The following is a 70,375-nucleotide window of genomic DNA, read 5'->3' as shown; positions in this document are numbered from 1 at the left end:
TGCTATAATGCGACATGATGTCATAGTACCATCTTTGAAGTACTCTTGCTAAAAATGTTTATCCCGAATCTAATTAAGCGTTCTGAATGAACTTCTAGATGACAAGAAATATAGAGGGTAGAAAAACTGAGTAAATGACATCATAATGAAGCAATCTGACAAGTCTGGAATAGGAATGTTCTGTAAGACAACTAGTCTGGTATCCTCAAAAAGCTAATGTCACAGGTAAAAAAAAAAAGAGGTGTGTATGTGACCAGCACTGCCCAACTTTCTTAATTTAATTGTATTGCTCACTGGGTGAGAGTGTCCATGCCCACTATGGAATATTTTAGGGCAGTGGGTGCTATGACCATGGAAAATTCAGTCAAGGCAATAGTTCCGATGGTTAAGGTGAGGCATGCCTGTTTCTCCTCTATTTTATGTTTAGTGACTCCCCTAAGATTATAAGGGGTATCTCATTTAAATTTAGTGGGATTCCCTGGTATAAGTGTAATGTGAGCGCCACTATTGAAGCATGCGAGTTTGCCAATTGGTGCGTTTCCTCAGGTGCTAAAGTTAACTCAGAACCCATGTTGCAGAGGAGCAAAAGCCAACTGGTGCCCTTTTATCTTTTTACTGTATATGTGTTTATATATATATATGTATATATATATATATATTTTTTTTTTAAGCAAATTTTGGATTTCCAGTCAGGTTATTTCCGATTTTGGACCTCTGTTTTTGTTTTCTCCCCTTGTATCCAGGTATTCTGGGGGGAGGTTGTTGTTGACTATACTTTGGTGTAGACCCCCCTCTACCCTTCTCATATTTGTGTTTCTTTTTCCAGAGAGCCTCAAATCAGCATCATCAGGGTTAGAGGCCTTCTCCAGGGCAACTGTCAGCTTATTGGCTAAGGGGCACCAGCCTAGGCAAGGGGCAGAGTTGTGTTGATAAGACACCATACTCCATTGATCCCAGAGTCTTTTTTGGCCCCTTTTGAAGTTGTTCAATAGGATCATGGTATCCTCTGGCCCTTTAAGAGAGGCAGGGATACAGCATACAAGACACTTTTCATAAGGATCTGTGCCATGGCACAGCATGGTGTTTTCCCCATCACCCTTTGCATTGGCAGAAGCAGCAGAGGCGTGTAAAACTTGTAGAGTACTAGTGAGCCGTCTGCTTTTAAGAATGTGGCCCTCAGCAAGCCCCACAGTGACTGTCCTCTTTCACGGGAGCGAACATCGTTGAACCTCACTATTGCACAGGGCATTGGTCACAAATCAACAGTCGCAGTGTAAGAGTCGTTCCCCTGAGCCTACCATCAGTGGTGGCTTGGCTGGAATCGAGATATACAATTCACTGAGACACACATGTAGGTCAAAGCCAACGTACACAACCCAGGGCCATTATAAGGAGGGCCCCAATGTCATACTCCCAACCCTAAATGCCAATGATTGAAACTTCCAAAATAGGCTGAAAAAATCTATAACTGGTGCTCACTAGGTCTCAGTAAATGCAGCACAAACAGCACAGCCCAAAATGCAAGCTAACCAGCAAGTAGCAGACTCAGTTAACCAGCCAAAGCAAGAGAAGAGAGCCCTCCAGTAGTGGTCATCATCTAGACACCCTGCTTGCACTGCTATGTTGGGGTTCACCCTGATTCCCTGGGCTGACAACCTATGTTGAAGTATTGAGCAGTGATATGTCATGATGTCTGCAACTGGCTTTGAAAAGCTTCATCCTGAAGGCAGTGGGGAGCCACTGAGGGCTTTAGGCAGAGGAAGGACAAGGTTGATTTGGGCCAGAGAAAAATCCCTGGTGGAGGGGGACAGTGTGCTGCAGCTGGGGAGGAAGGCATGGGAGTGGGCGGAGTGTGGGGAGATGAATTTTAGTAACTGCTTTAATAATCCAGTGAGAGTTGAAGAAGCTCCCCTCTGTGGTGGTGGGAGATGGGGGAGGCCATACTGAGGAGGGAATGAGGTCAAGGTTCACTCATTGGTGGGAACATATTGCCTAGTGGCTAAAAAAAAAACAAAAACAAAAAAACAAAACAAAACAAAAAAACGCTTGGAGCCAAACTACGCATGGGTTCAGGCAGCCACTGGGCACATCATTTAACTTTAGTGTGCCTCAGTTTCCTTATCTATAAAATGGGGTGTACTAGTTGACAAGAGGTGCCATAACAAAGTACCACAAACTGGGTGGCTTAAACAGCAGAAATGTATTTTCTCGGCGTTCTGAAGGCTAGAAGTCTGAGTTCCAGGTGTCCATAGGCTTGGTTTCTTCTGAGGTCTCTCTTGTTGGCCTGTAGATGGCTGTCTTCTCCCTGTGTCTTCAGATGTCCTCCCTCCTTAGGTGTCCGTCCACATTTATTCTTCTCATAAGGACATCAGTCATATTGGATTAAGGCCAATGCTAATGACCTCATGTCAATTTAATTACCTCTTTAAAGACCCTACCTCCAAATACAGTCACATTATGAGGTTATTGGAGGTTAGGACTTTGAATGTGATTTTGGGGGAGATACAGCGTAGCCCATACCGGAGGATAATCATAGGATTTATTTCACAGACTGTGAGGATTAATTGAATTAGGACACATCAAATGCATAGATCAGTGATCAGAAATGTTTTCCATTGCTAAAGATGACAGATGAAATGACATGAAAATGAGGCAGCCATTTATTTCACAGATGTCCCTAAGCTTCTGCCTCCTGTGAAAGTGGCTCCTTTGAGTCCTAACATTTCTCAGAGCCCAGCACTGTCAGAAGCATCCCCTGCTTGCTTTGGATGTTTCTGAGGTCACGGCTCTCAAGGGTCAAAATCCTCTTTAACCCCCTACTCCCCACATGGCAGCCTGCCCGGGTAGTCCCTTGAAAGCGGCTAAGCCTGTGGTTCTCAAAATGTGGTCTCCAGACCATTAACATCACCTGGGAACTTGCTAGAAAGTCAAATTCTTGTGCCTACCCCAGACTTACTGAGTCAGCATCCCTGTGTGTTAATAAACCCTCCAGGTGAGGACCCTCCAATTTGAGAACCACTAACCAAATGTTGCTTCAGGAATGAAATCTGCTGAAACACCACTTGGGGGCAGCACAGGACTGCCAGGTAAGCACAGGCTAATGAAAACACCCACAAATGCAAAAACCTCCCACAGCCCTTCCTGCCGCCAGTCTTGTCCCAAATCCTCCTCAGTCCTCCCCACACAGTCAGAGAAACCTCTAGAAATGTCAAACCCGATTGTGTCACTGGTCTGGTAGCTCTTGAAGGCTCTAAAGGCCTTTTAACTTCCCAGGCAGCATCTCCTGTCTCATGCATCTTTCACATTGCTGTGTTCTCTTTGTATCTTCCCTGGAGTCAGAACTACCAGGGTTTGAATTTCAGCTCTGCCGTTTACCATGTGGGTGTGGCTTGGGCAAGACACATCATTCTGAGCCTCAGTTTTCCTCATCCGTGAAATGGGAGCAATTAATAAGCCTTTTCTCGAGGGCTATTACTAGAGGGAGCTTGTTTATAAAGGGATTCTAGCCTAGGCTCTCACAGACAGTGCTTCGGATGGAGCAACTCTCTTTCCGCTTGTGCACCGCCAAGCACAGTGTAACGTCAGGGTCCACGTGTTTCATGCCAGGTGCAGTGTGTGCATTTGAGCTCCACACATCTCCCCAGTGTCATAACTGCCACCTACCAGTGCCTGTGTCTCTTTGCCTGGGGCTTTCTCTGGCTGCTGGCACCCACTGTGGTGCCATCTCTGGCTGCTGGCACCCACTGTGGTGCCAGAACCAGAAAACTCCATACAATGGAGATAATAATAGTGCCTACCTCGTGGCACTGCTGCGAGGGCCTTGTTAGTGCCCTGTATGGAATGGGTCCGCAGACTTTTGCTGTTAGGGAGACCTAGCACCTGCTTTTCTCCTGCCCGTCTCTGTGACTCCTCTACCCTCAGGAATGGCCATGTCGGAATATCAGGCAGTGAATGAGGGACAGGGTTTGGGGGAGAGGCCTGAAGGGGCCTGGCTTGCTGGTGACTCCCTGCTCTACCACTGCTGACCTCCTGCCCTTGGGCCATGCAAGCTGGCTCCTGGCCACCCCCTTTCAGGAACTTAAGATGCCTGAGTGGTGTCATAGGATGTAAGAGGACACCAGGCCCTGGGGGCTGCCAGATAACCCTGGTGCCTTGGCAGGGCAGTTGGTGTTTTGTGTGCTCTCAAAACCTGGACCATCTCAGGCTGGGGACCTGGAGGTGACACAGCTCCTCAGCCCACAGCCTGCAGGCACATGGGCACACGACCCTGCCCAACAGTCAGTGATACCAGGATGCCTCCTGGGGGTTGCTTTGCCCTTGGTCTTCATGTTCTGTGTGGGGCTGCCCTGGATGCAGTAGACATACGTCTATATGGCCTGCAAAGGGATTCCAAAAGCACCCTCTCCCCATCCCCAGGCTAAATGTCTCTGCTACCAGCCTGTCATACTGTCTGACTGGGAATGAAACCCTGGGGTGCATCATTGCCCTCTTCCAGCTACTCTGAAAAAGTTAGCAAACTGCATGCAGAACCAGCTGTATAATTTGCAGAGCCCTGTGCAAAATGAGAACGCACGGATTCCTGTTCAAAAAGTATGAAGAATTTCAAGACAGCGGCAGTGCAGCACTAAGCCGAGTGTGGGCTCTGTGGGACAGGACAGGTCACACACCCAAGAGGCCGCCCCTGATTGCAGCCGGTAACCCTGCACATGATGGAGTTCTTCGGCAACTTTCCTTGCACCAAGCAGAAGCCCTGGAGCTGCTCAGAGAAGATGCAAGGACACAAAGTCAAAATCTGTCCCTCACTCAGCTCAGGACACCTGTTGTCTTGGAGACACTAGAGGCCAGTGTTCCCTGCCCAGCTGGCCTTTCTCACTGGGCCACCTCCATGGCAGCGTATGGGGCCGTTTCTGCCTCTGGTCTGGCTGACCTCTGGGCAGGTCCTTACTCATGTGCCTCTACTGTTGTGTTTGCCTCGTCTGTTCTGGGATGTGGGTCCCCTTTTCTCTTCCCTGAACAACCACCAGACCTTTGGATTTAGATCTTAGCAGCCCCTGGGGAGTACCCCCAGACCTCTCCCCATGTACAGGGCTCCTCTAGGCTCTCTCTAGGCCCTCTCCCAGCCCAGGAGGCTGAGCTACATGGCTGCTCCTTTACTCTGGCTCCTGGTTGAGTGTGACTAGAACTGGTGGAACTGGAGGGAGGGAAAAATGAGAGAGGTGGGGCCATTTATTCTCCCAGTTCCTTCCTGTAGCTTTCTGGAGCCTGGCTGTGTCCCTGTCCCAGGTCACAGCTTCTTGTCAGGCTGCCGTCTCCATGCAGCCCTCTCTGCCTCCATGTTTTACTTCTCTGGGCTAACAGCTCCCTGCCTCAGCCCATCAGGACCTGTGGTCATAGAATCCAGCTGTCACTACTGTTCCTGACCTTGAGATCACCCCATATTCTGCCCAAAGCTTTGTAAATAAATCCCTTTATTAAGAATTATCCTAATTTTATATCCTAGAATTATCCTAATTTGAATTTGCATCTGTTTCTTTCTGGGATGCTGACTGGTACTGAAACTGAGTTTTATCCAAAACTTTTTTCCTTTCTGGTCCCATACCTGTTCCCCTCAAGGGAGTATCAAAGAGGGGTATTTGAGGAGTATCAAAGAAAAAGATGGATTGAAACTGAGCAGGACCCTGTGGGGACCTCCTGGGGCAAAAGCCTTTCCATATCCTGCTTCTTGTTTGTAGGAAAAGGGCTTCAGCCTCCTAGACCTTCCCTGAGTTCCAAGGGTAGATTCAAACAGTTACTAATTAGGGGAGTGAGGGAATGTGGAAACAAAGCAAAAGCAGTCAAGAAACAATAGTGCAAAAATAAATATATATATATATATATATATATATATATATAAATAAATAAAATTTTAAAATAAAAAGAAAAAGTGGGGAGAGTATAGCTCAGTAGTAGAGTGTGTGCTTAGCAAGCATGAGGTACTGGGTTCAATCCCTAGTACCTCCATTAAAAAATTTTTTTTAAAATAAATAAACCTAATTACCTCCCCTTAAAAAATAAACAAAAAACACAAAGCAAACAGAAAAAAAGAGAAAAAGAAAGAAAGAAAGAGAGAGAGAAAGAAAGAAATAGAGAAAGAAAGAAAGAAAGGGAGAAAGGAAGGAAGGAAGAAAGAAAGGGAGAAAGGAAGGAAGAAAGAAAAGTGCGGTGATAAAGCAGAGTCCTAGTTCCTCCTCAAGGGATATACATAACAACCTGATGTTACCTTGGAGTTGTTCTGCAGGAACGAAGGCCCCCACCCAGGTGGAGGATGGTAACTACATGCTGAGACCCCAGACCCGCTGGAATCAGAAGGGTGGTGATTGAAATTCCTGGAATCACCACCCTGATACCTCACCACCAACCAATCAGAAGAAAGTTATGCACCTTGCAGCCGTCAGCCCTGAAAATTGCCTTTAAAAATGCTTCCCTGAAACCCACTGGGGAGTTTGGTTCTTTTGAACATGGGTCACCCATACTCCTTGCTTGGAACCTGCAATAAACACTGTACTTTCCTTTACCACAACCCAGTGTCAGTAAATTGGTTTTGCTGTGTGGCGGGCAAGTGGACCCAAGTTCGGTCTGGTAATAGTACAGGGATCTTTGTTCTCTGTTGTGCCAGAAATCTATCTTTATAGCCCCTGATCCCTAGAAACAGCCAAGTCAAGGGGTGAGTACCCAGGAACTTAGCCAGGGGCCACTCCCTTGTTCCTTGGAAGTGCACACTCTACCTCATTTTGAAGGAGAATTAATAAAATGGCCACACTCAGGCTAGCAGATTATTTATTCTCATGTTTGCTTTTAAACTGGCCAACTAACCTGACTGATCTGTTGCTGTTCACAGCTCCAGGCCCATTGTTAAAATGAAGCTATCTTTATCCAGTCTCTGTTTTATTCCAGTAATCAAAAGCAATAGTTATACTTGGTTTCTGAGTTGCTCTCCAGGGAGAAGGTCACGGGACTGCAACTTTACAAAATAGTCTGAATCACCAAGAAGACCACGCACTTACAGGATAAAGAGACCGAAACAGCAACAACCACTAGACTCTATAGAATTGGTCGCCTGGAGACATCATGACACCACTCTAAGTCTTATGACAAGAAAATGGTTCTGTTGATTGTTATCGATGTTTTGTTGTTTGAGCTATGGCTAATCACCCTCTCCCATGCCTAAGGTGGGTTCACAGTTTTGAAGGCACTAGTCTGCTATGAGTCCCCTTTGCCCGGCAAAGCAATAAAACCATCTCTTTTCTTCAATGCTCTAAAACCTTTTCTCTGAGTTTCAGTTTGGCTCATCAGGGACGGGGGCCAATCTTTCAGCAACAATGTTGCCCCAAACATGTCCACTTGACCTTCCATCCACAGCTGATTGGAAATCTATTCTAGGGATCTAGAAGTCCTGTCTTTCCCTTTTTCAGCTTCAGGGCCTGATGGAGTTGTTACTAAGCAAAAGTTCATGTGCCCAATGCACAGTGAGGTCAAACAAACCGAAATGTTGGAGTTTGGAGTGGGAAAGCTTTATTGCAGGGCCAAGCAAGAAGAATGGGTGGCTTGTGCTCAAAAAACCCAAAATTCTCAATGTTTTTTGGGGGAAAGTTTTTATAGGCAAAATTTGGGATGAGGGCTCAGGGTGTGTGGCTTTCTTCTGATTGGCTAATGGTGAGATAACGGTCGTGTTCCAGGCATCTTGTGCTCAGCCTGAACTGGGGTGGGGGCCTTAGTTCCTGCAGAAGAACTATTCCTATTGCACTATTGTTTCTTGACTATCCCTCCCTTGACTCTGCATTCTTCCCCTTCACTGATTAGCTGATGTTTGTATCTGCCCTTTGGAACTCAGGGAAGGTCAAAGAGGCTGAATGAAGCCTATTTCCTGCAAACAAGAAATGGGGGGCATGGTAAGGATTTCCATGTTTCAGAGGCAAGATGGTCCCCTCAACCAGAGCACCCCACCCCCAGACAGGTCCCCTTTGACCAGGCAATCAGGTAACCAGAGAAGCAGAGAGTTCTACTCCCTGTTTCTCTGAGTTTGGCTTTTTTAAGATTCCATATATAAGTGACATCATACAGTATTTGTCTTTCTCTGTCTGACTTATCTCAGTTAGCATAATGCCCTCAAGTTTCATCTAAATTGCGGCAAATGGCAGGATTTCCTTCTTTCTCATGGCTGAGTAATATTCCATCGTGTGTGTGTGTGTGTGTGTGTGTGTGTGTGTGTGTGTGTACAGAAAACATTTTCTTTATCCACTCATCCATTGATAGGCACTTAAGGCTGGTTCCATATCTTGCCTATTGTAAATAACGCTGTAATGAATATGAGGGTGGAGATATCTCTTTGAGATCCTGTTTTCATTTCCTTTGGATATATAATTCAGAAGTGAGATTGCTGGATCCCATGGTAGTCCCATTTTTCATTTTTTTGAAAAACTTCCGTACTGTTTTTCATAGTGGCTGCTCCAGTTTACACTCTAAAGTGTGGAGGGGCAGTCTTTTTTTTTGTATATACATTTGTTGGAGTATATTCTGTTTACAATGTTGTGTCAATTTCTGGTGTACACCATAATGCTTCAGTCATACATCAACATACATATGTTTGTTTTCATATTCTTTTTCACCATAGGTTACTATAAGATATTGAATATAGTTCCCTGTGCTATACAGTATGAACTCGTTGTTTATCTGTTTCATATATATTAATTAGTATCTGCAAATCTCAAACTCGCAATGTATCTCTTCCCACCTCCTTCCCTCCTGGTAACCATAAGTTTGTTGTCTATGTCTGTGAGTCTGTTTCTGTTTTGTAAATAAGTTCATTTGTCTTTTTTTTTTTTTTTTAGATTCCACATGTAAGTGATATATGGTATTTTTCCTTCTCTTTCTGGCTTACTTCACTTAGAATGACAATCTCCAGGTCTATCCATGTTGCTGCAAATGGCATTATTTCATAATTCTTTATGGCTGAGTAGTATTCCATTGTATAAATATACCACAACTTCTTTATCCAGTCATCTGTTGATGGACATTTAGGTTGCTTCCATGTCTTGTCCATTGTAAATAGTGTTGCTATGAAAATTGGGATGCACGTATCTTTTTGAACTAAAGTTCCCTTTGGATATACACCCAGGAGTGGGATTGCTGGATTATATGGTAAGTCTATTTTTAGTCTTTTGAGGAATCTCCATCCTGTTTTCCATAATGGCTGCACCAAATGACATTCTGGAGGGGCAGTTAACCTGTAGGGTCTGATACTATATCTAGTGCCAGAATTGAGTTAAATGATAGGACAACTGTTATGGAATACAATGGCGGCCAGTTGGTGGCATGGTGACTTGCGGGTGGGTGAAAGAATTTACCAGAGATAAAGTATGAGAATAGAAAGGAGCTTCTTAGGGTACACTGCCATAGACAACAGCAGGCCACACAGATGAGAGGTGCCTGTGTGAGCCCCGAGGGCCGGTCATTGGGGTCTTTTATAAAGTCGGGTCACAGGGTGCCTGATGGGCTCTTGCACAAGTCTCTGATTGGTTGTAGGTGAGGTAAGTTGTTTAGGGTCGGTGAAGGTTGGCAGCATTTATGACTCTGATAAAGTGGGCTGAAATGAAACAGCCTGAGCCATTGTGAGATTAAGCATTACCTGGGGCTGTTAGTTTGTTCCGGCAAACACGCCTGGTAAAGAATGTACTTTATTTGTTGAGGGATCGCAGGCAGACATCTGAGAACCCAGAAATGGGGGTTGTTGGATTCTGAAGGACATCATTTGGCCGCTCAACAACCAGTCGGTGTCCACCAGAGAAATGAATTGCATGGTGGTGGGAAAAACCCCACACAGCTGGTGCCTGAAGTGCTCTGTGCGAGTGTGGAGAAAGGTTTCGCGAGTCCTGGGTGGGATGTGAGCCGCTGCAGCCTTGCTCCACCGGCCTGCCTTTGAGGTGGGAGGGATCAGGACAAAACCACACATGGGAGAAGAGGCCTCTGCCGGCTTGTGGGAGTCACTTGGAGGCTTGGGCTCCAACATGGGTCTGCTGTCAATGAGCTGGGTTGATGGACATGTCCCTTCTGCTCTCAGGGCCTCGGGCTCCTCACAGGTAGCCAAGGGGGGAGAGCTTCCTACCCTGCTTCACCAGTGCGAGGGGCTGAGTGCATCCTGGGAGCGCTGGTTGGGTGTGCAGGCCAGGGATACGGCCTACTCCAACCTGGCTTTCTGAGTGTGAGGCCTTGTTCTCTCCGGGAGAGGAGCCAGGGCCCCCCGCCCCATTCTTCATTCAGAAAGCCTGGGCTCCCAGCCAGGGAGAGAGCCTCCTGCTCCGGCAGCTCAGCCTTCTTCTCGGCTTCTGGCCTCTCCCTCCTCTGGGCTCTTCCTCCAACTCCTGCACTGAATCAGGGCTCCCAGGGGAGCTAAGCGCAGGCTGTTGAGGTTGACTTTATCCAGGGAAGCCCATCTGCTCTCACAGCTCAGCTTTTAGTCATTGGGAATTGTCTGTCCCACATGTTAGAGCAGTGCTTCCCAAAGTTTGGACTCCACACCAGTAGCAAGAGCCACACCTGAGAACTTGTTAGGAATGCGAGTTCTCAGGTCCCATCCCAGACCTGCGGAATCAGGTATTCCAGTGGGTACAGCCCGGCAACAGGTGTTTGAAGGGGCCTCCAGGGGATGCCCCATGTGAGAGGCACTTGAATCTGTTCTAGAAATGGCTGGGAGCTGTTGCTCCTACAAAAGATGCAGGAGGGGCTGGTCTGGTGCTTGTCTAGATCCCTTGTAGCTGCAGGCGCCCCATTCTGGGCTCCTGTGAACGAGGCTGGCTGCTAAGGCCTCCGGCCGGCCCTTCTCTTGAGCTCCGCCCTATGCTGAATCACTATGCTCAGAAATGCTTGAGAGATTATGTACTTACCACCACCTCCCCCTCGCCACCACCACCGTGGGCTGCGGCCAATGACTGATGGACGGGGTATAACAGGCTGGCCCCTTGTCTCAAGGTGGGACATTCTGGTGTGAATTACTCTCTGGAGCCCCCCTGTGAATTAGGTCAAGGCTAGATTTTAATTGCTCCAAGTTGTTGCTTACCCCAAATGTCCAGAGCTGCTGTTGGTACAACAGGTATGAATTACCGTACAAGACTCTGGTAAAAAAAAGAAAATGTCACTTGGCTTGCTTTGGAAAAATAAAAATAAACCTGGCTGTGAAGCCCTGCCCGCCAAGACGGCGCTGCTCAGTGCCCTCCTCTGTGGGCTGGCGTGCACTCAGCCAGGGGGCCTTTTGCATTGGGGGAGGCTGGGGCCGTCCCAGGATCGGAGGCCCTGGTGCCACTCTGCGATGGGCACATTTACCTCTTGGCCTTAAAGAACCAACTCATCTGTGCTTGGTCCAGAAGTCACAGGGACATGTTTCACAGGGAGCCCAGGAAATACAAAGAATTTGTCAATGATTCTCCCCCAAAACTGCCCTTTCTGAGAGGAGAGGCAAGATGTTTACTTTTTGTCCTCAATAGGAAAAAAAAAAAAGGCAAGACATGAATTAATTTCCCTAATTAGTTTCTGGAAGTTTCAGAGCAGAAGGTGTGAGAGAGAGAGAGAGAGAGAGAGAGTATGTGTGTGTGTGTGTGTGTGTGTGTGTGTGTGTGTGTGTGTGTGTGTGTGTATAGGGGTATGTTTGCATATTGTATACGCAGAGGTGTGTTTGCACCCGTGAGACTGGGGCTTGGGTTCAATTACAGAGAGATGGTGACCGTGGCCAGAGGCTCTACGGCTCCCTGAGGTGTCTGTCTCTCCCCTAGCCCCAGTCTTCTGCCTCAGGCCTCACAGCTGACATGGCTCCCATCTGCTGCCCTCTTGGAGCCCATTGGGAGCACAGAAGGGGGTGCTGGACAGGACAGTGGAGTGACCTGTCCAAGTTCCAGCCACCTCCCTGCTTTGGCTCTTCAGGGATCTGCGGTTCTCATTCCTGGTGTTGGCTGTTTTAGCTGTTTGGGAGCCCAAATGGCAAAACCTGGGTAATTACAGTAATATAATTAAACATTTAAAGCATTTTTTTCCCCTTGCGAGCTGTGATTATGGGTGATTTCTATTTATGTCTTTGTGTTTATTTGCATTTTTAAAACTTTCTACAATCAACATGAATTATGTGTACAATAATTTAAAATGACACCATAAGAATAATTAGAAACACTCCCACATCTATTCCTTGAGTGGCAGCTTCTTACCCACATCATCAAAGGAAAGGTTTCATTTCCTCAAGTTTGTGTTATGAAAACTTCTTGGCATACAGAAAAAGATCAGAAAAAAATGGAAAGACCAGTATGACAAACACTTGTACAGTATACAATATACTCTACCATGTAAATTCATACTGGGACATTGTTTTCCTATTTTATTTATTTATTTATATTAAAACATATACTTTTCCCCCTAAAACATTAAGAAAAATAATGAAAATATTCTAAAACAGTTTGTAAGTAAATTGCAGCTATCATGATATTTCACTTCTAAACACTTTGGACTACATCTCCTAAAAGTAAAGATTCCTGAGAATCCAGGTCAGTTCTTGTGAAATGTCCTACAATCTGGCCTAGTCACTGTCAGCCCTCTCTCCTTGGCCACTTCCCTCCACGGAATATTTCCCTGGATGGCTTCACCTGCCCAGAATGTCTGCAGATTTAGGGTGTATTGCAAACCCTACCTCCCCCATGAAGCCTTCTCTAATATTATCAAATAATATCCTATTTTGTTATCTAACTATTCATTCATCATTTCTTGAGTAGAACAACTCAGACCAAGATTCAGTCTTGCTCCAGGGAGCTAGAAGTCCAGGTGTCCTGGGGGGCAGGAAACAAGTAATTATGCAGAGTGTGGTGGGTGCTGTGGGCGGCACCAGGACTTGGTGCTGGTGAAGTTGGAGCAAGAGTGCCTCCCTGAGGCTGGCGGTGGTCAGAGAAGATATTTCAGAGGCAGACGGTATCTGATCTGAGATCTGAAGGGTGTGGGAGGGGCAGATCAGGATCGGTGGAAGATGCCTTGGTTAAATTTTCATGTTAGGAAAATTTCTCTGCCCACGTACTCAAAAATAGTGTTTGAATGAATGAAATGCTGAGTGGAGAGTGCACTGGAGAAGAACAGAACTGGAAGCACAGGGACTATCGGGGAGCTATGGCAGTCACCCAGGAGATGATCGGAGTGTAACTTGAGTAGATGGATTTCAGGGTTATTAAGGAGGTACATTCAGCAGGGTTTGGTTATTGAGTATATATGGGAGGATGAGCAGGGAGATAGGTCAAAACTAGATAAAGCATCCTAATTTCCATTTGAGCAACTTGACTGACACTGGTACCTTCCATGAATCAGGTAATTAAAACAAAAAAGTAGGTTGTGGGGGAGGGAAATAGCTCGGTAGTAGAGTGTATGCTTAGCATGCACGAAGTCCTGGGTTCAATCCCCAGTACCTCCATTAAATAAATAAAAATAAAAAAGAAATAGATTTTATAGATGGAGGGGTGGATGGGGGAAGTGAATTTCCTTTTTTACATGTTTTATTTGAAGTGCCTGAGGCTCACCCAGGTGGAGACATCTGATAGCTGGGAGTTTAAATGAAAGGTCAGAGGACTCATCTAGATGGAGGATACAGGTTTGTGGGGTAAACGTATCTGTATGCTTGGCAAATGACACCGCACCTCAGAAAGGAGAAGTGAGCTGAGCCCCAAACCTGGAGGAACTGCCTGCTGCATTTGAGAGTCAGGAGACTGAGAAGGTGTGGACAGAGAAGTGAGAGGAAAGCCAGGACCTGGTGCCAAAGAAACCAAGGGCATTACTAAGGAAGGAGTGAGTCAAATGATCCCAAGAGGGTAAGTCAGATGAGGATGTACAAAGGTCCATAGAGGACGGTATCACTGAAGGACAGTATCAGTAGAGTGATAAGGGCAGAAGCAAGATTCCAGGGGCGTGGATGATAAGCAGAACCCAAGGCAGGGAAATCCCATGAGGGTTTGTTCTGTGAGCAGTAGGAAGGAGTTGGGAATGGAGGATGGGTGGATGGAGGAAGCGGAAGCTCTTCGAAATGGGGCCTTCCTTTCTCCACTGTTCCGCAGTATCCAGCCAGTGAGCAGAGAACTTGTGATAGGACATAGGAATGGAGGAGGATGGTGGCAACTGCCAAATAAACACACCATCCAGGGAAGCCAGCCAAGGCTGGGCTCAGAATATCTGGAACGGAACCTACCTTCCGTCTGCTGCAGGAAGTGGTATTGGGAGCTGAGCTGACTGTGGAATTTCCGAGCGGTGAGGATGTTCCTGGTGAATGCTTTTTATTTATTTATTTATTCATTCATGAAAAAGACTTGGAATTAAGTGACCCTCTCCCCTCCTCCAAACATTCCCTCCCACAGAGGAAGTGCTTAATTTAGCCTTATGTTTCAGTTGAAAAAATATCCCTAAGGTTTGGAGGCTTCTGCTGTTTGTTTGTCACCCTTGACGATGGCAGGATGTTAATGCATACAACAAGATCGGACTCTTTGTGTCTTGATTTCAGCTGAGGTCCTAAGAGAATAGGTGGCACCATCCCAACCTCCGCACCAAGAGGAAGTCCTGTTAGACCATTTACGCAGGATGTGGAAAGAGGTGTCTCTAAAACCAGCTTTAGGTACCTTTGATGACCCTCCACCCTCTGCCCCATAAAAGAGGTTGATGAGACAGAGAGAGAGAGAGTTGAAATGAGTGCAAATGATGGAGTCCTCCATGGCATCACTCAGAAAGCTTGATATGTGCCCTTGGAGCTTGCAGGGCACAGAAGACTGGTATCTGATTCATCCAAGAAAGCTGACTTGTGAAAGACTATGCCTCAAACCGACTGAGATCTAAATGCAAACATGACTGTGTTTGGGAAGTAACTGCAGTGCCCGAGGTGTTGAGTCAAAGGCACTAGTCTTTTTGTACCAGATGTGACCACAGAAAGAGGCAAAGAGGATTATTCAGATTCTTCCCCAAAGGGCTATCTAGCATAAGGAGCAGGGAGGCAAACCCTCTCAGATACCCGACTACCTGTAAGAGGTGGCTTTGAAGAGGTGGCTTTGCTTATCGCTAAGCAAGTAATAAGACTGGAATCCCAAGGCTTTTTCAAGCGTTTGCAGGAAGAGTTCTTGGCTGTACAATGGGCATCTGCTCAGCAGCAAAGGTCAGAATACAGCTGTTGCCTTCACATCTGTGATACTGTGATTTATCATAGGAGATATATCTGATCTTTGTTCCTGGTTTCTGGCATAAAGCTCCTAAAAGCCTTGGGATTTCTTAAGTAAGAGCAATAAAGGTGTCTTGATATTATAACAAACCCCTTTTGATCTCACCTGAGTTTAGGGAAGCCCTTAAGGATTGGGGAGCTGGTTGCCAGGGGACCAACTTTTAGTCCCATTCCCCCTGACTTCCAGAGAGTGGAGACTGAGTTCAATCATTAATGGCCAATGAGTTTGTTTTTTTTTTTTTTTAATGGTAGGGGGAGGTAATTAGATCAATTTATTTATTTTTAGAGGAGAGGTACAGGGAACTGAACCTGGGACCCCTTGCACGACCACTTGTGCGCTCTACCACTTGAGCTATACCTCCGCCTTGGCCTATGATTTATTTAATCATGCCTATGGAGATGGGGAGGGTGGTGCGCCTGGAGAGGGGATGGAAGCTCCTCACCCTTCCCCCATACCTTGCCCTATGCACCTCTTCCATCTGGCTGTTGTGGAGTTATATTCTTTCATAATAAACCAGTAATATAGTAAGTAAAATATAAAATATGCATTCTGTGAGCCAGAACTTAATCAAATCCAAGGAGGGTTTATGGGGACCTCTGATTTATAGCCAGTCAGTTGGAAGCACAGATGACAAACGAAACTTGTAGCAACTGATGTCTGAAGTGGGGCAGAGGGGTGGGGGCAGTCTTGTGGGACTGAGCCCTTAACTTGTGGGATCTCCAGGTAGATAGAGTCAGAACTGAGTTGAATTGTGGGACACTTAGTGAGTGTCCACTGAGAATTGAAGAATTGCTTGGTGGTGTTAGAACAAACATACACACTGAAACATCCAAGTCTATTATTTTGTATGTCTTTAGGGAGCTGTCATTAAGTTGAATTGTGGAGGATGTCATAATACAGAGGCCGATGAATAAAAGTCAAGAGTTTCCAAATGTGAAAATAAAAACAAAAAGAAAAAAGATGTTCTTCAGGTAAGTTTACTTAAACATCAAATTGACTGTGGATAAACACATCTGAAGCCTTCTAAAGGTTTGATGGGGCTGGACTAATAAGAAATCTCCAAGCCTGCTCTGCAACCCTTAAAGCAACCCCAGACCTGCTGCACCAGTCAGAAGCCAGTTGTGAAACGTATGCAGAACCCAGGGAGGGCACATGCTTCAAAGTCCATTTTAAATTGGGAAGAACTGGTGGGGAGGGTATAGCTCAGTGTAGAGCACATGCTGAGCATGCATGAGGTCCTGGATTTAATCCCCAGTACCTCCACTGAAAAAATAAATATCTAAATCTAATTACCCACTCCTGCCCCCCAAGGAAGAACTAATCTCCAAGTGGCAATTCTATGGCCAAAGAGGAAAAGAATAGACCCAAATGGGCCAACCAAGGAACTCACTCCATTGTCAGGGCAGAGATTCCATGACTCCTGCGGGTAAAGTGTGGCTTGGTCATAGCTTGGACCAGCGACTTCTGGGCAGGTTTCCCATTCTCCCACTTTTCAAATGAGAGTTTTGTTGTAGTTGTTTTGTTTCTACTCCAGCATTGTACACATCCCCATGCATGGTGGGGCCGGATAATATGTCTTTTTTTTATAGGCCATTGAATGCAGAGAAGTTTATCCAGATCTGATGGGGAAAGCAGCACATCTCCCATAGACCTGGACTTTGAGCTAGAATCATTCATTGGATAGGACTTTGGGACCTTTAAGGAGGGGCAAGGGTGTTTTTCTACGTATGGGTAGAGGGCTTGCATGGTCAAAGTGGTGGACTGTTAAATTACTAAATCGATTGTGGTGGTGACAACATAACTATATGAGTTTTTCAAAAATTGGAGAACTTCACATTAAAAAGGGTGAGCATTCATACATATAATTTATACCTTAAAAAAAAAAGAAGAAGGAAAAATGCAGGGCATTTTACAATCTCACTCTCTTTGACATGGAAATAAATGCTGTTCACCACACACACACACACACACACACACACACTAGTTGGGCAGGGGAGATCAAGAGTCTTATTTTGGGCATGTTGAATTTGAGATGCTCAAAGGCAGTTGGACAAAAATCCAGTCACAGGAGGAGTGATTGTGGGCTGTTGATGCAGATTTAGCAGACACCATGTTGGAGCCATGGGGCTAGAGAGAGAGTGTAAGCAAGGGGAGGCAGCCCGTTCCAAGACTTGGAGCGCTCCAGCACTCAGGAGGCACATCCACTGAGAGAGGAGGAAAGCCCACCTGGGGAGGGCGGGGCCCCAAAGAAGCCAAGAGCTGAAAGCCTTCCCAGCAGGAGGCAGCGGTCAGCAGTTTTGAATGTTTCTGAGAGATTGAACAAGTGAGTGAGGGCCACTGGATTTGGGAACCAGGAAGTTTTGGAGGGTTTTAGCAGAGTGTGAAGGAAGGTAGACTAAAGTAGATTGCGAAGGGAGGAAGTGGTGTTGGGACCTGTCCCTAGTACTTTGAAGCAGTTTTGCTTTGAATATCAGGTGAGGAATGGTGGTAGCTGGAGGCAGACACAGAGGTCTAGGGAAGCCCCCCTTTCCACTTTGTTTAAAGATGAGAATTGCTGGAAGATAATTGTATGCTTGTGGGAATGGTCCACTAGTCCCACAAGAGAGAAAGTGAGGGAAGAAATAGGAGAGGAGGGAGAACTGAAGGAGGAGGGACACAAGTGATGGAAGTGGGATCTTCTCCATCTCTGAGGAGTGTGGGGAGAGAGAGTGGGTCCTAAGTGGAGGTGGGTCTGAAGATTTGGAAGGAGGATGGCGTCTGCTTCCTCAGTGAAGAGTGAAGCAATGAAGAGGATGGCGCCTGTGTCCTTAACAGCTGGGCTGGGCACACGAGGGGGTGTTGGAGGTTTGAGAACAGAGGAGAAGGAATGAACAAGTCCCAGAAGACAGTGGGAGAGGCAGCACCCACAGGAAGAGCGGTGTGCCGGGAAGGCAATGCTGAGAGCCCCGTGGCCCTGGATAGAAAGGGAGGCCAGTGACTAGGCTGAGTGACTTTCTCCGGCAGTACTCACTATCCAGGTTCTCTGGGGTTTGTGGAGAGTGCAGGCAGCTCTAACTCAATCAGTTATTCTCACAGTGGGCTTCATGGACCAACAGGATGAGACTCACCTGGGAACCTGTTAAAAATGCAAATGATTGGACACCACCCCAAACCTACTGAATCAGAAACTCTGGGGGTGGGGCCCAGCCATCTGTGTTTTTTGCAAGCTCTCCAGATGGTTCCAAAAGCTTGAGAAGATCTGAACTAGAGTGAAGGAACTTGAGGGCACTGGGGATGACCTGCAACTTGAAGGTGAGAATGGCTACCATCCTCCAGGGCAGAAGTCCTCATGCTATGAGCTCTGGTGTATCTTCTCTCTTAACTAGTGACAGATCTAGAACCAAACCCTGGGAATTGCCAAGGACAGAATGCTGTTTAGAGGGGCTCTGACCGTTCTAATGAAAGATTGTTTCACAAGGTAAACACATCTTTCAAATGTACTTTTTATTTTTCTGAATCTGAATTTGAATGGGTTTTGTGTAACTGGATTTTTGCTCCTGCCACAGTGTTTTGAAAGGACCCTGGACTCTCCTTTCTCTCCCCAGGGCATGTCTTCCAGGCTTGTCACAGGGACCTTCTTGAGCCCTGCTCTCTCCTTCCACATGGCTCATTCCAGTTTTCAAGTCTGTGGGGAAACAACAATGAACAGGACATTCTCCTACGTGTGAGAGCTGAAATAAAGACAAGGATGAGTCAGCCTCTGCCAACCTCCAGGATCTCCCGGTCCTCCCAGTGACTCAGAGGATGGTCTGTTTAATGGGTAAGTGCTCCTCCCAGGATGCTGGCAGCCCCAGCCTCCCCCTACCTGAGTCACCAGGCCTGGGTGCTCCTATCAAGACATAGTTATCTCCAGGACCAGGGGAGGCAAGCCAAGAAAGATCAGGGATAAATGGACCAGGAAATAGGATGGGAATTGAAAGGCTAAGATGTGGGAGGCTAAATTTGTTCTTCATTTGCCTGTGGCCTTGAGTGGACCAACAAAGAGCTCCTATTTGAAAATGGAAGAAATTGAGTATCCTCCAATGTTGGTAGCCCCAGTAGTGGCCCAAAAAGGAGAGAAGAGCCTTTCAAGAGTATATCTGACTGGAGACAGAGAGACTTTGGAACTTCTTGTGCAAAAGGAAGAGAGCCCTGGAGATGGTTTATCCTTGAGGATTTCTGCGACAGGCTAGAGCCTGAGCAGGGCCTGCAGGAGGGTAGGGGGGCCTCCGTGAGAGGAGGGGCAGGAGGTCACAAGTAGCGGGGAGGGGTCTGGCCCAAGGCAGGGGAACTTGGTGAGTTGGGGCACTGAGCAGCTGGTGGAAATACAGCAGCCCAAGACCCTGGATTCGATAGTGCCTGCATGGCTGGCTCTGGTTTTCTTCTCTGTCTCCTTCACTCCCTCTCTCTGTCCATCTTTGTTTTTCTCTAGTCACCTCCTCCCCTCTCTCCTACAATACAGGGAGTAGCGAAGGCTCCCCTCCCCGTGGTTTGAGGGTTTTCCTCCCAGTTTAGATGGTGACTGGCATCTGCTTATGGAGGCAGCAATCAACCCATCCTGTTTACTAGTCGCTGACACAGTAGGTTGTGGTCAGCAAGGCTGTCTGCCACAGCTCCCCCAGGGTGAGGTGGGGGCCAGGATGCTGACAAACACAGGGACACTCACTCAGCCACCACCAGGTCAGTCTGCCCCACTGGAGTAAGGAGGTCCTAGGCTGTCCTGCTCTGATGTCTGGGATGTTGTGGGACAGTCAGCTGGGCCGAGGTCACCTCCTCTGCTGCTGACGTCGATGGCCCAGCATGCTTGGCACGGACTCAGGGCTCAGGAAAGCTCTTCTGACTGAAGCTGAATGCACAGGGCACAGTTCCTCGGAGGGCTGGGGAGGTCTCAGAAGCAAGAAGGGTGGCCCCGAAGGGGGATAATGGTAGCAGGCATCTTGCTCAGAGCTTCCATTTCTACATGAGGAGTTAGGACCAGAGAAGGCAAAAACCTTGGAGAATGGGTCAGCCTTAACCATGCCCCCCTCTCTGCTCTCCTTCTCCCAGACTAGTTCACATGATTTGAGAAATACATCTGAGTTGGTTTTTCTTGGTTTCTCCAGATCCTGTGCAGTGGCTACTATTCAGGGTTAGGCTGGAGATGGACAAGGTTTCCAGGGGTTCGTGGTGTGAGTGGGGAGGCGGAGGGGTATGGCTAGACGTGTGGGGGATGGATGGTGGTGGACATGCAGAAGAACCAAAGCCAAGAGGATGATGTGATTTTCCAGGCATTTACCTAGGACCCGACTTCTAAGCTCTGGGTACAAGCAGACAAAGATGCTCAAAGGAAAAAGCAAGGAACAAATAAAACCCACGTAAGCCAAGAGTTTAGGTGGATGCCCTTCAAATCTTTGAGGGGTATTTTGGAATTCCTGGGGTCATTTGGAGTTTGCCAGGGTCTGCCTCTGGGCCTGACTGCACACCAGCTGTTGACGGCGAAGCACCAGCTAGACCTGGGTTCAGGCGCTCCACTCTGTCACTCGGTCCTCTGCCACTGGGGCCCAGGCTTCCACCAGGAAATGATTCATTATCTGAAATTCAGATTGAGCTGTGTATCCTATATTTTTATTTGCTAAATATGGCAACTCTTCTGAGCCCTCCAAAAGTCAGCCCCCATCTCTAACCTGAGTAGCAGACCCTGAATTACTTTGAAGACTGGGATTTTATCTTAAAAACTCACGTAAAGTTTATCTCTGTATTTCTATCTTGCTTTGATATAAAACAGGTAGAAAGCAAACATTTTCCAGTTATTTACACCCGATTGTGAACTAGTTATGACCTGTTCATCTCGATGGCTAACCTTCCACGTGGACAGAAGGAGGCCCCTGGGCTGCACGTGGTGCCCTGGGGGTGTTTGCACCGGGCACCAGTGCACAAGGAAAGGAAGAGCGGGATGGTGAGACTTCCACAAGGTCACATTTGTTCATTTTAAAGGACTTCATTTTTGTCTTCCCATTTTGCCTTTTTGATAGGTGTTTAATTTTCTCTTCTTTCACAAAATGGGAATCATTTTAGTTAAGAAAATTTAAATTCCCTTAATTGGCAAAATAAAGGGTATCCCTTTAGAACTTTATGAACTCCCATCCCTTCTAGAACTTTATAAACTGCCCCATGGAAGAGATTGCTGGCTGTTCACCAAAAATCACGTTCCTACCTTTTCTGGGCTCCCAGCTAGAACACATTTCCCAGCCTCCCCTGTAGTTAGGCTTGACTGTGTGACTCATTTTGGCCAATGGTATGTGAGTAGAAGTCATGACATTTTTCAAGCTAAGGCACTTGGCTTTGTGCAGATGATTACAAGTGTCTAACTGTTGCTGGAGGCACAAATTGGAATGAGCCTAGATTCCTGAATCACTATGTGGAGGAAGGTCATCGTGAAATGGGAACATTTCTTTATCATGTGGGTAAGATATGAATTTCTATTATGTTCAAACCATTGTATTATTGGGTTTCTTTTACAGCAGTCAACATTACTGTTACTAACACATTTCTTAAAGCCCTTCTTCAAGGGCTCTGTTCTCCGTGATAGGGTGTGGAAGTGCTTTGTAAACTGTGAAGTGCTCCACACACGTGAAGTCTGACTGTGAGTAATGCTTTACTAATGCTTCAACACGAAACAGGAGTCTAAGTCAGTGATACTGATATGACTGATGCTAATAATGACTGACATCTAGAGGAGGCCTGAGGCTTTAGATATCAGTTTTCACATCCTTTAGTCTTAAATTTTTGCCACAGCCCTGAGAGCAGGCTTTTTAAAATTACCCCCATTTTAAGGATAACAATTAACAGATACACACTACTGTATATAAAATAGATAAACAACAAGGACCTACTGTGTAGCACAGGGAACTATAGTCAATATCCTATGATAACCTATAATGGAAAAGAAATTTTCCATATCGGAAGAAGTATTTATATATATAACTGAATCACTTTGCTGTACACCTGCAACATTGTAAATCAACTATACGTCAATTTAAAAAATGATGGATTATAAAAGGGAGTTCAAAGACTTGCTCAAGGCCTCACAGCTGGTCAGGTGCCTGAGCTTGACCTTCTTCCCCTTGTTTTTCTGGGAGAAAACAATGAGGAGCTGTCTTAGCTCCAGTCCACTTTGCACCAGTCAGGCTCCAAATCCTCCCCTGAGGGGATAGAAAAACAGGTTATACCCAAGGCTGATGCTGGTGGCTTGATTTGTAAGGAATGTTTAAAGTTCCAGGCCCTACTTTAAACTGCCTAGCTCAGGAATCTGTTCTTGAATGTAAGAGAGAGGTATTTCTTGGGGCTTCTGTTTTGTGGTAGATTATCTGCAAAGATGGCTGCCAAGGATTCCTTCTAGTCCTGTATGCACATTTGTTATGGGTTGAATTTATGTCCCTCCCAATAGATATCTTGGATATGCTGGAGATATATTGGAGTCCTAGACCACAGTACCTTCTTAAAATGTGACCCTATTTGGAGACAGGGTCTTTACAGAGGTAATCAAGTTAAAATAAAGTCAGCAGGGTGGGCCCTAATCCATTGGTGTCTTTGTAAGGGAGAATTTGGGCACAAAGATAGGGACATACACACAGAGAGAACTCATGTGAAGATAAAAGGATGAAGGCAGAGATTGGAGTGATGCATCAAGGAACACTAAAGGTTGCCAGCAAACCATCAAAGCCAGCAGAGAAAAATAGAACAGATTCTATTTCCCTTGCAGAAGGAACCAACCCTGCTGACACCTTGATCTCAAATTTCTGAGATCATAGTTCAGACCTCCAGAACCATGAGAAAATACATTTTTGTTGATTAAGCCACCCAGTTCGTGGGACTTTGTTGCAGCAGCCGTAGCAAACTAATATAATACCCCATTCCTCCTGTCAAGAGGTAGCAGTCAGTTTATCCTCCCTTTGAATCTGAGCTTGCTTTGTGACTTTTTTTAACCAACAGAATGTGGCAGAAATAATGAATTGGCAATTCTGGGCCTAGGTCTTAAGATGCCTAGCAGCTTCCATTTTCACCCTCTGGGAAGCCAGGCTGCCATGTTGTTAGGATATCCTGCTGGAGAAGTCATATGGAGAGAGGAGACATTTGGATTGCTTCAGCTCCAGACAAGTTTCCAATTGAGGTCCCTAGTCAACATCGAATGCAACAGAAAAACTATTTAGCTGAGCCCAGTGAACCCAAAGAATTGTAAGAAAGAAATCACTGTTGTTTTAAGCCACTAATTTTGGGGGGATGGTTTGTTATGCAGCAGTAGACAATTGAACTGTGCACCTTCATTTGTTTGGCAGGTACTCCAGCACATCTGCCATTGTTACTCCTAAAGCCAGATGCCTTCAGTACCATTCTCTTGAATGGATTCTGGGTGATGTTTGTCTCCGGACATTGCTCACTTCCACATGAAAATCTGCAGTAGTGTGTATGGTTGGCAGGAGCTGGATAATGCCAGGAGATTGAGAAAGAGTGTTTCTGGCTTTGAAGTAGGAGGTGCAGGATTTGTGAGACTGGAAAGTTTCCCAAACATAGACATATGTTCAAAAGGTACCTCTGAAATGTAATGAGGGTCTTCAACAACAGCCAATATTTTTTGTGAAACTACCATGTGCCTGGTACACAGTTTTGGGTTTATTCACCTTCTAATGATAAACAGTGCCCTGGCATCACCCTTCTTCACTCTCTATCCCTATGGTCTAGATGGGATCAACTCCAGAGTTGGGCTTGTGCTGCAGGCCCCAACAACGATATGCGACCCAGTCAGAGCCAATTTGGTGTAATGCTGGCTTTTTGCTGGGAAAGCTGAAAGAATTGAGGACTTGGGCTGAGAAGATGGAGCCTAGAGCTGCTAGTAGCCATCTTGCCACTGCAAAGAACAGAGATGAGAGATGAGGAGAGGAAGACCAATTCTTAATGATATTTTTTAAGTCTCTTGGTACCAGGTCAGTAATACCATTGGAGTCTTCTGTTACGTCAGCATGTACATTTCCTATTTGCTTACACCAAGTCAATTGAAGTGGTTTCCCATCATTTGTAATCTGTTAAATCCATCTCAATCTTGTTTAAAACAAGTCTTTGGAGTAGGGACGATTTTCCAGATGAGGAAACTGAAACAGAGGCATTAAGTGACTTCCTCAAGGCCACATGGAGCCAGAATTCAAACCCAAGAAAGCGAATCCTGAGAACCCACTCATATACATTCTGCTCTTCTTGGTGACAGGGAGGAATTCACAGAGGAGGGTGTGACATTTAACCTGACATTTAACTCCAAGGGGGCACAGGGGTTTGTCAGGAAAGAGAAGAAAGGCTTCTAAGTGGAGGGACTAGCTTGGGCAATGACAAAGTCTTTGAAGAAATCTCACGTGAAATTCACCTTGTTCCTGACCTGCAGACTCTACTCAGATGGGTCCCTCTTTCAGGAGAGCATCAAACTCCATTTCCACAGGAACACTTCTGCCCTCCTGGTCTCTGGACCCTTGTGGACCTATACTCTGCACTGGGGCCTGGTAGGTCCCTTGTGGGGTCCAGGTTAGGTGGGGCACCCTCCCCAGTTCAAAGGGCAGTTCAGGCAGTGGCCCAGCTTCCACGGAAGGCTTGCGCTCCTTGGACTGGGTCTCTGTCAGCCCCAAGAGGCCCTGGAGATGCTCATAGGGTTAATGAGAATGAAATTGTCAGAGACCACCCACCCACTCATCCGTCCATCCGGCCACCCACCGCTTGAGGTAGGACGATGAAAAACAACCAGAGAGCAGAATCTCAAATAGAAAACGAATAAGCCAATAACTTCCAAATCTTTGATTTTTTTTTTAAGGAAAAAAAGTCACTTTCATACTAACAGTTGCTTGGGTTTTTATTAATTGAGGATGAGGCAGTGGGTACCAGTGATGGATGTCTTCTTACAGAGGTCACCTCTGCTCAAAGCCATGCACTGTGAAAGGACAGGCTCCAGCGATCTGAATACCCTCAGGTCCCCGTCGTCCTTGGCAGTTGAAGCTTCGCGATTGATGCGCGGAGGTCTGGGAGAGGGTGGCGGCGGCGGCGGCGGGGTGTGGCAGGGTGTTTCGGAGAGAATGAGATTGGAGATGGCTCTGCGGGACGAGCCCTCTGACCCAACTGAGGTCCAGTGGAGGGTCTGCGGCAGTGAAGGGAGCTCCGGGAGGAGAGAGGGGCGGCCCTTCTCTTCGACAGAAGGGTTCCGAGCGCTGCAGGTAAACTGAGCCTCGCGTCCTAGCTCTGCTTGTCGCCTGGCAGGCAGCTTCGGCTCTAGGGAGGGCAGGGCTGGACTGCGGGGGGCAGCTACTTTTCTTCTGGGGACAGGTGGGGACGTTTGGAGCCCAGCTTGAGGAGGGGTTGTGGGGCCCAGGTAGGGAGCGCTGGGCCCGGGTTCGGAGGCGGGGACACCGAGGTTCTCCGCCAGGGCGGCCTGCAGCCTCTCGCCCCCGGCGGGACGGGCTCGGGGAGGAGCTCGGCGCGTCCCCGCCCCGAGGCGGAGCGAGGGCCGGGCCTGAGCGGACTGGGCGGGGTGGGCCGGGGACGCGAGGCGGAGCGGGGCCCCACACAGGCCGCGGCGGCTGGCTCCGGCCCCTACGGTCCCGGCGGCGGCTGGAGGAGGAAGCCAGGCGGCGGAGAAGGGGAGACGGTGGAGGCCGAGGCTGGGGCCCCGCTCGCCGCAAACTCACTTCCCCGGCTCAGCAGGGAAAGGTACCGCGCTCCCGCTCTCCGACCCCCGGCCCCTGGCCCCATCTCGGGTTCCGGCTGCGGCTGCGGCGGCCGCCGCCGCCGCCGGGGGAGGGTGAGGGGCCGGGAGCGGCCCCGAGGGCTCGGCCGGCCCGGGGCTCCGGCAGCCCGCGCGGCGGGAATGCTAGGGCGGGAGGTGGGCGTCGCGCCCCCTCGCTCGCCTCAGGGGAGGCGGCGGTCAGCCGGGTGGCGGTGGTCCCGGCGGGGAGGCGGCGCGGGGGGTGAAGGGCAGGCGGGACCGGAGGCTGCTTGCGGCAGGGCAGCGCCGGGGCGCCCGGCGGGCGCAGACAAAGCTGGGCGCCGACGCCCCGCGACGACTCGGGCGGCCCAGAGGGTGGGCACTGGGGAGAGCAGAGAAGCGCCGGGGCGCCGGCCGGGACACCGGGAGAGGCTGGGCCGCCCTCCTAGAGGGCGTCCAGGTGGTCTCCTCGGGGGCTGGGGTCCCTGGGCAAGGTGGGGAGCAGCTCTCTCTAAAGGGCCAACTAGGGGCTCGCGGGCTGCGCTGGGCTTGGGAGAGCCAGGCTCGGAAAGGGGTAGGGAATGTGGAGTGCTCGCTTTGGGGGAGGGGCTCAGAGAAGCCACTGCCCTGGGGTGAGGGCTGGGGCGGGGGCTGGGGCTCTGGTAGAGCGGGTGCGGGACCTGGGGACCCCCTCGGAGCTTGCACCGGGAAGGGTCATAGCCTGATGAGATAAGCGCCGTAGCTGGCACCTGTGGCGAGATGTGCCCACAGGTTGGTTGCAGAACCTGCCAGTGGTAGCACATCCCGTGTCAGTCCGGGGAGGGGTGCCGGTAACTTGTCTGTGTTTGCAGCAAGCAGCAAAAGGGCGGGTGTCTGGAGGGTCATTGGAATAGGCGGAATGGAGGGGTGGGTAAGCGTATATCTGGAAGTATGTGTAGTGAGGGCCCCCCATCTGCATTTTGTATCTTTGCCCCCCCCCTCCCCCCCCGTCTCCCTTTCCTCTTGTTAGGGAGAAAGAAGCATCCCAGTGCTGCCAGAGGCTCGTGTCTCCACTAGGGTTCCGAATTGGGCTGCCCCTGTCCCGGGGTCTTCAGTTACTCCCCCTCTCTCCAGTGTTGAAAGGGGCTGCTTTCCACCTGGATCCTTCACAACAGTGGAAGAACATACTTTGGCACCCCCCGCCACACACACACACACACACACACACATTTTATGGCCTCCTGTTTTGCCTTCATCCCTCCTTCTCTCCCAGTTACAGATCCACTTCTCTTAACAGCAAAACTTCTCCAGAGAGCTGTCTGTACCTGCGGTCCCTGTGGTTCTTTAGCCCATTTGACCTGGCTTTGGTCCCACCACTTCACTGAAACCGCCCCAGTAAAGGTCTCCAGTGATTTACACACCCCCACAAGCAGGTCTTCCTTGACCTCTCTTGGTCTTGATCATCCTCTCCAACATCCTCTCTTGGCTTCTCCTGGTTTTCTTCCTTACCCACCCCTCCCCCTTCCCCCCAAAGTGCTTTCTTAGTCGTCTTTAAGGACAACTCCTTCATTCAACTCTAAATGTTGGAGGATCCCTGGGCTCTGTCCTCAGCCCCCTCCTCTCTCCTGACTCCCTTCTGTTTACATACCCCTCAAACTCTCATTTTTTCTTATAGTTTTTAAAATCAAGCATTCATTTACAAACACACAGATCTTAAATGTACATCATTTTCATTCTCATGAATTAAAGTAGCAAATTTTATCTCTGGCCCCAGCCTCTCTATCCAACTACCAATCTGACAATTTATGATGTCCTGGATATCTCATAGGTATGAAAAAATTTAATATGTATGAAACAGAACCCTGACTGCACTCCCCAAACCTGACCCTCCACAGGCCTTCCCATCTCAGTAAAGGGCCCATTACTCACCCACCTTTAATGACAGGAAACCAGGTGGCATCCTCTCCTCCCTTTTCCTCCCTCTCCATATCTAGACAACAGCAAGTCCTTTTGGTTCTTTCTGCCAGATCTATCTCAGGCCTATTCATGCTCTTGACTCCACTGCTACTGCCCTAGGCCAAGCCAGTTTTGTGTCTTGCCTGAATGCTGTAGTAACTTCTGCCTGCTTTCCCCAAGTCTGCAATTGTCTCCTGGAATCCATTTTCACAGAGCAACAAGAACAATTTAGAAACATACTGATTCATCTCATTCCTCTAAGATCCACAGTAGCTCCCTATGGCATTTGAAATAAAATTTCAAAGGATTCCCCTGGCCTTTCAGACCCTTCATGATCTGGCCACCACTGACCGCCCTCAGCCTTATCCTGACAACTGTCCCCTTTGCATTTTTTCTGACAGCCACACCTGAATCACTTCTGTTCCTTGAACACCTAAGCTTTTTCCTGCCCCATGGCCTTTGTCTGTGCTGTCTTCTCTGCCTAGAATTACCCTGGAATTTGCCTGGAATTTTACACTGTTCTTCTAGGGTTTTCTACTGGGCTGCCTCTGCTCCTTCTTATTTTTCAGATCTCAACTTAAATACGCCTTCCTCAGATGCCTTCCCAGTGTTGATAGAAGCTCATCCTTCCCTGTAATTTACATCATAGCAGCTGGTTTACTTTCTTCATTACGTTTCTCACAGTTCATAACCATTTGTTGCAGTTTTCTGTTTACTTCTGACTTCTCAGGTCCTGGAACCTTGACTGAATTGCCCACTGCAGCATCTGGAGCATCTAGCTTGGTGCCTGGCATGTAGCGGATACTCAGGAAATCTGCTGGGAAGGTCAGGGCAGCGCAGGAGTCCCCTTTAAACTTCAGGTGGTCCCAAGGATTTTTATGTTCTCTCCACAAAAGGAGTTGAGCAAATCACTGCAAGAATCTGAGGGGGCCAGTGGGATGTGAGAAAGGGAAGTGGCTCAAAGGTAGGCCTGTATGCCTAGTGGGAGGTTGGATGGATCTAAGGGGTGTAGAGTTACTGTGAGCCACTGTGGGTTGGGGATAAATGATTTCCTTTGCTCTCTTTGGTGGAAATCCAGACTGGGTCAACAGAAGGGTGTGTGCATGCATGTGTGTGCGAGCGTGTGTCTTCTAACTCAGGAGATAGTGGTGGCCTGGGCAGCCAGGGATTTATTTCACACCACCCTCTTGGGGACTGCTGGGTGCCCAGCCCTTGAGGCAGGAAATTGAAGTGGAAGAAGCAGCTGGGGTTGGGGGGCTCTCTGTAGACCCTTGTCTTTCCACCCACAGCTCTCCTCTTGGCACAGAGGAGCCAGCTGAGAATTGAGTTGTGTGGGTAGGGCTCTCAGATGGTGGGGTGAGAGATGGGGAACCTCAGATCTAGGCCCTGGACAGGGGAACCTAGTAACATTGTGAGGTGATCACTGGGACTGGGGGCTGGGGCTTCAGATTAGGGCTGAGCTGGCAAGCCTGGGAAAGGCTTTGAGCTGGGATAGATGGGAGCACAGAGGGGATCCTGGGTGGGGAAGTCAGGCAGAGACCAAGAGGCTGGGCCGGGGCCCTGGTACACTTACTGGGTGCTAGGCAGTATTCTAAGGACTTTGCAAATATTAACTCCTTTAATCCTCTTAGCAGCTCTATAAGGTAGATCTTAGTCCCATTTTACAGATAGGAAGACTGTGGCACAGTTGTAACAGTTCAGTAGTGACAGAGCAAGGATTTGAATCCAGGTAGCCTGGATACAGAACCCATGCTCTGAACCACTCTACTGTCACCTCTCTCATGCCTCTCAGATATGCATCAGTTGAAGTTTTTCTTTTTTTGTTGATTTTTTGGTTTTTTGGGGTGGGGTGGGGTGGGGTGGGGTGGGTGAGTAGTAATTGGGTCTATTTATTTATTTTTAGTGGAGGTACTGGGGATTGAGCCCAGGACCTCATGCATGCTAAGCATGCACTCTACCACTTCAGCTGCACCCTCCCCACTCCACGAAGTTTTTCTAACAGTGTTTTTTACTGACTCCCAGAGGTGCCTGGCCTTGGGGCTGGAGAGGTGGGAAAGAAGTCCCACCCTCTGAGGTAGAAGGAGTCCTCACTCAGAGTGGTCAGCTGAGTCTCCCTGCTTTATGCCCAGCATTTTTTTCCAGGAGGGGTTCCAAGCCCAGCCACATAGTTGGGAGTTATGCACACTGTGATTTTTGGGGAGCTGGGGAGGTCATCTGCTTCTGGTACAAAAATAGCTCCTTGCTTGAGATGCCACCATTAGAACATCACCCCTTTGCCCCGTTGCTCTCTCCAACTGCCTCTGGAGAGTGCAGTGAAGTCAGGTAGGAGCTCTGCAGATTAACTGGCTTGTTTTGGGTTCCATCTAGGATGTTGTGAGGTGGAGCTTCAGACTTGGCCTTGGGAAACCTTGTTGGGGGTCTGAGTAGGGCTGGGTCCAATGTGGGAGTACAGCCAGGGCTAGAGATGGGGAGACAGAGTAATGGGAGCAGAAAAGAGCTTAATCCACTTCAGTATTGGCCCTGTCCTTATCTCTTTTCGTCTTTCTGTAAAATGAGATTAGAGAGATTTTTTTTCTTTGCTCCCCAGAGGCTGTGGAAGCCAGGAGCTCCTGAGATTCCCTGCTTGGATACCTTCTTGCAGACCTCATGTAAAGGAATGAGGATGTCACATGGGATGCCAGTTTGTAGGAACTGGGCCAGGAAGGAGGGAGAAGGAAGGAGGGTGTGGCAGCCCTGTCCTTTGAGGCTTTCCTGTTTGGTCATGAGGACGCCGCTGGGCAGGTGACTTGGTCTCCCAGGCTGACTGGCCTAGAGAGGGTCTGATGACCACACAGGGATGGAGTCTCTTTGCTCCAAATTCTGACCCCAGGGTTTAGGGGATCTGTGTATCTATATCAGCAGATCCTGCCAGCCTCCCAAAAAACAGGGAGGTAGACTCAGTGGCATTCTTTTCTGCATTTTGGGAAACTGAGCAAGCTCGTTGCTGCTAGAAGCTCACTAGGCCCATGGTTCTAGGGAGTGTGCCTTCTCTGGCAGGGAATATGCTGGAAGCTTGTCCACACTGCCTGAGTCCTAGTCTGCTGAGTTGAGGTGATGGCTGTGGCAGAGCCTGAGGCCAGCGGGTTAGGGCTAAGGGTGGACTTCCCAACAGATGGACTCCGGACCTTGTTACCTGTGTTTGGCACTTGGCATCTTCTATGCCCCACCCAGGTGCTTGGAGCCAGTGGGAACACAGGACAGGGTCCTCACTCACCAGGAAATAAGAGTGAGCCATGCCAGGTGTGATATAATGAGGTGTAATTCAGACCAGCTTCTTGGAGGAAGTGGTGCCTTTAGAGGGCCCTGAAGTCCTGGGCCACTTGGCTGACAGAGGAGAGGATGGCGTTCCTGAGGTAGAGGGGGAGCCCAAGGCTGGAGAAGTTGGTTGAAGCCTTGGCTGCCAAGCCACTGAGTCTAGGCTTGATTCACTAGGCCCTGGGGAGCCATCAAAGGTTATAGGCCATGGGTGCAATGACTTGATTAGAACAGTGGTCTATAAAATTACTTCCCAAACCCTACCAGACACGTGGGTCGTCTGGGCAGCTTGTTAAAGTTCAGGTTCTAATTCAGCAGATCTGGGGTGGAGTCTGAGACCCTGCATTTCTAAGAGGCTTCTGGGTGGTGTAATGCTGCCAGGCCATGGGTCGTCTTTGCTTAGTGAGGACTGAAGCTGGGGACCACGGCCCAGGTCAGGTGAGACCCGGAACAGGTAAAGGGGACCATCCTGGCTCCTTTGGACTGTGTTGGGGGAGGGGGAGGGACAGAGGGTGTGTGTGGAGGGTGTGGGATGCAGGGGCTACTCTGCTGGGGAGTGGGGCTGAGTGAAGGGCCTCTGGGGACTTGGGTCTCAGGCTAGGAACACAGGCCTGATTTTTACAGTGCCCTACTGTGAGGAGCTCCCAAAACGATGACAGAGTGTCTTAGGCGACTGCCCCAGGGCAGGGTGACATGCAGGCGCACGTAGGGCATCTTATCTTTCCCCGCAGCCCAGTCCGGCCCTGTGGGTAGCCAATCTGGGGTGAGCACTCTTCCTCCAGCCAGGGTGGGGCCAAGGAGATTGGGGAAACAGCTAACTCCAGCCCTAGACATGCCATCTTCTCCTGAAAGCCCCTGAAGTCTCCTCATGCTGAGCCGTCAACCCCAGCGAGCATCCTTTACTCCAGCCTGGCCTGCCTGAGGCCCTGTGGCCGCCCTGATGGTTGCATGAGCTGCTGTTGGGACCTTAGCCCACTCGGGCCGCCTCCCCAGTGCACCGGGAAGTGGGGAGGCCTGGATGCTTCTCTCCGCTCTGCCCTCAGCTGGGCCACTACAGGCAAGTGTCTGTTCTGCTCCGAGGCCTCAGTTTCCTGCACATTGAGGGAGTCAATCCCCTCCCTGGGGACCAGCGCTCCGGAGAGTTGCAGGGTGTATTGGGTGGAGCACTGCATCTTCCCAGAATGGTAGTATAATATATTTCAATTTAGGTTGACTATTAAAACTCATGTGCTAATGATGGAGTGGGAGGAGCAGTTTGCCCAGAAGAGCTTGAGTTAGGGATCTCCCAAGGCCCCTTGCTTGCTGGGCTCTGCTTGGCCTACAGGGTGGTATCTGAGGGCACTGGTCAAATGAGGTCCCTCGAGCCTAGCAGGAGGGTAGACAGTCACCTCACTCAAAGAAAGGTGGGAAGGGCAGATGGTAAAAGGAGAGGTTCTGCTGCTCTGGGCAGTGCCAAGAGGGGCTTTCAGGCTGAGCTCCCAAAATGTCACACATACCTTCTAAAAGGATACCCCTGCCCGCCCCCACCATTGATGCCTGCCCATGTGCTCTATGGTGTGCCAGGCTGTCCTGAGGAAGTAGGAGGGGGTGGCATTTCTCAAAGACTGTTCTGAGAAACCTCAAGCATTCAGGGGTCAAACGAGGGTAGAAAAACGGAAATTCCACTCCACTGCCCTGTGAAAGATTCAGAATACTAAGAGAATTAAAGGCTCTGACAAGTCCTGTAGAAAAAGAAACGTGTTTCCTAAACTGATTTGACCATGAAAAAAAAATTTTTTTGGAGGACTTCCTAATAATGTCCCACTGACCAATAAAATACATGATGGGAAGGGTGCTGCTCCATGAGAGACCACACATATGGGTGATGGATGGGCCCAGAAGAACAGGGAGGGAAGGAAGAATGGACCGATAGCTTTCTGAGGCAGGCAGACTTGGTGGGACAGGTACGATTTGGATTGTGGAAGAAAAGGGCACTGCAGGGGGAGGGATGACCTGGAGGAGACTGGGGCCCAGAACCAGCCCTGGGTTCTAGTTCTTTGCTTCACTGAGTGGGTGGGGAAGGGACGCAGCAGTAGCCAGGCCTGGGTCTTTGACATTCTGGGGGGGACCTCCCATCCCACCCTTCCCTACATCTTCTTGCTCTGTAAGTTCTCTCCCAGCCTTGTTCCTCAGACAGCCGGGTTGTGATCCCTGGGCAAGAAGCTTAAAACAAACAAACAAACAAACCAAAACCCCAAAAAACCTTCTCTGTGCCTCAGTTTCCTCATTTGTACTGTGGGGGTAATGTTACCTCCTTCAGAGGGTGGTTGTGACACTCATATTCCTGTTAGCTGCTTTTTTTTTTTTTTTTTTAGCAGTCCAGGTCTTTTATTTTCTTTACACCCCTCATGCCATGAAATCACAGGGAACGGGTCCCAACAGCTCAGGCTCCTTTGCATTGGTTCTCAGGTTAGTGGGCTTCTCTGGGTGGAGCCGGCTGGTGCTTCAGCTGAACCCAGGTACCTTTCTCTTTGGCTTCCTTCTTTTTCTGATCATTTTCCTCACTCGTTTCAGAAAGCTGTCTCAGCTCTTAGAGTGCTTGATATGCTCAACACGTGCATTAATTCTCTTGGCAAGAATCTTGCCCTTAACTTGTTTGTTTACAATAATGCCAACAGCGTGCTGGGTAACATTGTAGACTCTTCCAGTTTTGCCATGGTAACATTTGTGGGGCATTCCTTTTTGAACAGTACCTGTTCCCTTGATGTCTGCAGTATCACCTTTCTTGTAGATGTGCATGTATGTGGCCAAAGGAACAACTCCATGTCTCCTAGAAGGCCTGGAGAACGTGTAGCGGGTGCCCCTCCTCTTTCCCTCTGTGTTGGTCATTTTGGCAAATTACTTAAAGATGGTCTGTTAACAGGCCCAAAAGGCCTGTGAACTGCTCTTAATGTGATTGACATGGCTGTAGACAGTGTCTCCAAGAGGGACCCAGGGAAGGGGACAGTTGTCAGGGACAGTTGAGAGGCACAAAGGCCTGCAGAGAGCATGTAAAGCTTAGGGTGGGGTCCTGGTTAGAACAGAGGAATGATCAGAGTGAGGACTGGCTTCCTGGAGGAGAGGCCAGCAGGGTGGGGAGATTTGGGCAGAGTGAGATTTCAAGGGCTACCCTCAGCCCTGTGGGCCTAGTCTGGGGATGGGAGTCAGAGGGTCTGGTTTGGTGTGTGTAGGAGATAAAGGAACTGAGGGCAGGGAGGAGGTGTTGGGGACCTGCCTTCATTCGTTAGGCCACTGGGAGCCATTGAAGGTTTTTGAGCAGGGCAGTGGTTTGATCAGAGCAGTGCTTTAGTGAGAAAAGTGGCAGGGATGTGATGGTGGGTCGGGGGCACAGGACCCCCACATTGGGCTTCCTCACAGCATAGCTGTGCCCTTGCACGTCTCAAAGCATGGGGAGGGGTTGGATGGTTCATATTACCCTCAGATTATTGGAGCTCTGAGTCATTTTCCCAAAAGGTTAAGAAATCTCATCCTTGTCGCCTTCCCGGAAGGGGTGTCTAACATGCAGGAGGGGAGAGTCCCAGGACCCCTGCTTCCCCTACATCCTCTGTGGCTGAGAGAGAAGGTCACTGAAGCCACCCTGCCTTGCCCCTTGCCGCATCTCATTTCCTCCGAGGTGTGAGGACTCTTTGTTCAGATGCTCAGGTGGGGGCGATGGGTGTGGCATTTCAGACAGCGACCCAGAAGTTGCTGTCATGGTGCAGGGTAGGGTGGACAGGCTGACGCGGTGACAGCGGTCCTCGGGGGGGGGGGGTCCTGGCAGGGGATGCTCAGTGAGCTTTCTTAGCCAGCACAGCTACACTCTCATCTTCCTTCACCCCCGTTTCTTTCTTCCACAAGTGGACAGGAGCCCAGGACTTTTCCTGCTCTCTCTAAATCAGGGGTCAGGAGGATGGAGGAGGAAGGAAAGCCTTTGGGTTCAGCCAGACTACAGTGTCCCTGGCTGTGGGGGAAGGTGGGTGAGTAAGTTCAGCACCCCTGCCCCTCAGTGCAGGTTCCTTTCTCCTCTAGCTGCTTCTTGGTCTGGGGAGGGTGTTAAGGGAGGTGTGATTTAAGACCAGAAGCAGCACTTGGAAATGGGTTGTAATTTATTAGGAAACAGAACAAAGAACCCAGCCGCCCTCTGCCAATCTGTGCGAGACCCTGGGAGACCTGGAGTTCCTGTCCTCGCCACGTGGCCCACAAGGGAACACTGGCAGTGCTAGCAAATGGCATGACTGCGTCTCAAACCCAGGTTCTAGGACTTCTGGTTGGATGCCCTTTTGTCAAGTCACAGACTCCTCAGAGCCTGGTCTCCGGACCTTCAGCTGTGACTTCCTACCCACAATCAGACCTCCCCAGACCAGCCCAGACCAGCCCCCCCAAACTCCTGACCCCAGGGAGGAGGGGCCGAAGGGTCCTCCTTGTGGTCTGACAAATAACTAGACCTTGAGTCAGCAACATTTTAAGATGACTCAAGCAGAAGACACTCAGGACCACCAATGGGCAAACATTCTTAGGAAAGATTTTTAAATGAGTCCTTTAGTTGTTAAATACACAGATCCTTTTTATTCTCTTTTATTTTGGAAAATTAACTTAAGAAATCACATACAATAAATGTAAAACTTTTGAGTTAATCTGAAAAAGTAGATCAAGAAAAGATAATGAACCTAATTCATTTCTTGGTTTTAAAAAAAGAGTGACGCCTGAGCCTTAGTATCTTCCTGAGTGTGTATCGGAAGCGCCTTACGTTAGGTGGCAGGTGTGGGCCCTCTCCTCACCTCACTTTCCTCCTCTGTAGAAGGGGGTGGATTTTGACATGAGGATTAACCAAAATATTCCATGTGAAATGCTTAGCATTGCTGTCTGGGCCTCAGAGGTACTCAGTGGAAAATACAGACAATGATGATAGAATTAAAAGAAGACATTTCTTTGTTTCCCCCCCAATTGACGTAGACTTGATTTACAATGTTGTGTTAAGAACAGACATTTCTTGATTCCAAAAGCTGGTGAGTTATTAAGTCTCTCTTTGAACTCAACAAAAGAGCTTGAAGAATGTGTTTATTGTCCGATCTCAGCGTCTTAACTCCGTAGGCGTTTTATGGGTTAAATCACGGGGCCCACGTGTGCGTTTTGAAATGAGCACCACGGGCTTTCAGGCCTGGTCTCAGCTCTTCCTGCGGCCGGCAGCTGGTGGCGGGTGGTGTCCTGCTTCAGGGCTGAACTTTATGGAGCGCCCCTTACGGGGTGATCCTGTGTTAGGAGAGCGTGTGGAGGACTTGTTAGGAGAGTACAGTTAAACCACCTCAGAGGTACCAGGAGGGGAAACTCTTGGGCCAGAGAGAGGACTGTTGAGAGGGAATTAGGATTGAGTTGCTCTTAGAATTTTTATCTGTGCTGCCAAAAGCCACTAGACCACTATCTCTGTCCCAGTTTATGGAGGATGAAACCAAGAGCAAAGGGCTGTTGTCTGGCAAGCCTGAAGCCAGCCCCCATGGGAGCAGGGAGACTAGGGTGGCCCCCAGCCCACCTAACACCCTGGCCAGGAGGCAGGTGGCCTCCCGGTGGCAGCCCCAAGTTCTGGCAGTGTAGCTGGGGTGAGCCGCCAGGCCTGGGGACGCCTCCTGCTAGCCCCGAGTGCCTGGCACAATGTGTGCAGTGTCAGTGTGTGGGGAGGGGTGGGACAGAAGTGCCAAGAGGAGGGCAGTCCTCAGGCCTGCTGTCCCGGGAGGCCAAGGGAGGGCCTGAGAGGCGGGCGAGCACTAGTAGAGAGGTGAGCTGAGCCTTGTCCAGCCCGGCTCTGCTGCTCACTCTGTCCGGGGGTCCTCATCACACCTGTGAGCCTTTCAAAGCCTGTCTCCTCATCTGCCAAGTGGGCATCAGGGGGTGTGGGGGAATTAAGCGATGCCATGAATGGAGAATGCCCAGCGTGGGGCCTGGCACATGAAGAGCTCAATAAATAGAGATTTGCTCTGGGGTTTATTTTATCTGGTGGCTGGATTTGGGGGGGTGTTTTCTTTCTTCCATGTTGTGATCATGCATGACACCTGTGCTGTGTGATAAACCACGCTGAGGCAGGTAGAGATGAGTGAGTGTGTTGGGGGGTGGTGAGCAGAGGAGAGGGACCTTTGCAGGAAGAGTTTACAGTGGAGGGGACCCCCTTCCCACAAATGCTGCCTGGACCCGGCAAGCCTTGGGTAGCCCAGCTCTGCCATCGGGCCTGCGGCCTGTCCTTGTGGGCCAGGAGGACAGGTCCTGGACTGGGCAGAGTGGGGACCCCACCCGTGGCTCAGGAGAGAGGACTGGCCTGCAGGAGACCCCCCTCCTTCCAGGGGCTGGAGCCGAAGCACAGACGGGCTTTGTGCAGAGTCACGAGGGGCTGGCGAGGGGGAACTGTGCCCGGGCTGAGCTGTCTCACAAGCCTCAGTTCTTGTCCGTGGTTTTGAAAGAGTCAGTGGAAAGTGCTGACTGGGCTGTCCTCCGTCACCCCAGAACTGAGAGGCTGCGGCTCCTGGCAGGGAGAGGGGAGAAGCCCCGCTAGGAGGCCACCTCCTCATCTGCCAGCTTCAAGTGCCCGTCTGCAGAATGAGTGGATGTCCGCGTGGTGACACTAACCCAGGTCGGGGCTGGACAGGGCCGAGCCTGCAGGTGATGCCTGGGGCAGCAGGGCTGGCGGAGGGCCCTGGGCTGTGTGTCTGGGGGCCTGCTCGGCCCTGTGATGAGGGGCGGCCTGGAGGAGTGGTCCCAACTCTGGTGATAGCCCCAAGGAGAGAACTGGCCTCTGGTATCAGGCCACTGAGGGCCCTCCTCTTGCCTGTAGGTCCTGCACCAAATTTCTTGTCTTTCCTACCTCAGAGGCTTGTTGTGAAAGGGAAGGGAGGTGACCAGTTGACACAGAACTTGTAAGTCTGGTCCTGGTGTCATGACTGGTCACCGAGTCATCCTGACCTATCCTTGCCCTCTCCCCAACATCCGTCATTCAGCAAATGCTAAGGCGGTCACCACAGCACTTCACCCTCTGGTGCCCTCCTGCCTGTTACTTCCTCTGCTCCAGTATCACCTCATCACAGAAGCTTCCCTGACACACAGCAGAGCCTCTCCCTTCACCTGCTTTGCTTTGTGGCACCTGCCAGCCCTGACCTGTTAGATCCTCGAGGGGGAGGCTTCTGACCGTTTCTGCATCTTGTGTACCCGGCACACCGTGGCATTCACTGAACTTCCGTTATTGTTCTGGTTGTTTTTATTGTGGTAAAATACACATAACATAAAATTTCTCATTTTGACCATTTTAAAGCATACAGCTCAGTGGTATTAAATACATTCACATTGTCGTGCAGCCATCACCACCGTCCATCTTCAGAACTTTATTTCATCTTCCCAAACTGAAACTCTGTGCCCTTTAAACACTATCTCCTCATTTCTCCCTCTCCCCTGCCCCTGGCAACCACCATTCTACTTTTCGTCTCATAAATTTGACTACTCTAGGACCCTCCTAGAAGTGGAATAATACAGTATTTGTCCTTCTGTGACTGGCTTATTTCCCTTAGCATCATGTCTTGTAGGTTCATCCATGTGTCAGAATTTCCTTCCTTTTTCCAGGCCGAATAATATTCCATTGTATGCATGGACCACATTTTGTCTATTCATCCGGCGATGGACACTTGAGTGGCTTCCACCTTTTGGCTATTGTAAATAATGCTGCTGTGAATGTGAGGGAAGCTGTTTCCTAAGAGAGACAAAACACAGATGTCTCTGAAAGCTTCTAAGTGGGAGCCTAGGACCTGTTAGAGAACAGAGCAGGTTTGATGGCAACACTCATTTTGCAGATGAGGAAACAGTCTTCCCCAAGATTACCCATCCCTGTACCCTGGGTCCTCTCTAGGGGAACGGTCCCCATGGGTGGAGAGGTTGGACCTCTCTGGCCTGAGGTACATTTCAGATGTTCAATGCCGAGTGCTTTGGGAGTTGAGCAGCCGCTGGGGAGGGAGACCCTCAGCCTAAGCTGAGTGGTAGGGAGTGGACCTTGGGTACTGCCTGACTTGCTGCTCTCTCTGCCTCCTCTGGTCCTGCACAGGCAGACCCCCGATGTTCTGGGCTGACGTGGAATCTGCATTTGCAGTCTGCTCTAGAGCAGCGATTCTCAGCCTTGGCTATACGTTAGCATCATGTGAGGTCCTTAAAAAAAATCCATGCTCGAACCCCACCCTAAAGAGTGATTTAGATGACCCGGTCTCAGGGCTTGGTATTGGTCTTTTAAAAAAAAATCTCTAGGCAAGTCTAATGCACAGGCTGGGAGGGAGTTCCTGTCTCCTGGGCCTTGTAAACTGTAGGGCTGGTCCAGGCTCTCTGCTCACTCTTCCCCAGCCCTGAATTTCAGAAAAGTTTACCCGGGTGTCTCTACCCCAAGGGGTCTCTGAGAAGAGAAAATTGCTGACAGTATTAGTTACCTATTGCTGTGTAACAAACTACTCCAAAACTTAGTAGCTTAAAATGGCAACGAACAGTTATCCTCCGTTTTTGTGGGTGAGGAATTTGGAAGCGGTTTAGTTGTTTCTGGCTGGAGGTCTCTTGGGAGGTTGCAGTCAAGAAGCTGAGCTGTAGTCATCGGAAGGCTTGCCCGGGGCTGGTGGATTTGCTTCCAGAGCGCGTCAGTCACAGCCACATGCTTGGCGAGATGGTTTGGCTGATGGGAGGGCTCAGTCCCTTGCCTCTCTATGGGTTTGCTTGAGTGTCCTCACGACATGGTGAGTGGCCTCCCCTCTAGTATGCTGTCTAAGAGAACAAAGTGGAAGCCACAATGTGAATATGACCTAGTTTTGGAAGTCACACTCCATGCTTCTACCATATCCTGTTGGTTACACAGGCCAGCTTTGGCGGGGGCATACTAAGGCGTGAGAACACTAAGGCGTGAGAACTAGGAGAGGCGAGGATCAGCGAGGGCCATCTTGGAGGTTGCTGACCTGTGGCTGCACTTGGGGCCTCACAGACCTTTCCTGGAAGGGTCAAGTACCCCCAGTAAGTAGGGTGGCCCTTCTCTGACTCGTCCATTCCTCCCTGTCATCAGACCGTAGCAGTGTCACTGAGGGGGGGTGTGGTTTTCTCTGAGGCCTGCAGGTCTTGCTCCAGAGTCATCACGCAGTAGGGTCTGTGAGCTCTCTACTGGCTGGATTCCCCATCCCCACTCATGTCTGGTGTCCTGGCCCAGCTCTCTCTCTGATGACCCTACTAGCGTGCAGACTTGGGCCTGTAGTAAAACTAGCGTAAGAACCATTGCTGCTACATGCCTGGCTCTGGGCTAAGCATTTTGCATGTCACACTCAACCCTGTGAGGCAGGGGCTCTTTATCCCCATTCTAAGGATGAGGAACTGAGGCTCAGGTCACTCATCTAAAAACTAGTGGAGACTCAACCACTGGTATTCAAAAACAAGGACCTCTTTGAAAACCATGGTGCTAGAAGGTATTCCCAAAGGAGCAGACTATTTACCAAGCTGAGTCATCAATTGAAACATAAGGTTGTGTGTGTGTGTGTGTGTGAAAGAGAGAGAGAGAGAGAGATCAGAAGAAAGGTGTATTTTCATGGGGTTCCCCAAGGGTGACTTGGGTGCCTCAGAACAGGGCTGGTATTTTGGTCTTGAAGCTGGTTTTCTCTCTCTAGATGCAGCCCTTCCCAGGGTAGTGAGTGTCTGTGAACACCATCTCCCATTAGCCCTCCCTGCCCACAGCCTGATTTGGTGTCACCAAGGGCATTCTTGTGCCAGTGTACTCACTGGCATGGTAACCAGCTCTGTGGTCTCTTACACTTCTGCGGTTGATAACTCCCTTGAGGGGGTTCAGAGTTGGGGTGTCAGATTCTGCTCAGAGGGAGGTGTACCAGGCTATACGGTCTCATCCTAAGGGGTACTAAAGGGAGCCACAGTGAAACCTGTACCTTTAGGACTTTGTTGGGGATGCAGGAAGCTGGTTAATAGGGTCTGGGGTCAGGACTTACCTCATTCAGGATAGGGGTGATTGTTCCCATTTTACAGATGGGGAAACTGAAGCTCAAGTGCTAATAGACTCACCCAAGGCAGCACTGGGTAGGGACACAGGCTGCTGCCTGGGCAGTGTCATGTTCTCCAGGAGTGGCAGTCATGGTGTCAGACCCCTGAACTCTCTCTGGGCTGGGGCAGCGTGGTTTTGCCTGCCTCTGGAAGATCTGGGATCTAAGGGGAAGAATGTGGGCCCTGGTAGAGAGATGACCTGCAGTTAAGACCTCTGTGTGCAGACCCAGACAGTGATGGGAAACGGGGTGTACATAGATCAGAGAGGGAAGCTGGTGGTGCTGGCCCAGATTTTGAAAGGTTTCATAGATGTTTAGATGATCAGCACCTGATCTGATCGATTGTCAGAGTGTGATCTGCTCAATTCTTTTTGCTGAAGGTGGGTGAGATCCCTAGGGTGGAGTTTGGGGTAAAGCCCTTTCAGTGTGAGTATGGGGGCTGGAAAGCAGCCCTGGGCTCTGCCCTGGCCCGTCTCCACCCTGTTTCTCTCTCCGGCTGCACAGTCATCAAGGCTGCCTACTGAGCTTTCTGCCCATTGGAAAAGACCCTGCCCTTTCTCTGACTTCTCTCCATGCTTTCTTTCCCTCCTCCACCCCCTCAGGTAGTCTCCAATGTCTGTCTTTGCAGGCAGCTATAAGCTGGGGTCCTGGGACAATTCCCTTGGGTCTGTCCCACCTTGCAGAGCATCAAGAGAAACAAGCCAGCTGGAGTGCTCACCTCCCCAGGACTGCCTTCCCCTCCTGCCTGCCAGTGCCTGTATGCACCGTGCCTTTGGCTCTGACTCCCCCAAAACACTGAGTCTTGGGCTGCCCCTCTCCATGCAACTCAGGCTCCCCACTTCTCTTCTGAAAAGGCTTACAAAGCCTTTTAAATTGTGCTTTTAGGGACTTTACGCATCTGGTTGCAGGAAAGAGATATGAGTAATAAAGACATTGTGCTTGGAGAAAAGTCTAAGTATCAGGAAGGAAGATGGGGCCCCTGGAACCCCTTCCCCATGGTGGCCTGTGAGGGTGGGGGGCTCTGCAGAATAAGGCCCCCACACATCGTCTCTTTTGTTGAGCTTGGGGTTGGCTGACGGCTAGTTTCTGATGCCTCCCCTACCCCCCTAGTGCAAGATGGGCAGGATGGTCAGGCTGAGTCAGGGTTGGGGGTCAGTCAAACATAGGCTGTGGGATAGTCTGATTGATGTCAAGATCAAGGTCCAATCTGATATTAGGGTTGGGGCCAAGGCTGAGTCTGAGCTCAGGTGAAGATGGCTTCTTTTACAGGTGAATGGAGCTCCAGGCCCTAGGAGAAGTGGTTCCTTTCTCTGTCCTAGTCTCTGGCGATTGTCCTCCCTTTCCCTCCCTCTTTGAGGTGGCCCTGGAAGGTGGCCACACCTTTTCCCTGTGCTATCATTTAATTCTCCCAGCAGTCCCACCAGGTAGCTATACTTATCCCCATTTTTGCAGATGAGAAAGCTTAAAGACTAAAGGAGGCAGGCAGTTGAGCATCAGGCGCAGGGCTTAGACAAGTATGTCCAGGAGGCGGGGTACAGATGTGGTGTCCCTGGGGTGAGTTCAGAGGTGTTGGCCAGGTGGGGCCCAGAGAAGGGAAGACACTGGTCTGGGGTCACCAGCCAAGAGAGAGACTGACCTGGGGCCGGAACCCTGGTCTCTGGGCTCCCAGGCCAGTATTCTCTCCTCACCCTGAGCCTTCTGGGCCCCCAGGCTGCCCCTGCCCTGTCCCCCCGCCCGTGGCTGGCCAGGCCTGCCTCAGCAATCCTGGTCTTCACTTCCTGGCTAGCTGGCCTGGGTGAGGAGGGCTGCGGAGGGTCTGGCTGGGCGGGGTTCAGGCTCTGTCCCTCCCTGGGGTTGAGGGGTAGGAGGAGCCTCACGGGCAGACACAGAGCCCCTTTGTCTGGGCCACTGTGCAAAGCAGCTGGTCTGGGATTTCTGGGCATCTTTTACATTTGAAGAATAATTGCATTGTCTGGGGGGCCCTCTAGAATCCAAATCCCTCCCCAGAACTGCCCGGCAGTCAGAGAGATTCCCCAGGGCCAGCACCCCAGCCCTCCCCACCCACCCCCGAACTCCTGTTAGAAGCCTGCGGAAGAGAGGGATTCCTCCCGGGAAACAGGATGGGCCGCTGCCCTAGGGAGGAGAGACTTGTGGGCCCCAAGTTTGGCTGGGGAAGGTGCAGGTGGCCCCCAGAGCCCTGGAGAGGGCTCGCATGAGCCAACGCGTGTCTTAGAAGAGGAGAGAAGCCTGCTTATTGGAAGAGGGGGCCCATCTTGGAGTGTTTCAGCTGCTGAAGGCTGGACCCTGAGGGGTGGGGTGGGGTGAGCCAGGTGGACTAACTGCCTGGGCCAGACTCTTCTCTGGGCGGGTCCCTCTTGGCATCATTTTTGTTGTAGTGGTCACTGTTGGGCAGGGAAGTGACCTGCTGATGGCCTGGTGAGCTGAAGTGGACTCCGACTCTGAGGAGGGAGGAACGCCCCACACCAGACTGGGCTACTGACCCTCCAGGGCTGGGAGTCTAGCCTGCGACCTCAGCCCTGCTCAGTGACTGTGGGGCTGTGGCCTCACTCGAACAACAGGCAGCAGCCCTTCCTGGGGCGAGATGCCCATGCTTTGGGAACAGGCTGGGGTTGAGCGGTGGTGGCTGCGGGGCAGAACCAGTGCAGGGAACTCACGTTTCCAGGGTGTCTGTAGCTTCAAGAAACATCGACAGAGCAGGGCTTGCTGGTAATTTAGGAAACAGAGAGCCACGCAGGCCCACTGCTGCACAAGCACAGTGGCCTTCACAGGGTGTGCATATGTTACAGGAACCCAGAGCCAGATTTTCTGCCACATCGGGGAGGGACGTGTCCTACAGGCCTTCAGGTGGGCTAGGCTGGGGATGCCAGAGACTTGGCTGAGGTGGAGTGTATGTGGAGGTTTGTGTGGCATGTGAATGAAACTGAAGCCAGAAAGGTCAGCTGAGTTCAGAGGGTCAGAGGCTGACATGCTGAGGCCTTCCTCATACCTGGCACATAGTAGGTGCTCATGAATTGCTAGATTTTATCCTGGGTCAATGAGAGGCCATGCTTGTCTTTAAGGGGTGGGACTCTGGGAGGCCAGCATGTAGGAGGCAGGCGGGTACCTGGAGTAATTGAGGGTAGAGGCAGCAGTGATCTGGGCTGTGGGCTTGACAAGCCTTGGCCTGATGGGTAAGGGCAGGACTTGCACTGAGGATGGAGCCTTGGGCGTGCTCTGGCTCTCCAGTGGTTTAAACTGTGATGGAGAAAGCATAAGGGGACTCCCGATGCCCCCAGTTTAGTTCTGGGCATTTCCAAGAAGGGCTCAGTGGAGTCAGATGTTGGAGGCCAGGACTAAACCATGTCTCTAGTTATCTGGCAATTAGGAGGTTCTTCTTGGAGGGTGAACTTCCGAGGGTGACAAAATGAAATCGGTGAGGATGTTGAGAGAAGGGGGGTGGGGAAGTGGCAGTGGACACATGCTGGATGCCCAGCGCCTGGCCTTCATCCATCCTTCTTTGGTGACCCTGCCATGGGACAGTGTCTTTCTTCCCTCTTTTCTTCTTTCCTTCCCCTGCTACCTTCTTTCCAGTTTGGCTTCTTGGGCAGATTCAGTCTCAGCAGTGTTGGCTCTGGCCTGCAGGGGGAGGTGGTGGCCTGCAGGCCCGAGAAATGGTGGTGACGGTCCGGGTTGGAGGAGGGTGGGGGAAGGGCAAGGAGGCCGTTGGGCATCTGGGCATCTTGAATGAGGGTGGGCCTGATTTCCTGAAGCTACCAGGGTTGGCCTGACTGCAGACCTGGGGGCCCCAGCCTCCCACCCCCAACTGGCCATGGAAGCAGGAGCCAGAAGGCAAGTGGCTGCTGCCTAGTGCCTCCCTCCTCCTCCTCTTGCAACTCCTCCTCTTGCTCCCAACTCCTCCTCCCCCTCCCCCTCCCTGCCTGGCTGAGCCAGCACTTTTTTCTTCTCTCCTTTATCTGCTCGGAAAAAGTACAGGGTGTTCTGTTTCTCTTGTGCATACAGATCAAGGAGGGGATGTTATTTATTTATTTATTTCCTGAAGGCAAGAGGACAGGCAGGCACTGAGGAGCATTAAGTGATTCTTCTTCCTCATCAAGGCATTTCTCATAAAATGAAAAGAAAAAATTCCGAAAGAAAAATGACAAACCAACAGAAACCAAATTTTCTCCCCTCACCCCTCTACCCTAGAGGTAATAGCGCCCAAAGGTCCAGTTCAGCACTTAGCTGAGGTTCCAGCCTAGAGTAGGTGTTGCTGCCTATGGCTTTCTGTCTCCTCTTCAGTTTGGACCCCAGGGTATGCTGGCTCCATGGGCCACTGTCAGGGGCCATGGGCAGTCTCCTCGTTTCTGCTATCTGTAGGCTGTGCATGTGGCTTCTTTGGCTTCTTGGAGGATCCCAGAGGCTCACAGGCCCATTTGGGACAAGGCCTGTAGGGAGATGGAACTATGGGATTAGCAGTGAGGGTCAGGGGAACAGGTGCCCTACGTGGCCATCCCTGTTTACCTGCTCCCACCATGTCTGTTTGAGTTGAATGTCTCTGACATGTTGGGAACTTGGGGTCCTTTCATGTTCATCTTAAAGGCAAACTGCCTGCCTGCATTTCCTGCTAGCCATTCCTGAAGCACATTCCAAAGAAAGTCGGCCCATAATTTAGCTGCAGAACTACAAATGAGTTTCCCACATGAGGCTCTTGAATGCTGGAAATCTCTTGACATCCATATAGGGCCTGGAGTTCAGGTACCCGCCCTGGGAATGCACTGCTGCCCCAAGGATCCCTTCCCTCTACAGGGCTCCAAGGCTGCAGCTTATCCTAGCCCCAGGGATTCAGAGATGATGCTGCAGGGAGCCTGGGAGGCTCTGCGATGAGTCCTTAGGGACCTCAGGGGCAGCTGGAGCCCCAGTTTCATCCCAGTTACACCCTAATCCCCGTAGGAGCTTTTCGAGAATGGGTTCCACCAGTAAGGTCTGAGAACCTTTATTGTATAAAAGTGGTTGTTTTGGGGGCAGGCCTTGGGCTGGAGGTAGGGCTGGAGACCGAGAGACCAGCGCAGGGGCAGAGCCCCCCAGCCTTGGCGCACTGGGGCATGGGGGCGGGGCGGGCGGTCCGCCACGTCGTCGCATAGCCGGGTGCCCATCAGGCCCAGCAGCGGTGGCGTCAGCAGCAGCTCTGAGCACCCTGCGTGTTTACAAACCTGATGCGGAGCACGGCCCCTGCCTGTGCCGCTAGGCGGACTCTTCCTCTCCTCTGGCCTCCGGTGCAGGCAGCCACACCCTCACCTCTAATTTTAGTCCTCCCGAGGAGAACCTGGGGGAGGGAGAGGACGCAGTCAGAGGGGGAGCGGAGGAATTGTAAGGGGGAGGGGAGGAAAGGACTCGAGCCAGCTCTGAGCTCTGTGCCTCCAGGAGGCCGAACAGAACATCACTGGGGCGGGGGTGCGAATTGGGGGAGGGGGGAACAGAAGAAGGACAGAAGGACACAGGAAGGAGGAAGAGGGAAAGCCAGGACACAGGATCTCCTGGAAGCGGGGCAGGGAGCGGGGCTGTTTGGGAAGCCCCTGCCTCTGAACCGGACACAGTGCCTCCGAGGGGCTCCGAGCAGCGGGCGCCACCTTCCGGCCCTCTATGGAACAGTCCTGTACCGAGTCGAGTCGCCTATGGGTTGGGGGGGCGGGGTAGTTTGGAGGGAGTTTGGGGGCTTTTTGGCAGGTGGAGTGGGTGGGGAGAAAGATCCCTTTTAAAATCTATGATCAGAAGTTCTTAGAGAGCGCTGTTCAGGGTGGGATGGAAGCCTAAGTGATCAGACCTTGAGATGTGTGGATAAGGAAGTTAGTGTGCTGCATTTATTTTATTTTATTTTTTTATGGGAGCCAGGAATGAGTATCTGAATGGCTACTGAGGTGTTTGTGCTGTACTTAGGCACATACATATAGTGAGTGGTGTAAATCCTAAGGGTACTACTATGCACACTGTGTAACTACCATTCATGGAAAGATCCATATTCCTTCCACCCCTAGAAAGTTCCCTTTTGACCTCTTTCACTCATTCTCTTCCTCCCAATCTCTCTTCTGTTATCACAGAGTCATGGTACCTTTTCATGAATTTCACATAAATGGAGCCGCACAGTATGGTGCTCCTTTGTCTCTGGCTTCTTTTGCTCAATGTAATGTTGAGAATATCATGAGTTTGATTCCGTTTATTGCGGAAGAGTATTCCCTTGTATGAATACGCTACACTGTAGCACAGTATTTTTATCCATTCTTCTGCTGATGGACCTCTGGGTTGTTTGTTTTTGGCTATTATGAATAAAGCCGCTATGCACGTTCTTTAGTGTATCTATTTGGTGGAATAAACTGTTTCTCTCGGGTGTATTTTGGGAGTGGGATTGCTGTCACTGGAAGGGTTATACTTAGCTTTCTTAGGTATGGGTGACAGGTTTTTATATGCCCCCTGCCCACTGCCCAGAAGCTACCTTCCACCCACGTTCACTCCCTTGGATGCTGTGGATGTTATGTCTACCTGGACAGTATGCAGCTTCTGCCAGGGAAAACTTAGCAAAGGCAGCTGAGTCAGGGAATGAACAGGGTCAGGATCAGAGCTGAGTGGCCCCTTGGGATGGCCCGCAGACACCTTCAAACCCTCGTGGTCACTTCGGGAATAGAAGGGTAGCCTCTCCCAGCCCTGGGGTCAGATTCAAAGACCCCCTTAGCCTCCCAACCATCAGTTGCCTAGGCTGGCGTCTCTGAGCAAGCTGGCTTAGCGTAACTGTCAATTTGATGTCTGGCCTCAAGTGCCACGGGTCCTCATGGTCCACTGTTTCCTGGGCTCTTTGCTGCTTTGCGGTGACTGAGGGGCTGAGTGGCCTGAGAAAAAAACTGGAGACCTACCCGGAATAGCAGAGGTTCATCTGATACCAGCCTTGTGGCACTTTCTGGGGGAAGGGCAGGACTGTATCCTGCCTACCAAATTGCCACCTCATCGAGGCTTTGAAAGACTAACAGAAAGCAAGAGGAGAAGAGAAGGGGTGAAGAAGAGAGAGTGCCAGGGAAGGTCCAGGCAAGGGAGGGAGAACAGAGTGTCTGGTGCTGTGTGTGCAAGTATCCTGGGGTTTGCTCCAGCATCCTGAGGTCCATGCAAGCATCCTGGGGTCCCTGTGAGCATCCTGGGGTTGATGTGAGCTGGACCACAGCAGCTGGGTAGGGCTGTGCTGGGCTGAGCTAGGATCAGCAGCACCAGGGTCTGTTGCTCCTGACTTTGGCCTTCTTGGTCATTCCCTTCCTGGTTGACTTTAGTCTCATCCTTGTCAGGTGTGGGGTGGGATTGATCGATTTCAGAGGCTCAAGGTGGGCTCTCAGCTCTCCTGTTTGCTGATGGGGGCTCACAGTGCATTCTCCCTTCCTATCTCCTTCCCTCTGGCTCTCTCCCTCCCTCCCCACATCTTTTGGAAATAGCTTTTCTTGTTTCAGGTCCTTGGGGAGGGAGTGAGAGGGCTCAAGGTCCCCCTTTGAGGGCAGAGCCTGTGAGCATCTCTTGGGGCAGGTGGGAATGAAGGCAGAGTGGGTGAGCTGTGACCCCGTCCCCTCTGCAGGTTCCTAGGAGGTGAGTGCGGACGGTATGCAAAGTTGTGAATCCAGTGGCGACAGTGCGGATGACCCTCTCAGTCGTGGCCTGCGGAGAAGGGGACAGCCTCGTGTGGTGGTGATCGGTGCTGGCTTGGCTGGCCTGGCTGCGGCCAAAGCACTTCTGGAGCAGGGCTTTACGGATGTCACTGTGCTTGAGGCTTCCAGCCGCATTGGAGGCCGTGTACAGAGCGTGAAACTTGGTGAGTGCCTCAGTCCACCTCAGCCTAGGTCACTTCCTAAGGTCACCTCTTGTCCCCTAGTGCTCTGGCCCAGACTAAAATCTTGTTATTTTAGCTTCTTTCCTGGGGTAAGTGTTCCACCATGCATGTTGCCTGGGCATTTTCCAGAAACTTCCTTTGCCCATGTCAGCACCCTTCTCAGGTGGGCAGGATGCAGCTCTGGCCACCATTTCTGGAACATGATCTAGGGTTCACAGTGCTTAGAAGGGTGTAGACACCCAGAACCAAACTGTCTTGGCAGTGGGTAGACCGATTTCTATTTCTCAAGAAGGAATTCTGCAAGTTTCTATTAGCCATTAACTTTTGAGTGTGAATTAGTGTATCATGACTGAGAGCTAGCCCTGGGACAGTAGGAATTCAGGGCAGTGGAGGTGGAAGAAGACTTCGGGACCTCCTTATGAGTGATCGACAGGTCTTAGGATTGTCTGGGAAGAGTCTGTCCAGATTGCAGAATAATGAGGACTCTGGAGAAAGCAGCCAGGTAAGACTTCCCTTGGCAGGGGGCAGATTTTGCCAGAGGTCCTAGAGGGTAGGGAATTGCCTCACTTGCAGCTGGAAGCTAGGGTTTCTCAGCCAGGGGATCTGACCATTGAGACCATGAAAATGGCCCAGTGGAACCGCTCATGGTGGTCTAGCGTGTGTGGGCTGCCTGGACCCTCCAGAGGATTTAGGGTCTGTGTCTGTTCCCCCATGGGCAGCAAGGCCAAGTGTATTCTGTGTGCCTGCTTTTGATGAATGGGGCAATTGGCTCTGAGAAGTAGCTGTTCAGACTTAGAACACGCAGAGGTGGAGGAGACATGGGAACCTTCTCTCTTCTTCCAGAAACATTGATCACATTAAAAGTCTTTCCCGAGAGCATTTCCTGGAAGTGAAGTTGCATCCCTCTTCCCCTGGCACACACACGAGTGTGTGTTGGCAGTGAGGATGAAGATGCAGTCCAAGGCGCTCGTAAACCTGGGGCCAGCCAGCTGGGAAGCCCTGAAACTCTTTGCTCAACATCTGATTGGCTGGCCAGGAGCCTTAGAGATGGGATGGCTCCATTTGTGGTTCTTGAGTCTTGATAAGACATTCAGGGTCTGACATAAAAGCAGAAGATGGGAGGACAAATGGCCCAGTCTCAGTGGCAGTTGACAGCTGAGGCGTGCTGTGCAGGAAAGTGATGGTTCAAGGCCATGAGGTGGAAGGGATTGGGGCTGCAGGAGGCTGAGGGCGTGCATGTGGCAGGAAGCCTTCCTCATAGGGGAGGGAGCTCTGGTGGGCCTCAGGTGAGGGGGGAGTTGGGTAGGTAGTGAGAAGAAGGAGGGGGCAGTTGCACACATGAAATGATGTATGTGTGGAGTTGGATCGAGGCAGACCCTGCCAGGAGATGGGAGAGCAAGTCCAGGTGAGGGCTCATGTGCGTGTGCTGTGTGTGCAGACAACTGCAGGCTGAAAGCCCAGGCTGCAGGTGCACCTGCTGCAGTGTGAGGTGCTGGCCGTGACTCCTGGTGGTAAGGGCTGGAGGGGTGACCAGAAGTCCAAGGACACGGTGTGGTAGATATGAAGATGGTGCCTGGTACTCTTTGGATGCAGGGATGTAGCAAGGATGACAGAGGTGAGGGGCATGTGGGAGAGGGCAGGAAACATCCTCAGACAGAGGCCTGCTCTGGGCTGCCCCACCTCCTTGTAGAGCTTGGGGAATAGGAGTGGAGTGCTGACCTTGATGTTGACCTTGAGCTGCTCACCTCACTGCTGCTCATGCTAGTGTCTGGAGCCAGGAAGGATACCCCATACCTGGACATCACTGCCCAGTGACTGTGACTTGGAGCTCCCTGGTATGCCCTGGGGAGAATCCAAGCTGCAGGCCCCCTTTTGCTCCTATTGGGAGCTCAAACTAAGCAATACACCTTGGGGAGCCCCAAGCCTGAGGCTGTAAAAATGAATTACTAACAGATGTCCCCACTGCCCCTCCAGGAACCCCGCCCAGGGAAGAAGGTCACTGGGTTTCCAGTTTTTTGTGCCCTCTGGTCTGCCCACTTTCTCCAGACAAAGGGACTTACTACACATTCTTGCCTGTGATTCCAGAGACACCAGGAAATTCTGTTGTGGCTTGAGGTTGATTGTGTTTTCTCTTGCTCTGTATTTGGTACATAGTTGCTTACAATGCTTTTTTTTTTTTTAGTAACTGATGGTTTAATTAGAAACAGCCCAGGAAAGAGAAAGCACAAAAAAGAGGAATGCCCAGTTCCAGGGGTGAGGGGTGATTGTTGTCTGTTATGGTGCAGTTAGATGGCTATTGCTGCATAACAGACCGCCCTAAAATGTAGTGGCTTAAAACAGCACCATTTTATTTGCTTATATTCTGTGGCTCCAGAAATCTGGGTTTCTTTTCATGGTGGTCACATTCTAAGAGGGTGAGAGTGGAAGCCACAAGATTTTTTGAGTCCTAGGCTCTGAAGCCACAAATGTCGCTTTTACTGTGTTCTACTAATCAGAGCAAGTCACAAGTCCAGCCCTGATTCAAGGGGTGGGGAAACAGACTCCAGCTCTTGATGGGAGGACTGGCAAAGTCGTGTTGCAAAGGGCCATGTGTGTCAGGATAGAAGGAATTACTGTGACCATCTTGGCAAAAAAGGTACCACACATGATGTCTTGAATCAGGCCTCCAAAAACAAAACACCAAAAAAATGTTCCTTTCTGTTCCCCTTTCATTTTTCCAACTTACCTGGGAGCCCGGCTGGGAAGGAGACAAATGCATCACAATCCCTGCAGCACAAGAAAAGGAAACTGAGGCCCCGAAGAGGAAATAGGTCCAGGCCAGTGGCAGCTTGCCTCAGAGCATCGGGTACCTCGGCTACAGACGGGAGGGTAGAACCAGCCACCAGCCCTGTCCCAGCTTGGGCTCGGGAGTTGCCCTCTGCCCTGGTCACTCTTAGGGCTCTGCCACCTGTGCCAGAGAACAAGAAAGCTTAGTTTTCTCCAGAAGTCTGGTTTAGACTCCCTTGGGGAGTATTCTTCCAAACCGGAATGTTTGCCCTCTTTCCTCTGCCCCAGACTGAGTTGGGAGGTGACCATCTTCCGTCTGTGAGGGGGGCGTAGACGCTTAGGCCACTGGATTTTGAGGAACTGGAGGAAGGCCAGATGGGGACCCAGGGTCTGGAAGGCAGGGCCTGCTTCTGGGCCTCCTCACTGGGGATTTCAGGCACCCTTGCTCCCCTCACTGGGACCATTGCACCCTCTGGTGCCCATAGAATTTCTCACAAGGGGGAGGCACCAGTGAGGAAGGAGGATCTGTTGTCTGGTGTTATCTTAGAAGGAGAGCCTTCTAATTCTAGTGAGGTGACTTGGGGTCAGATCATAGAGTCATTAAGGGTGGACGTTACCTCAGCTATGAAGTGGAGCCCATTTTGTGCCACACATGGTTTCCGTTGGGAGTGTTTGTTGCCAGAGGGGGACCTAATCCACTTTCTGCCCTGTTCTTGGGGGTGGAAGGATCCTCTTAGAGGAGGGCACATGTGGCAGTGTTCTGGCCCTTCTGAAGAAGTCTTTGTCCCTCTAAGAGCCTGTTGTCGCCATCAGGACACGCCACCTTTGAGCTAGGAGCCACGTGGATCCATGGCTCCCACGGGAACCCCATCTACCATCTAGCAGAAGCCAATGGCCTCCTGGAAGAGACAACTGATGGGGAGCGCAGTGTGGGCCGCATCAGCCTCTACTCCAAGAATGGCGTGGCCTGCTACCTCACCAACCGTGGCTGCAGGGTCCCCAAGGACGTGGTTGAGGAATTCAGTGATTTATACAACGAGGTGAGGCGTCACTGGGGCAGCGGGTCACAAGGGTGTGGGGGGCAGGGAGCACCCTGGCTGTGTGCGTGCATGTGTGTGTGTCGGTGGTGGGGGCTGGACGAAGCTGCTGGGATCTTCTATGGTCACGATCCTGGTCATGTCTGCACACTCTCTGGGCCCTGCGTTTGGAAAATCAGAAAATTTGAGAATAGAATGAAGATGATGAGTTGAGAGGTACTAGGTAAGAGATTATTGATACTCATGGTTAAATATTTCCCCAGAAAGGCCTCCAACATCTTCTGTTAGATTTATTACTAGGTATGTGGGTGTGTGATTATTGTTAGATACTCTCATAAATGGTAATTTTAAAAACCTTTATCTTCTAATTGTTTCCAGTGTATAGAATTATAACTGATTTTTTCATTTTTTTATTGATGAGTACTTGACATACAATATTATATTAGTTTCAACATAGTGATTCAATATGTTTATACATTATATGCCATTTAAAGTTATTACAAAATAATGGTTCTATTTCCCCATGTTATCCAATATATCCTTGTTATATAGTAGTTTGTATCTCTTAATCCCCTACCCCTGTCTTGCCCCTCCCTCCTCCCTCTCCCCACTGGTAACCACTAGTTTGTTCTCTATATCTGAGTCTGTTTCTGTTTTGTTACATTTATTCATCTGTTTTATTTTTTAGACTCCACATATAAGTGGTAACAGAGTATTTGTCTTTCTCTGTCGTCAGTATTATGTTTCACTAAATGTAATACTCTCTAGGTCCATCCACATTGTTGCCAATGACAGATTTCCATTCTCTTCTTTATGATTGAGTAGTCTTCCATTATAAATATAAACCACATCTTCTTTACCTGCTCTTCTCTTGATGGACACTTAGGTTGCTCCCATATCTTGGCTATTGTAAATAATGCTGCAGTGAACATTGGGGTGCAAGTATCTTTTTGAATGAGTGTTTTCTTTTTCTTTGGATATATACCCAAGAGTGGAATTTCTGGATCATGTGGTAGTTCTGTTTTTAGTTTTTTGAGGAATCTCTATACTATTTCCCATAGTGGCTATGGCAGTTTACATTGCCGCCAACAGTGTAGGAGGGTTCCCTTTTCTCCACACCCTCGCCAACATTTGTTATTTGTAGTCTTTTTGATGATAGTCGTTCTGACAGGTGTGAGGTGGTATCTCACTGTCATTATAATTTGCATTTCTCTGATGATTAGCTATGTTGAGCAACTTTTCATGTGACTGTTGGCCATCTGTATGTCTTCTTCGGAAAAGTATCTATTCAGGTCTTTTGCCCATTTTTGAATCGAGTTGTTAGTAGTATGAACTGTTTATATATTTTGGATTTTGTTTTGTCGATGGCTTCCTTTGCTGTGCAAAAGCTTTTAGGTTTTATTAGGTCCTATTTGTTTATTTTTGCTTTTGTTTCTTTTGCCTTAGGAGACAATCCAAAAAAATGTCATAATTGTCATAATTGATGTCAAAGAGTGTTCTGCCTTTGTTCTCTTCTAGGAGTTTCATTGTTTTAGGTCTTACATTTATGTCTTTAATACATTTTGAGTTCATTTTTGTGTAAAGTGTGAGAAAATGTTCTAATTTCTCTCTTTTGCAGGCAGCTGTTCAGTTTTCCCAGCACCACTTATTGAAGAGACTATCCTTTTTCCATGTATATTCTTATCTCCTTTATCACAGAGTAATTGTGCATGGGTTTATTGCTGGTCTCTCTATTCTGTTCCATTGGTCTGTGTGTCGTCTTGTGCCAGTGTCATGCTGTTTTGATTACTATAGCTTTGTACTATAGTCTTAAGTCAGGGAGCATGATACCTCCAGCTTTGTTCTCTTTTCCCAAGATTGCATTGGCAATTTGGGGTCTTTTCTGATTCCATATAAATTTTAAGATTATTTGTTCTAGTAATATGAAAAATGTCATGGGTATTTATACCTTATTTTTAGGTATTGATTTTAGCTTTCTTGCTAAATTATTTTTAATTCTGATACTATATCTATTAATATATCATATTAATTTATATTCTAACTGTGTCTTAGAATTTTATGTATATAATCCTATACCAAAAAATGAGAATTTTGCTTTTCCCCCTTCTAATCCTCAGACCACCATTGTCCAATAGAATTTTCGATGATAGTGGAGATGTTTTAGACCTGCACGATCCAGGATGGCAGTCACTAGCCACATGTGGCTTTTGAGCTCTTGAAATGTAGCTAGTAATAGTGAGGAACTAAATGTTTAATTTAATTTTAAATTACTATAAGTATCTAGTGGCTACTGTTTTGGACAGCATAACCTAAAACTATTCATTTCTTTTTCTTGCCGTGTAGTACTGGCAATCTCCAGTGCAGCGTCTGACAAAAGTGGCAGTGATTATACATCCTTGTCTTATTCAGGCTTTTTTAACAATGTTAACATTTTTAGTGTCTTTCAGTGGTGCTGTGAGGTGCACTCAACAGGCAAGGTAACGTATTGATCTTGCCTTCGGCTAGCTTGTCATTTATAGTGTAATGAACCTTTGCTTCAGGTCAGTAAATTGGCCAGCAGGCACCTATTGTACATTTCCTATGTCTCTTGGGCATGGGAAAGGGGAAATGACCCTTGCTTTGGGGTAGTCCCTGCTCAGAGGAGGGCAGGCACACTCAGTGTCTTCTGTGTGTGTACCCACAAGGTATGTTGTGTACAGTTCCATGGTATTGTGTGTTGTCACTCAATATTACTACTGATCAGATAAGAACTAACATTCTTCAAAGGAGACATTCCTGGTCTACTGGGAAGTCATGTCCTGATTCTTACGTTATTGTGAGTGCTTCAAGCACGGATGTTTCTTGAGAATGACTTTCAGGGTCCGTAACTTACTTATTCTTTTACATGTCCTTCAAAATAGATCATCATCAACTCCTTCTTATGGGTTTGATGTTTGAAAGCCAAGAGTGGGAGTCATGGAAAGTAGGATGGATAAAGGTGGGTTATCACTCTGGTGGTGTGCTTTGGGTCAGAGGAGATGTTAACCATGAGGTGAAGAGACAGATTTCCTTATGTAACTCTTAAACAATGTTGGAGGCTGTTCTGAAGAGATGTGCTCCTAAGCATGAAGCCTTGCCTGAGGGTGAATAAATATGTAGCCCTCCCCCTGAAGGTGATGACTTTGAAGGGCTACTCATTTGAATGTATTACATTTGTTAACAAATAAATGAGTTTGTACAGTAGTTATCATATAGAGCTTAGTCTCTGGAGCATGATTACTGTGATTCAAATACCAGTTCTACCTTTTATTAGCTATATAATCATGGGCAAGTTATTGAGCCTCACTCTTCTCATCTGTAAAATGGGCACAATTATATGTACTTCATAGTGTCATGATGATTTAATGAGATTCCAGTGAAAAGTGCTTCATGAGAATTGGGGTGAGTATTATTAGTTGTTCCAGGCCAGTCCCATATTCCTTGGGTCACCTTGGGAAGATGTCATTTAACCCAGGACAGGAGACTGTATCTGTATGACAAATGCGTGTTCAGTTAAGGCTGTCTGAGTGGTTGACACAAAGAATCATGTAGATGGACTAAATTTGTTAGCTGGGCACTTTTGCCTTTAGTCAGCGTAAGCTGACTAGCCAGCAACACCATGCTGCTTATCACTAAAGCGAAAACCCCAGGGAGGAGGAGGTAAGTTGAAAGCCTGACTCCTTGGCAGTGGTACTGGGTGAGGAATTTGCTGAGGACTCCAGTTAAGGCCAAACGCCCAGCATCTTGTGACAGTAGGAAGGAAAAAATGAACAACTTAACTCATTTTCTTCTTGTGTTTTATATTTCAGAGACATGTTTAATTCATGTTTCAATCTTATGGGGTGGGGCATTTCCCTTGGGTGGAGTGGTGGTGGGGGTGCAGTGCCACCTTCTTTCCAGCAGCCTCGGCCTGGTTACAGGGCAGACAAATCCCTATGAATGTGTATTGACCACATTCAGACTCACTTTAGGAAGGTAAACACTCTATTAATCAGCACCAGCCACAGATATTTGGCCACGGAGCCCACACTGGCCAGGGTCCTGGGAGGGAGAGTGGGCATGTGAAGATGCCCACAGCCCTTCAGTGATGCCAGGGTCTTGGATAAAGTCTGGAGTCCCTGACTTGACTCTTAGTCCTTCATGCCCCAGCCTCTGCCTGCTTTTTCAAAGTCATCTTTTGCAACTGCCTTTCTCCTTGCTGCCCGTTTCAGCGAGACTGAGCCACTCTGTATTTTTATTTTATTTTTTGGAGAGAGGTAATTAGGTTTATTTATTTACTTTATTTCTAATGGAGGTACTGGGGATTGAACCCAGGAACTTGTGCATGCTAGGCATGCACTTTACCACTGAGTTATACCCTCTCGAAGACTGAACCACTCTGAATGCATCTTACATCCTCCCTCATCTTTGGGTATGCTGTTCCTTCTACCTGAAATACTCTCTCCCTCCTGCTGCTTACCTGGCTATGTCCTGACTTGGTCTGAGGTTATCTGAGTTGGTCTCACAATCCCTGGGTTCTTTTCTGTCATAGCACAGCACATCATATGAAAACAGCCCAGTTGGGATGTCTCCTCAACTTGAGTAAGAGCAGGAGCTCAGAACTGTGCCAACTTGTGTCAGGCACAGAGCCCAGTAAATGTTTGTTCAGTAAATGTTGGGGCTCAGACCTTTCCCTTTGGGGATTCAATGCCTGACCCAGGACTTGCTTACTTTTCTCAGGGGAGACTTGCCCAGTGTTTGGTGGGAGTTGTATGCCTGGCAGGCAGGCGAGGCAATAGGACCCTGCTCCAAAGGATTGTTCATTGCTTTCTGTTGGTGAAGTGTGGGTTGGAGTTTTTGCCAAAATATGCCCGTGAAATAAATTTCCATTTCTTAGCATACTGGGGACTCCTTCCTCTCCACATGCCCTGCCCCAACATGCCATCTTCCTGAGATGCATCTGGGTCCTGCAGTAAAGGGGGCACTTTGTGTGGACCTGAGCACAGCGAGGGAGGGTCTCCTGAGAGATCATATTTCAGGGCCCCTTCTGCTCCCTCTGCCCTAAAACACTGGCTAAGCTACCACCCCACACTGCACTCCTGGGAGAGGGTGAAGTAGATACACTTGGGCAGGAATGTCAGGGGAAGTTTATGCATTTGGTTCTTGGAAAAGAGAAATGTGTGCAGACCTGGGTTCTCCAGTGGGCAGTCCGCTCAGCCATGTAGAGCCCACGATGGGGCAGTTCCTTTCCTGCAGACTGTATGGCACCAGCCGTTTCAGTTTGTTCCAAGCAAGGGCCCAGCAAGAAAGCCTCTGGGTCCCATCTCACCGCCTGTGTCTGGAGGCAAGGGAGCTGGCTGCCCAGGGCAACTTACCATCTTCAAGCCTTGATTTGGATGGTGCAGCTCAGGGCAGCACTGACTACCATGTTGATTTACCGAGGGGGAGGCGCCATGAGTTCAGCACACCTGGGAACAGGTGGGAGCTGGTGACTTTTGAGCTGGGGCTCTGAGGTCTGAAACGGCGGTGGGATAAGTGTGTTTTCAGTCTCCTGGGGTCTCCCTGCAGGTCTATAACTTGACCCAGGAATTCTTCCGGCATGGTAAACCAGTCAATGCTGAGAGTCAGAACAGCGTGGGGGTGTTCACCCGAGAGGAGGTGCGCAACCGTATCAGGAATGACCCTGATGACCCGGAGGCCACCAAACGCCTGAAGCTCGCCATGATCCAGCAGTACCTGAAGGTATCTTTGCCATCGCGAAGCTCTGTTGAGTACAGGTGCCAGAGTGAGGAAGACTGATTCTGGGGAATCTGGGTCCGAGGAGGGCGGCACTGCCCTGAGGTCCTGCTCCTACCCCTGCTCAGCCTTGGCGGTCACCTAGCTCCCCTCTGGCTCTTCCTACAGGTGGAGAGCTGTGAGAGTAGCTCACACAGCATGGATGAGGTATCCCTGAGCGCCTTTGGGGAGTGGACTGAGATTCCTGGTGCCCACCACATCATCCCCTCAGGCTTCATGCAGGTTGTGGAGTTGCTGGCTGAAGGCATCCCGGCCCACGTCATCCAGCTGGGGAAACCTGTCCGTTGTATTCACTGGGACCAGGCCTCAGGCTGCCCCCGGGGCCCTGAGATTGAGCCCCGGGGGGAGAGTGACCATAATCATGACGCTGGGGAGGGCAGCCAGGGTGGAGAGGAGCCCCGGGGGGACAGGCAGGATGAGGATGAGCAGTGGCCGGTGGTGGTGGAGTGCGAGGACTGCGAGGTGATCCCGGCGGACCACGTGATCGTGACCGTGTCCCTGGGCGTGCTCAAGAGGCAGTACACCAGCTTCTTCCGGCCAAGCCTGCCCGCCGAGAAGGTGGCTGCCATCCATCGCCTGGGCATCGGCACCACCGACAAGATCTTTCTAGAATTTGAGGAGCCCTTCTGGGGCCCGGAGTGCAATAGCCTACAGTTTGTGTGGGAGGATGAGGCAGAGAGCCGCACCCTCACCTACCCACCTGAGCTCTGGTACCGCAAGATCTGCGGCTTTGATGTCCTCTACCCGCCTGAGCGCTATGGCCACGTGCTGAGTGGCTGGATCTGCGGGGAGGAGGCCCTCCTCATGGAGAAGTGCGACGACGAGGCAGTGGCGGAGATCTGTACGGAGATGCTGCGGCAGTTCACAGGTGCGCCCCGTCCCTGCCCCCCGCCTGCTTCCACAGGCCGGCTCCAGCTGCCATCCTCTGCCGGACCCTCTGAGCATCCCAAACTGTGTGGCAGCATCCTCATCCCCAGGTTGTGATACTGAGGTGGTGTGCCCACTGGTGGTGATGCCAGGGAGGGTGCCACACCTGACCTTGGGCTCTTAAATGCAGGCTCTCCCCCGTATGGAACTTGAGACACTCAGAACCACAGGCTCTGCATTTCTTCTCTTTCTAAGGGCTGATGGTAAACTCAGATATCACTGCAAAGCCTCAGACCGCCCATTTCCTACTCATATTGTCTTGCTAAGAGATGGATTTGTGTTTCTCTGTCTGATTCTTTTAGTTGAACATACTTCCTCCAATATCCCAGAAGAGCCTCCCTCACAAGAACCCCTGAAGCTGGAAGGGGGAATGTGATTATTTGGAATGTTTTTCAGATAGATAACTGAGGCCCACAGAGAGGTGGTGTTTTGCTAGGGAGGTCACAAGGAGGCATTGGGGGATACACAGCTTGAACCCCATCCTCCCTCCCGCCCTCCCTTCTCCATCCTCCGTGCCTATCTGTAGCAGCCCAGCCTTCTTGGAACCCTGGAGACAGAGTGGGAGTCGTCTGCTTAGGTGTGTCTTCAGTGTGCAGCCATGTCTCACCCTCCCCCCTTGACTCTTCTCACTCCTCAATAGGGAACCCCAACATTCCCAAACCTCGGCGAATCCTGCGCTCTGCCTGGGGCAGCAACCCCTACTTCCGGGGCTCCTATTCGTATACACAGGTGGGCTCGAGTGGGGCAGACGTGGAGAAGCTGGCCAAGCCCCTGCCGTACACGGAGAGCTCCAAGACAGCGGTGAGTGGGGAGTGTGCTGGGTGTGCGTGGGCTGCCGGGCCAGGGCATCTGTGAGGGGTGTGTTTGGTCCAGGAGAAGGAGCGGGAGGGTGGTGGTGGTCACTGAGGATTGTCGAGGTAAGATGGATGGAGTAACTCCTATAATGAAAAAGAAAACAAGAAAATATGCCCTTAACATCAGGAAGAACAAATGGAGTCAATAACTGAGATGTGTTAAAATGCTTTCTTTCTTTCTTTCTATTTTTTTTTAACATGTATCACATTAGTGTATTTTTTTTTTTTAATGGAGGTACTGGGGATTGAACCTAAGACTTCATGCATGCTAAGCATGTGCTCTACCACTGAGCTATACACCCCTACCAAATGCTTTCTTGAAACCATAAAAACTGAGCCGTTTTAATGCTATGCTGTCCAATGTGGTAGCCATTAGCCACGTTGAATTTCAATTAATTACAATTTAAAGTAATAAATACAAAATTTTGTTCCTCAGTTGTACTAGCCGTGTTTCAAGTTTGAGAGCCACATGTCGCTCATGGCTACCATGTTAGAGTGTGTCACTCTAGAGCATTTCTGTCATCAGGAAAGTCTAATGGACAGCACTGATTCAGTGGAAGTAAGTTTCCTCAGTATGCTTTATTTTTCCCCAATATGTTTTAGAAAATAAAATTAAGAATATTGACCCTCCCCCAAATTATATCAATTGTATAATAATATATAGAGAAAAATATTTATAAGTCAAAAAGCAATAATTATATATATTTATGCTCCCATAAAGTAGATTTTGAGTTCCCTTTATCAAGCATACACATACAATAAATGTTAAAATCCCGACAGAATTACATTTAAAATAATTCTTTGGTGTAATTGGTGAAGAAGATTGCAGTCAACCAATGTGTGTTGTGCCTGCCCTGGCTGTGCTCAGGGGGAGAGAGGAGAAGGCCTTCACTGCTGCTACAGCCATCCTCCCAAAAAGCAAACCTCTTGTCACCTGTATCAGTTAGAACTAGCGCATGTGACACAAAGCAGAACAAAACAAAACAAACTGGTTTAAGCAAGATGGAGGTTTCCTTCTGTCACACAAAAGGAAATCCGGAGGTAGGTGTCAGGGGCTGGTATCATTAGTGACTCGCTCCATCTTCCGGACCAGCTTGTTGTCCAAGAGGGCTGTGGAGGCTGCTGCTCTAGCTCCCAAGTCTGTGCCGGGCTGCCTGGTCAAAGAGCGGAACCCCTGGTGCTGAGTCACTGTCTCTAAGCAACAGTGTGCTTGAAGCTGATTGGCTGGAACGTAGTCACATGACACTACTAGCTGCTAGAGATGCTGGGATTCATCGCCTCTCCGCAGATGGCAATGAAACCAGTTAAAAGTCAAGATTTCTGTTCTGAGGAGAAAGAGGTTCGTTGTGGCAGTAGGCAGCTTGCCCTCTGTCACAACGTGTGCCCCATTTTCAGCTTAACCACCTCCGCAGCTCCTTGTTGGTGGGTTAAAACCTCGCTACTCAAGGTCGGTGGTCCACGGACCAGCCCCCTGGCATCATGTGGGGCACGTTAGAAATGCAGATTCTCAGCCCACCCTAGACCTGCTAAAGTAAAAACTGCATTCTACCAGGATCCCCAGCTGGTACCTTTGCACATTCAGTTTAAGATACACTGGGGTAAAATCCAAACTCAGGCTTTGAATGCAAGCACTTTGCTTGGACCACACCTAAACAGCCTTCTTTCCTGAGGTTGAGCCCTGGCTTTACCAAAATCCCCACTGTCTTCTAGACAAGACCTATTTTGGTGCATTTTTTGCCCCCATTTTTCCTTCTTCCTGAAACATCCTTTGCCTGTTGATTTATCTAGCATCTTCCAGAGAAGAAGCTCACAGGTCCTGTCCACTGGGAAGCTTTGTGCGAGCCCCCTGACAGTTGGCCTCTTTTCTGGGCTCTCAGAACTTCACCCAAACACCCATCACGTCACATATGACACCGTTTAATAATTGGGTTTCATGTCTGGCTTCCCCACCAGCAAGGAAGCTCCTCAGAGCAGCTGCCTGGTCACCTTTTATCTTCCAAGTGCCCAGAACAGTCCCTGGAACCTAATAGGGGCTCCATAAAGGTTTGTTAAATTACTGCCTAACTTTATCAAGTACTTATATTCTTCAGGTTCTGAGTGCTTTAGATACATTATTTCACTTAATCCCTCAGAAGTAGATGGTATAAACCCATCTTGCAGATGAGAAAATCAAGGTTTAGGGAGGTTAAGTCATTCCTTGAGTTCACTCATAAGAGGCACAGTGAGTTTCTGAAACTGCAGAGCCATGACTCATAAAAGCCTCAGAGCAGAAAGAACTGAGGCCTGGATGTTTGGGGAAGAAGCAGGGCAAGATGGGCAGGTGGGATGGGCAATTCCTCATCCTGTGGAAACAGCAATACCTGCATCTCAGATGCCTGCTCATTCCTCTCTGACTTGTATGGATGGGGGGTTCTGGGGAAGACAGGTAGCCATTCTTGCTCCTCCACCTTCACTTCCCTGTCCTGCCCCCCAGCCCATGCAGGTGCTGTTCTCAGGTGAGGCCACCCACCGCAAGTACTATTCCACCACCCATGGTGCTCTGCTCTCTGGCCAGCGAGAGGCTGCTCGTCTCATTGAGATGTACCGAGACCTCTTCCAGCAGGGGACCTGAGGGCTTCCTAGCTGCCGAGCGTGTTCCTTAAAGAACCACTAACTCGTGACTGCCAGCCCTGCCCCTTGCTGCTGTGTATTCCTCACTCCTTAATCCTCTGTAGAGTGGATTTGTATCTTTTGTAGAGCTAGACACCCGACTGGCCTCAGACCTGGCCCTGTAGCTTTTCCTTTTCCTCTTGCCGGGTGGTGACCAGGATGGGGTCTGTTGATTTACCTCTGTGCTCTGACCTCCGACCTCCTCACGCCTCCCCTCCTCTCCCGCCTTGTTATTGTAAGTGCCTTCAAGTCTTTGCATTTTGGGGTAATAAAAGAGGCTTGCCCTTCCTGTGCTCCTCAACTTCTCCCGTTTTTTTCTCAGCCATGTATGTGTGTGTGTGTGTGGATGATGCGGGGAGCTGTGGTCTGGCTGTACCCTCAGAAGGGAAGGTGCCTACCTTTGCTGGAAGGGGCATCCCCTCACCCCAACCTGTGTGTGGTCATTTCCCTTCCTGCTGGTGAGATTCCTCAGGGGTAAGGGCTCCTCACTGCCCAGCCCCAGCTCCTTCAGGACAGGCCTGGGTCTGCCCACTGGCCCTTTGCTGGACTTCTCAGAGCCTGATTGAGTGACACGGCCACATGGAGTGAAGGTGAGTTTTATGGGAGGGGATATCCGTTGTGGCTCAGGTGTGTTAATTACTATTCAGTGTCATCTGCTCCTGTTGACTTCTGGGAAGGTGGATAGTCTGGCCACTTTTTGGCTGAGTGAAAAAATACACATACACACACCCCTTAAATACCCACATACACATTTACACACACTCAGTCCCGCACAGATACATCACCCCACACCCATATACCTATACACAACTACATCTGTACACATGCATAGAACCTTAAAGAATATTTAGTCATTTTCTGACTCCAGATTTCTAGTGCTAGAGTTCGAATTCTGTGGAGTTGAGGGGTCGGGTAGTTACGGAGGAAGTGATGAAAAGCCAGGTGCGCCCCCTGGTCTAACTCTGGATGAACTTAGGTTGGGTCCCCTCCTCAGATGTTTAGTGCATTGCCGTTGGCATGAGTCCACATCTTCTCCCCCCTCACCTCAGGCTGTGATGGAGATGTCCAGCACATAGACACACCCATACACATGCCTCCCTGCACCCACCTGCACATCCACCTACGTGCACATCCACCCCTACACACACTCTCACACACACACTCTCACACACACACACACCTGCATGCACATATCTAAGAGACATCCTTGCTTTGCCAGGGTTGATCCACCAGACATCTTCAGGGATTCATATTCACCTGATGTATAACTTAAAAAAGTTGTAAGTGTATAATATTGCTTTTTGTTTTTGAACAGAGGATCCATCAGGGTAGTTTAAGCTCAGAAGTTATAAAATGATACACTGAAACATCTTGTCCCACACCTGTCCCCAGTACCGTTGCTGCTCCCCATGGCCCCATGTCATTAGTATCTTGTGTATCCATTTCTAGAAATGTCATTATAAATACATACCCTTCTCTCTTCCTTTTATACAAAAGTGACAAACTATTAATCCTGTCCTGCATTTTGCTTGTTTTAGGTAACATAATGTATCTTGGAGATCTTTCTATAATAATACTTAAATAGACAATGTAAATTTGGACCTGACTTTGGTCAGAGTGTCTCCTCCCTGACCAGAGTTACTTTGCAGGAAGCAGCTTCTATTAACTTTGATCCAGCTCGGACTGTCCCCATGCCCTGGATTTCCCCCCACTAACTGGTGGGATGTACAGAAGTGGCCTGTCTCTTAAGTCGGGGAGGTGAAAGTAATAAGCAATACAGAGAGTCTCAGGATCACAGGTGTAGTAGAAATTTTAAAGAACTCTGTGAGGGTGAGGAGCTGGAAATATTTGCTTGGTGACTGCATGTTGGGGAGCTTCAGATGTGGGCAAGAGGAAGGGAGAGAATATTCACTTGGTGCCAACCGTCTGCCAGTCAGGAGGGCGCTCGTAAATGCTGGGCGTAGATTCTCTTAATTTGACATGGATATGAGCTCAGGCTGGGAGGGTGATTCATCCCAGGGGGAAACAGAACCTCTGAGAGTTCAGTAATGCAAGTCATGTGCCTAAGGTCACTCAGGTCGGAGGTGATGTCAAGACTTGATCCAAGCTCTGTTTGGTGCTACAGTGCAGGCTTAGTCTACTGCTGATAAAAAGGAGAGGCTGGTGCCATTGAGGGGAGAAAAAAATCTAAGGCCATTGCTAGAAAGAGTAGAACTGGGCAGGGCCACACTGGGAGACTATGTGGCAGATTTGCTGAAGCTGGCCATGTGCCCACCAGCATTTCCACTCCTGGGCATACACCCTAGAGAGATGAGTGCATATGCCCATCAGGAAAATGGACCGGAGACTAGGTGTACCGGGGACACAGCATGAGTTCCTTGCTGTGACTAGTTTTCTGAAACAGCTGTGGCATTGATCGAAACTCAGAGGACTGTATTTGGGGTGTCTAATATGGCCTGCTCAGGCCAACACCCATGCCTGCTATGTCTGTAGGAGGCCTTTGCTGGCACTGGATTCTATGTAGAGTTGGTTGCATGGTTTCTTGTGCTGTGAGCATCAGTGAATCTGCGAGCGAGTTGTTTGTGGCTTTGTGGAAGCCTCAGAAATGTTCCTTCAGGGGGCCTGGGGATATTTGGCAAATGCTAGCTCCACTTTTGCTGCTCTGGGATGGGTGGGCAGTATTAGCTCCCACTCCTGGGAGCCACTTGGAATGTCGGCATCCCCCACAAACAAAGGCAGCAGTGAAGCGCCTCTGGTTTGAGTCAGCCCGCATTTGCCTGGGGCTGTCGGGTGGAACTCAAGGATGATCCCAAGGTGCAGAGTGAGGTGGGCTGCCGGTTCACTTCTAGAGAAGCACCTGTCTAATGGGTGGTATGCCAAACATAACGGTAGAGTTCCAGGCAGCTGTGTTTTCTCATAATGACTGGCTGGGCTGTTTGTTGAGGCCACTCTTGATTTGTGTAGGATGATCAAATCTCGACAAACAGGAGGGAGTTGTGGCCCTGCTAATGTGGCATCCAGGACATCCAAGCTCATGTTGGGTACTGAATACAAGAAGGAAGGGCTTGGAGGTAGCCCAGCTTCACACTGTCTACCTGGAGATGATGTGTGTGAAAGCTGTTCTCGCCTCCCAGGACTCTGGTGGTGGTTGCTGAGCACCGATTTTGCAGGGGTCTTCAACTCTTGTATCTTTGTTAGGAGATGCAAGATGTCAGGCATATGCTGTCTCAGGGAGCGCAGTGCTTGAGCAGTTTTGATCTTCTGCGCTGGCTGTTCCCTCTCTGTTTCACTACAGAGCCTGTTACTGTTTTTTGTCCTGGATCTGTCACCTGCCCCCTCTCATGTGTTGGGCACGTGGGTTCACGCAGTCATCTGTCCAGGTCCAGGTCAAGGCCATGATCAAGACCTGACGTCGTAGAGCTCTTCTTTCCATTTGCGTGCTACTGCGGTGCCCTTTCCAGCCACTGATTCCCCTTTGGCTTAGTTGGGGGTAGGTTTCTATCACTTGTGATTGGTCTTGATTAATTAAAACTGGTTCCAGGAGTGGGGTTTTCCGTTGTCTGTCATTTCACCAGTCTCTTTCAGGTGTCCTTAGCTTTCTCGCCATTTGTTCTGTTAAAGCCAGTCAGCATAATCCCAATCATGGATCAATTGTCTGCTTTCTCCACAGATGTGTCTGGGTCACCAATAGGTACTTCTGGAGAAAACCACAGAGCCACACCTGCTGGGCAGAACACGGCAGAGCAAAGCGAACAACACAGAGCCACACCACCTACAGGGTCTTCTGTGTCCAAAGCACAACTCCGACTGCTCCTTCCCAAATCAAATCTCGACTGAGCCACCATCTGGCTCAGGGCAAACCCCTGAGACATCATCGACTCTTCTTTTTCTGTCACACTTCACATCGGATCATCAGATCTGCCATTGGCAAATCCTCTCAGGTCTCCCTACAAGACACATCCTGAACCTGATCACGTCTTACCTCCTCCCCTGTACCTCTTCTCTCTGCCCTGGACAGCTGCAGTGGCCTCCTGTGTGGTGTCCCTTCTTCGACGCTTGGCCCTTTTAGCCTGTTCCCCCCACAGTAGCCAGTGTGATACTTTTAACAGTAGGAATCCGGTCTTGCGCCCCCCTGCTTTCCAGTGACTCTCATTGCAGTGAGCATAAAAGGTGATTTCCAGCGACCCGTGTGATCTGTTCTTGGCCCCTGCTTCCTTCCACAGCACTCTTCTGGGGGCCCTGGCTGTCCCCTTTGTCTAGAATGCTTGCTCACAGTGCAAGTCTGTTTCCCTTGCTGAGTTCAGATCTCTACTCACCTGTCACTTCTCTAGGAAGACTTCCCTAAGCACCCCGTTTTCACAGCCCTCCCAGCACTCTCTGTCCCTCCCGTAGTCTGTTTCTTCATTGCCTTTCTCTTTCCCTGATGTCATAGTGTTTTTTGTTGTTGTTGTTGTTTATTTGTATGTCTGTTTATTTGTCTATCTGTTCCCCTTCCACTAGGATGTAGGTTGTATCCAAAATAGTGCCGGGTGTAGTTGGCTATTCGTTAATATTTGCAGAATGAATGAATGAGTGTATGAAGAAGCAGAGCTGCACAGTATCTTCCCCAGACCCACCCTCGGTGCTTGCCAGCAGTCCTCCTGGGCCTCCCTCCCCTTCAGCTCTGACACCTCCCCTCCTCCACCAGCTGTCAACAGGCAATAGGGTTTGCTGCTTCACAGACAAAATAGGAACCCCCTGGAGGCAGCTTTCTTGACAAACCTGCGAACTGCCAGCCTTCACATCCATTCTTTTAGACCTTCCCCAGATGCAACAGAAGCATGTGACCCTTCGTTTGGGCATCCCATGCTCCAACCTCAGGGACCTTGCTCGTCCTTTTCTATCCCCAGTCTCTCCACTCCTTCCCACCCACCCACCCACCTTTCAGTGCTCAGGTCTTTCCCATCACCAGCCCCCATCTTCCTCCCACCTGCCCTTGCCTCCCTTTCAGTCAAGCTTCACACTAGCATTTCTATGCTTGCTCTCTCTGCATCCTCACCCTAGCAGTGGTGGGTGGGGGCCCTCTGGCTGCAGAGGGAGACACAGGAGGGACTGGGCTGGCTTTCCTTTCACATGGCTGGGAGAGGTGAGGGGGACTCCCAGTCTCTGGAAAGAGAACCTCATGGGTTGAATCACATCCTCTGGCGCCATCTGCTGGTCATGTGGGAGTGCAGCCCTCTTAACTGCACAGAGATCATCCCTGCCCTGGATTCTCTGTGAGCCTTTCTGAATTAAAAAATAAATAAATAGATTAAATAAATAAATAAATAAGTATTTAAATATATTTATAAATAGAAAGTACCTTTAATTAATATTGAATAAGTTTATAAAATAAGATTGCAACTTACTCTAAGTATCATTTATTTTTCATTCTTAACCTTTTGTAAAAAGAAACCTTGTTGGCCCCCAAGATGAAAAATTCTCTTTTTTGTTCATTCATTCATTCATTCATTCAATCTTTCTTTTGTTCATCCGCCAGACCTTTTATGCCAACTTCGATTGCTAGAGAGGTTTAATTATGCTTCTATAAATAAGTTTACTTAAAAAAATAATAATAAGTGTGAACTTATTTGGTTCCCCAAGTGAAGCTGGATGATATGATTTCAATTCTTTTAAATTTGTTGAGGTTTGTTTCATGGCCCAGGCTGTGGTCTTTCTTGGCATAGGATGTACGGTGCTTGCCACGGATGTGTATTCTGCTGCTGCTGTCCTGGTGGCATGTCCTGTGGGTGTTCATTACATCCTGCTGGTTGATGGTGTCATTGGTTTCCTCTATATCCTTGCTGTATTTCTGTCTAGTTCTGTTGGTTGTTGAGAGGATAGTGTTGAAGGGTCCAACTATAATCATGTATTTGTTTATCCTTTCAATTCTGTCAGTTTTCTTGTATCAATAGACTTTTTAAAGAACAGTTGTAGATGTACAGAAAAAGCAGGTATACAGCCCCAGTGCCCACTTTCCCTGTTATTAACATCTTACATTAATACGGTACATTTCTTATAACCAGTGAACCAACATTGGTATATTATTATTAAATAGTCCATAGTTTATTCATATTTCTTTAGTTTCAATTTAATGTCTTTCTGTTCCAGAATTCCAGCCAGGATACCCTGTTACGTTTAACTGTCATGTTTTGTTAGGTTCCTCTTGGTTGTGACATTTTCTCAGATGATCTCAGTTTTGAGGAGTATGGTCAGGTATGTGGTAGGATGCCCCTCTACTGGAACTTGTCTGGTCTTTTTCTCATGGCTAGACTGGGGTTATTGGTTTTTAGGAGGAAAACCGCAGAGTTAAAGTGTCATTTTTCTCTCATCATGTGATCTTGGTCAGCTTTCTGCACTGTAAAGTTATGCTCATTCCCTCCCTCTTCCATATTGTCCTTTTTGGAATGAAGTCACTCTGTAGCCCACACTTAAGGAGTGGAGAGTTGTGCTTCTATCCTTTAAAGTGTCTGCATAATTTATTTGGAATTCTTCTGCACAGGAGAATTGTCCCTTCTCTTCCCTGTCTCCCCCTTCCCTCCAATTATTAGTTTATTCAGTCATTTATTTATATCAGAATAGACTCATGGATATTTATTTTACACTTTGGATCACAAGCTAATACTACTTTATTTTGTTGTTAAATTGTTCCAACTTTGGTCACTGGAAACTTTCAGTTGGCTCCTATGTCCCTTTTGACATATCCCCATCAACGTGTAGGTTTTTTTTTTCTTTTTTTCATTTTTGAGTACTTCCTTACTTTCTGGCACTACAAGATGCTCTATACTCATATATTTCCTACCTCTGTCATCAAAACAGCCAGTTCTCCAGGGACCCTGATTGTTTTCTTTTCTTTTTTAAAAAAAATAAATTAGGTTTATTCATTTCTATTTATTTATTTTTTAGTTTTAGAGGAGGTTCTGGGGATTAAACCCAGGATGTTATGCGTGCTAAGCATGCACTCTACCACTTGAGCTATACCCTCCACACTGCTCCCCCGCCCTCACCCAACTCTGGTTCTTTTAGTAGAACTTGTTCTAGCTTGGGGCAAAAGCTAGATTGCTTTGGCCTCTTAGAATGGCACTGTGACCTCAGTTCTTCACTCCTCCCTGCTTTGCCATGTGACCTCACATCTCTTCCCACTAGAGGTTGTTATGGGCTGAATTATGTCCCCTAAAATTTATGTGTTGAAATCCTAACCCAGCTCCC

At 49.3% G+C, this 70,375-nt stretch overlaps 1 protein-coding gene and 1 pseudogene across 7 annotated transcripts; one reads left to right on the top strand and one right to left on the bottom strand.

Annotated features, from left to right (window-relative positions):
* The first annotated feature begins 25,778 nt into the window (after positions 1 to 25,778).
* On the top strand, positions 25,779 to 69,993 carry SMOX (spermine oxidase). Of its 7 annotated transcripts, none has more exons than XM_032461882.1 (8): positions 25,804 to 25,988; positions 48,871 to 49,104; positions 52,702 to 52,928; positions 58,491 to 58,664; positions 58,827 to 59,586; positions 60,286 to 60,446; positions 62,453 to 62,542; positions 62,973 to 63,449. In XM_032461882.1, exons 2-8 carry the CDS (start codon positions 48,897 to 48,899, stop codon positions 63,108 to 63,110), a joined length of 1,758 nt encoding a protein of 585 aa, XP_032317773.1. In that variant the 5' UTR covers positions 25,804 to 25,988; positions 48,871 to 48,896; the 3' UTR covers positions 63,111 to 63,449. The 7 variants fall into 7 exon arrangements, 5 of the variants coding, with proteins under 5 accessions (XP_032317775.1, XP_032317773.1, XP_032317776.1 ...); XR_004313154.1 differs by lacking the exon at positions 62,453 to 62,542 and adding an exon at positions 60,936 to 61,058 and having other exon boundaries at positions 25,805 to 25,988; positions 62,973 to 63,111; XR_004313155.1 differs by lacking the exon at positions 62,973 to 63,449 and adding an exon at positions 60,936 to 61,058 and having other exon boundaries at positions 25,805 to 25,988; positions 62,453 to 62,470.
* LOC102520374 lies at positions 33,583 to 34,083 on the bottom strand (annotated as a pseudogene).
* Positions 69,994 to 70,375: the final 382 nt, after the last annotated feature.

The sequence above is a fragment of the Camelus ferus genome, chromosome 19 (assembly GCF_009834535.1).
Source record: "Camelus ferus isolate YT-003-E chromosome 19, BCGSAC_Cfer_1.0, whole genome shotgun sequence".
Taxonomy (NCBI): Eukaryota; Metazoa; Chordata; class Mammalia; order Artiodactyla; family Camelidae; genus Camelus; species Camelus ferus.
Note: the sequence above shows the minus strand (reverse complement) of the source record. Positions and strands in the feature narration are given on the sequence as shown.

Excerpts from the sequence above, each read along its gene's own strand:
- SMOX (XM_032461882.1), top strand. The coding sequence starts at position 48,897 with ATGCAAAGTTGTGAATCCAGTGGCGACAGTGCGGATGACCCTCTCAGT. Across the intron at positions 52,929-58,490 it reads TCAGTGATTTATACAACGAG|GTCTATAACTTGACCCAGGA; the intron begins GTGAGGCGTCAC and ends GTCTCCCTGCAG. Across the intron at positions 59,587-60,285 it reads GATGCTGCGGCAGTTCACAG|GGAACCCCAACATTCCCAAA; the intron begins GTGCGCCCCGTC and ends ACTCCTCAATAG.